Source organism: Ranitomeya imitator, chromosome 4 (genome assembly GCF_032444005.1).
Source record: "Ranitomeya imitator isolate aRanImi1 chromosome 4, aRanImi1.pri, whole genome shotgun sequence".
NCBI classification, from domain to species: domain Eukaryota; kingdom Metazoa; phylum Chordata; class Amphibia; order Anura; family Dendrobatidae; genus Ranitomeya; species Ranitomeya imitator.
The window spans coordinates 314,567,870-314,639,958 of record NC_091285.1 but is presented as its reverse complement, the minus strand read 5'-3'; the positions used below and the strand labels follow the sequence as shown (position 1 = coordinate 314,639,958).

At 50.8% G+C, this 72,089-nt stretch overlaps 1 protein-coding gene across 1 annotated transcript; it reads right to left on the bottom strand.

Annotated features, from left to right (window-relative positions):
- Window positions 1-17,438: 17,438 nt before the first annotated feature.
- On the bottom strand, window positions 17,439-63,765 carry LSM8 (LSM8 homolog, U6 small nuclear RNA associated). The gene is made up of 4 exons (XM_069764854.1): window positions 63,616-63,765; window positions 28,226-28,266; window positions 25,728-25,855; window positions 17,439-17,659 (listed from the first exon to the last, which is right to left on the bottom strand). Exons 1-4 carry the CDS (start codon window positions 63,644-63,646, stop codon window positions 17,569-17,571), a joined length of 291 nt encoding a protein of 96 aa, XP_069620955.1. The 5' UTR covers window positions 63,647-63,765; the 3' UTR covers window positions 17,439-17,568.
- Window positions 63,766-72,089: the final 8,324 nt, after the last annotated feature.

Genomic DNA, 72,089 nt, shown 5'->3' with positions numbered 1-72,089 from the left:
GAAGCAGCTACAGTCACCAATCACAGTAAATGAGCTGTTATCCATCCCGACCTTTAATTGACCGTTTACTCTGCTCACACATTCTGCAGAGCAGGCTGTCAGTACAATGTGTGGGGGATTGATTACAGCTGCCGCGACTGTTACAGCTTCCTCCACCACCCTGATAACAAGAATAGAGTGGCTGCAGGGAGAAGAAAACTGAATTTTCTCCCTGTAGCCACTGCTCCAGTAAGTCTGATGCACCTTATTTAAACGCCATTTACCTGCAGATTACCTCTATATCTGAAGGTTAAGGGTATGTGCACACGTCAGGATTTTTTCCTGACAAAATCCGGAGAATTCTGCCAGAAATCCGCATGCTTTTTTCGCGCGGAATTTGCGCTGATTTTTTTGCGGAATTTTTGCGGATTTTTCCGGAATGTCCATTTTGATAGGAAATCCGCAGAAAATCCGCAAAAAGATAGAGCATGTCCGGATTTTTTGCGGTATGCGTTTTTTTTGCGGAAAGAAACGCTAACATAGGCACAAAAAATGCGGAATGCATTATAAATGATAGGATGCATAATGTTAGCGTTTTTTTAGCGGATTTATAAAGTTTTTATGGCGAAATTCTGCAAAAAAAAAACGCTAAAAATCCGGACGTGTGCACATACCCTAATAGTGTTTCTGGAGGTGACACAGTTTTTCCGTAAGTTCTCAAAGCGTTCTCTTGTCTAGGCCTTTTATTGCTGAGCTAGGACTAACTTTATCCAGGCTCTGACCAGTGGAGAGGGACTTGTAATTGGGGGGATTACCGAAAGAGTGTAGCACAGCCGTTCTCTGCTGTTTGGAGCCACACCTTCAGTGATTGGAGGTATTGTCTCCTCCATGAAAGGCTAAAATGTGAATAATCCTTTGATACATTTCCATGGGAGCTTTCCGCTGCAGATTAAGAATAAGGTGCTGATTCACCACACAATTTGCTCTTGCATTGCAGAACGTGCAATCTGCAGGATAAACTGACATGTTGCCATTTTAAGTCCATGGCGTCGATCAATTTTCTAAAATCTCAATTCTAATGCTGGTACTGTAATATGCATCAGATGTTTCCTCACACAAATCCACTGCATATTCACCCTTTAAAGCACCATTCCAGCTCTGGAGAGGTGCAACTAATGAAGGTCCCTGCACTTAGTCTCAAACTTGGTAGCCGCCGTCTTCATTTTTATCAGCGCCACTTTCTTCGCTCTCCAGCAGGTCACTTTTCAATGCAAGTCTGAGAGCCAAAATGAAGCTTGTGACCAATGCCTCGGATTTCTGATCAGTCACAAGATGGCGGCACGGGAGCGGAGTGGTGTCGGGAAGAGCTGAAAACAGTGGGTGGAAAGTATAAGACTAGGGGCAGGGACCTTACGTTTGTAGCACCACTATATCGCTGAAATAAAACAAAAAACCACTGTAGCGGTGCTACCGTGAAGAAGGTTTATGGGGAAAAGGTCCTTTTAGCATGTTGTAAAATGTGAAAAAAGGTAAATAACTCAGGAATAATCTAGTCATTAGATATTAATGTTACAGGAGTCCGTGTAAGAGTCTGTGTTTCCATAACAGCACTGTGTGGCCCCGGGCAATGGAGAGCGCTGGGCCACATTAGACCCAATCAGATCACTTTCTTATTGTATTCGTACTAGAAAAAAAATGGATTCTGCTACTGTATCTTACCACAGATACGCCTCTCGTACTGGAAAAAAAACTGACAAGTCTTCATCAGTGTTTGCTCTGTGTGTTTTTTTCCATAATTGATTTTCTCGAATGCCAAAAAAAACACCGCCTCCGTCAGACATTTGTTCTTCATGTATATGTTATATATTAGTTTTTCACATAACATGTACCCATTATAGTGTATGGAGCTATTCACTTGTCCGTGTTATATTGTGTATACATGAAAAATTCACGTTTGATGACATCTGAGAAAACCACAGACTGCACATGGGTGATATCCCTGTGCAATTCCAAGATCTGCCTGTTTTTACATTTGTCTTTTTTTTTTGCTTCAAGAAAATGACTGAGGGTAAAAAGTGACATACTGACCAAATACTGATGAAAGTCTGATCCAGATCACTGATGAATATCGGTCCCGTCTCTTTACGTACTAGAAGAATATGGTTGTCTGCATGAAGCTGAACACTGAGCTGCCAGACACAATGACCGGAAGTGTCGTCAAACACTTTTCACATTTAATTTTTAAATAAGAGTTTAGTAGACGCCCACTTAACCACAATGGTTACAATCTGTTCATAGTCATACAGCAAATCTTTCTATATTTACTACATATAAGCATGTGTTATTCTACTTAATGACGTCAGATTCTTCTATTTTCAGTTACTACAAAACTCCTGTAAACATCGCAACAAATAAATACTTTATATAACTTTATGCTTGATCTTGTTGTCTTTTATAGCAATGTTCCAATATGACCACTTGATACCAACAAAATGGAACCTGTTTAAGTGGATTCAATGATAAATAAAAGGAATATTGATAACTGTATTAACCATAATATGGTATGAATGACCGCACAGGAACATGTAGTGCTGTGGCAGTCCATGGTGACACATTATTGAACTATTCTTTCCATAGTGAACTAATGATCTTATGTGCTGAAAACCTTGTTGTTACAAAAGACATTGGACCCGATTCATCAATATAAGTGCTGTGCATTCCAGTCTGGATAAAGCGTCAACTTGAGTAAGATGTGCCAAATTTATTGAGCCTCTTAATGAATTTCGCTGATCAGGCAATCAGCTGATCAGCCAGCGAGATCCAGGTATCCAGGTTCCCTCTGCAGCTTTTTCGGTAAGCGTATACAGTAGCTTGCTGAATAAGCAGGGACCCAAGCAAATTCGCTCAAATTCGCATGCGTTTTCAATGTTAAATATAGGGGAAAAAACGCTGCAGACAAAAACGCAAGTGTGAAACCACCCTTATAGACGTCTCTCCATTAAGAGTTTGCATGCGTTTTTTAACTGCATGCGTTCATTTTCAAAAATGCAACTTGTAGTATTTTTGAGGGGCGTTTTTTGGACACATAAAAACGCATGCGTTTTCATGCGTTTTTTTTTTAGCCAAAAAATACATTGGAGTCAATGGAAACGCATGCGTTTTTTTGTGCATGCGTTTGTTTGCGTTAAAAACGCATGCGTTTTTATATTAAAAAACCAGAAAACACACTGATATGCCACCCTCCACCATAAAGGGGATCCTAACCCTAAAGGGATCCTAACCCTAACCCTACAGGGATCCTAACCCTACCCCTAACCCTTCAGGGATCCTCACCCTAACCCTAACCCTAAAGGGATCCTAACCCTAACCATAAAGGGATTAGGGTTAGGATCCCTTTAGGGTTAGGATCCCTTTAGGGTTAGGGCTAGGATCCCGTTAGGGTTAGGATCCCTTTAGGGTTAGGATCCCTTTAGGGTTAGGGTTAGGATCCCCTTTATCACCTTTATGGTGGAGGGTGGCATATCAGTGTGTTTTCTGGTTTTTTAATATAAAAACGCATGCGTTTTTTTTGTGCATGCGTTTACATGCGTTTTTTCACCATGCGTTTTTTTTCCAAACGCATGCGTTTAAAAACGCAAGTGTGAAACCAGCCTAAGACACTTATCCATTACTATATTTATAATGTAAATAAACACGCAGCCAGAAAAGTCTTTTAATTGAAAGAATGACACAGACTCCTTTAATTATTCTAAATTAAACCATACTCGGGTCAATTTCCATTCCATCGAATCCCTCATCTCCTGTGATAAAACAATAATAAAAAGCAACAATATGCCTCATCTGTCCATCGTTCTGTCCCACGCTGTAATCCATGTCTTGGGATTAACAGTTTTCAACCTGTACGGTGCCAACATGCGACTGTCCAGGCTGAGAACCACTGATGAATGAGCTGCTGCAAGGTTACTGCCGTCACGGAGTCTGTGTTCCCAGCCGGGCCAATGAACTGCGGTGACCTCCCTCCAGTGAGATCACCCCTTGCATAGTGAGAAAGTCTCACAGTGCATAGGTAAGTTTACCAGAATTTCACTGCGGTGAATTTGAACCGCAGTGAACTCACCTCTGCACCATGAGACTTTCTCACTATGCGAGCAGTGATCGCACCAGAGGGAGGTCACCCAGTTCATTGACCCGGCTGGGAACACAGCTTCCGTGACTAAGGCTGCCGTCACACTAGCAGTATTTGGTCAGTATTTTACATCAGTATTTGTAAGCCAAAACCAGGAGTGGAACAATTAGAGGAAAAGTTTAATAGAAACATAAGCACCACTTCTGCATTTATCACCCACTCCTGGTTTTGGCTTACAAATACTGATGTAAAATACTGACCAAACACTGCTAATGTGACGGCAGCCTAACAGTAACCTCGATGATGTCACCGCTGGTCACTGATGCTGCGCTCATGTGGGGCATTATCCAGCAGCCCCATAGAGATTGGAGTGGCGATCGAGCATGCGCACTGCCCTGCCATTCTAATGGGGATAAAAGAGCCCTGTTCTGCCAAACTGTGTTTGTCCCAGAAGTCAAACCCACACCAATCTAGAACTTATCTCCTGTCCCAAGAATAGGTGATAACATAACGTAACTGGACAACTGCTTTAATGGTTTTACACATTTATGCTACATAACACATTAGTAATGGGGGCATCTTATGGATACCTCTCCATCTGAAGCCCTGCTATGTGTAGCACAAGCAATGAAGAGACTGCAGCTTCAAGTCTCCTAAAAAGACTACTGAAGCCAGTGAAAAGTAAAAAAAAAGTTTTTAAAAATGTCACCACCCTTTTGCCCTATCCATTCAAAATAAAACAAAAAAAAATGCACATATTTGGTATTGCCACTCAGAAGTACCCTATATCAAATTTTAAAAAATAAATTAGGATAACAAGGAAAAAAAAATCTAAATTTTTTTTCTTTTAGTCGCCACAACATTGCAATAACAGGCTATCAAAATGTTGCATCTACCCCAAATGGTATCGATATAAACATCAGCTCGGCATGCTTTTTTTTTTTTTTTAACCCCTTCAAGTCGCGGCCCTTTTTCGATTATGCGTTTTCATTTTTCACTTCCCTCCTTCCCAGAGCCATAACTTTTTTATTTTTCCGTCAATATGGTCATGTGAGGGCTTATTTTTTGCGGGACGAGTTGTACTTTTGAACGCCATCATTGGTTTTAGCATGTCATGTACTAGAAAACGGGAAAAAAATTCCAAGTGCGGTGAAATTGCAAAAAAAGTGCAATCCCACACTTGTTTTTTGTTTGGCTTTTTTGCTAGGTTCATTAAATGCTAAAACGAACCTGCCATCATGATTCTCCAGGTCAGTACGAGTTCATAGACACCAAACATGACTAGGTTATTTTTTATCTAAGTGGTGAAAAAAAATTCCAAACTTTGCTAAAAAAAAAAAAAAATTGCGCTACCCGTAGCGTTTCCATTTTTTGTGATCTGGGGTCGGTTGAGGGCTTATTTTTTTGCGTGCCGAGATGACGTTTTTAATGATAACATTTTGGTGCAGATACGTTCTTTTGATCGCCCGTTATTGCATTTTAATGCAATGTCGCGGCGACCAAAAAAATGTAATTCTGGCGTTTTGAATTTTTTTCCCGCTACGCTGTTTAGCGATCAGGTTAATGCTTTTTTTTAGTTGATAGATCGGGCGATTCTGAGCGCGGCGATACCAAATATGCGTAGATTTTATATTTTTTTTATTGATTTATTTTGATTGGGGCGAAAGGGGGGTGATTTAAACTTTTATTTTTTTTTTTTTTTTTCACTTTTTTCAACTTTTTTTTTTTTACTTTTGCCATGCTTCAATAGCCTCCATGGGAGGCTAGAAGCAGGCACAACTCGATCGCCTCTGCTACATAGCAGCGATCTGCTGATCGCTGCTATGTAGCATAAATGGAGGTATGCTGTGAGCGCCAACCACAGGGTGGCGCTCACAGCCACCGGCGATCAGTAACGGGGGTCGGCGATGACGTCATTTCCGGCCGCCCGGCCGGAAGCGGTGGTTAAATGCCGCTGTCTGCGTTTGACAGCGGCATTTAACTAGTTAATAGGTGCGGGCAGATCGCGATTCTGCCCCTGCCTATTACGGGCACATGTCAGCTGTTCAAAACAGCTGACATGTCCCGGCTTTGTTGCGGGCTCACCGCGGAGCCCTGCATCAAAGCAGGGGAGCCGGCATCGGACGGTATAGTACGTCCGAGGTCAGATAGGGGTTAACAGGTTAATAGCGGCGGGTGACTAGCGATTTCACCCGCCGCTATTGCGCGCACATGTCAGCTGTACAAAACAGCTGACATGTCGGGACTTTGATGTGGGCTCACCGCCGGAGCCCACATCAAAGGGGGTGACACGACATGCACAGTAACAGTACAGCGCATGTCGTGAAAGGGTTAATACAAAATTTGGATTTTGTTTCACCACAATAAGATCCTATACCGTGGTGAAAATAAGTATTTGATACACTGACTAGTTTGCTCAGTTTCCAACTACAAAGAATGGAGAGGTCTGTAATTTTTTATTGTAAGTACACTTCAACTGTGCAAGACAGAGGCTAAAAATAAAACCAGAAAATTACATTTTATGATATATTGCATGAACATTTTATGATATATTGCATGAAATACGTATTTGATCACCTACTAGCAAGAATTCTGGCTCTCACAGACCAGATAGGGTATGTGCACATGCTGCGGATTACTCTGCAGATTTTTCCGGACTGTTTTTGGTAAATCCGCAGGTAATCCGCACTGCCGATTTCCTGCGGAATTACCGCGTTTTTGTGCGGATTTCACCTGCGGTTTTACACCTGCGGATTCCTATTGTGGAGCAGGTGTAAACCGCTGTGGAATCCGCATAAAGAATTGACATGCTGCGGAATAAACAACGCTACGTTTCCGCCCGACTTTTTCCACAGCATGTGCACTGTGGATTTTGTTTTCCATAGGTTTACATGGTACTGTACAACGCATGGAAAACTGCTGCGGATCTGCAGCAAAATCCGCAGCGTGTGCACATACCCTTCGTTTTTCTTTAACACTGCACTCATTACTTGCATTAATGGCACATTTGAGCTCGTTACATGTATAAAAACACTTGTCCACATATTCGATCACACTCCAACCTCTCCACCATGGCCAAGATCAAAGAGCCGTCTAAGGACACCAGGGAGAAAATTGACCTGCACAAGGCTGGGATGGGCTACAGGACAATAGGCAAGCAGCTTGGTGAGAAGGCAACAACTGTTGGCACAATTATTAGAAAAAGGAAGAAATACAAGAGGACTGTCAATCTTCCTTGTTCTGGTGCTCCATGCAAGTTCTCACCTCATGGAGTAAGGTAGATTCTGAGAAATATCAGGAATCAGCCCAGACTAATCTGATAAGTTTCTATGAAGAGTTAAGTTCCGGACTGGACCAAGGACACGCAGTGGACAAGGTGTATATGAACGTTTCAAAAGCTTTTGATACGGTGCCACACACAAGGATGATACATAAAATGAGAATAATGGGGATAGGGGAAAATATGTGTAAGTGGGTTAAGAGCTGGCTCAGGGATAGGAAACAAAGGGTAGTTACTAATGGAGCACACTCGGACTGGGTCGCGGTTAGCAGTGGGGTACCACAGGGGTCAGTATTGGGCCCTCTTCTTTATAACATTTATTAATGACCTTTTAGGGGGCATTCAGAGTAGAATTTCAATATTTGCAGATGACACTAAACTCTGCAGGGTAATCAATACAGAGGAGGACAATTTTATATTACAGGATGATTTGTGTAAACTAGAAGCTTAAATGTAAGGTCATGCACTTGGGTAGAAGTAATAAGATGTATAATTATGTGCTTAATTCTAAAATTCTGGGCAAAACCGTCACTGAAAAAGACCTGGGTGTATGGGTGGATGACAAACTCATGTTCAGTGGCGTCAGGCAGCTGCTACAAAGGCAAATAAAATAATGGGATGCATTAAAAGAGGCATAGATCGTACAAGAAACACACTTTAAACATAATAGAGTCCCGGACATGTCCAGATCCTACTTCCCTCACTGGTTCAACAGCACGGGTACTTCTTCTTCCAGAGGAGTTAGCATAATTATTAGTAAAAATGCACCTTTTACACTAAAAGACTCACTGTCAGACTCTGAAGGTAGATTCATTATTCTTAAAGGTCTTATTGCTAATACCAAAGTTACTTTCTGCAACCTCTATGCTCCAAACCGTGATCAAGTAAGCTGGCTATGTAAAACACTACATACTCTGAAATTGTTCGCAGAGGGAGTATTAGTGGTGGGTGGCGACTTCAACCTCCCTCTTAATCAGTTTTTAGACACATCATCAGGAAAGACTCACCTGTCCCAGAAAGTCCTCAGAAAGCTTCACCTCTCCTTGCAATCATTAAACCTAATTGATACTTGGAGGACTTTACATCCCACAGATAGGGACTACACCTTCTACTCACCCCCCCCCCCCCCCCCCCCCCCAACACTTACCATTAGGGTTGAGCGACTTTTTGTTTTTCAGGGTCGAGTCGGGTTTCACGAAATCCGACTTTCTCAAAAGTCGGGTCGAGTGAAATCAGCCGATACTATTGAAAAGTCGGGATCGGGATCGGCCGAAACCCAATGTAAGTCTATGGGTTTTTTTTATTTTTTTTACATTTCTTTCAGGGCGATATAGCAGAAAAGCCGGTAATTCAATTACCGAATTTTCATTTCTCCTGCCAAAACCCGACATGATTTGAGACATGGTTTACATACAGTAAACCATGACATATCCCCCTTTTTTTTTTGCATATTCCACACTACTAATGTTAGTAGTGTGTATATGCAAAATTTCGGCGCTCTAGCTCTTAAGTTTAAGGGTTAAATCGCGGAAAAAATTGGCTTGGGCTCCCGCGCAATTTTCTCCGCCAGAGTAGTAAAGCCAGTGACTGAGGGCAGATATTAATAGCCTTGAGAGGGTCCACGGTTTTTGGCCCCCCCCCCCCCCCCGGCTAAAAACATCTGCCCCCAGCCACCCCAGAAAAGGCACATCTGTAAGATGCGCCTGTTCTGGCACTTGGCCACTCTCTTCCCATTCCCGTGTAGCGGTGGGATATGGTGTAATGAAGGGTTAATGCCACCTTGCTATTGTAAGGTGACATTAAGCCAGATTAATAATGGAGAGGCGTCAATTCTGACACCTATCCATTATTAATCCAATTGTATGAAAGAGTTAAAAAAAAAAAACACAATATTAAGTATTTTAATGAAATAAACACCGTTTGTTGTAATATTTTATTGCACGCTCAATCCACTCGCTGAAGACCCTCGCTCTGTAACAAATAAAAAATAATAAACCAACAATATACATACCTTCCGTAGATCTCTAACGTCCCACATTGTAAATCCATCTGAAGGGGTTAAAATATTTTACAGCCAGGAGCTCTGCTAATGCAGCGCTGCTCGTGGCTGTAAACCCCAGCGAATGAAGGTAATGTAGGTCAATGACCTGTAGTTACCTTCATTCGCGGTGATGCGCCCCCTGCTGGATGTCCCTGGAGCGTGGGAAAAGTTCCCAGGCTCGAGGTCATATGAGGACATCCAGCAGGGGGTGCATCACCGCGAATGAAGGTAACTATAGGTCATTGACCTACATTACCTTCATTCGCTGGGGTTTACAGCCACAAGCACAGCTGCATTAGCAGAGCTCCTGGCTGTAAAATATTTTAACCCCTTCAGATGGATTTACAACGTGGGACGTTACAGATCTACGGAAGGTATGTATATTGTTGGTTTATTATTTTTTATTTGTTACAGAGCGAGGGTTTTCAGCGAGTGGATTGAGCGTACAATAAATTATTACAACAAACGGTGTGTTTATTTCATTAAAATACTTTTTAATATTGTGTGTGTGTTTTTTTTAACTTTCATACAATTGGATTAATAATGGATAGGTGTCATAATTGACGCCTCTCCATTATTAATCTGGCTTAATGTCACCTTACAATAGCAAGGTGGCATTAACCCTTCATTACCTCATATCCCACCTCTACACGGGAATGGGAAGAGAGTGGCCAAGTGCCAGAATAGGCGCATCTTCCAGATGTGCCTTTTCTGGGGTGGCTGGGGGCAGGTGTTTTTAGCTGGGGGGGCCAATAACCGTGGACCCTCTCCAGGCTATTAATATCTGCCCTCAGTGACTGGCTTTACTACTCTGGCTGAGAAAATTGCGCGGGAGCCCACGCCAATTTTTTCCGCGATTTAACCCTTAAATTTAAGAGCTAGAGCGCTGAAATTTTGCACATACACACTACTAACATTAGTAGTGTGGAATATGCAAAAAAAAAGGGGGATAGGACATGGTTTACAGTATGTAAACCATATCTCAAATCATGTCAGGTTTTGGCAGGAGAAATGAAAAGCCGGTAATTGAATTACCGACTTTTCTGCTATATCGTGCTGAAGTTGAATATATATATATATATATATATATATATATATATATATATATATATATATATATATATATATATATATATATACACATATATTCGAAACCCGACTTTTAAAAAGAGATCGCCGACCCGATCCCAGAGCGGGATCGGGTCGGGTTTCACGAAACCCGACTTTGCTAAAAGTCAGCGACTTTTTCTGTTTTTCTGTTTCGCTCAACCCTACTTACCATAGAATTGATTACCTCTTAACCGAGATGCCCAGCCTTCAACTTCTTAAATCGGCCTCTATTGATAACATAACTCTATCTGACCATGCCCCTATCTTTATAGAGATGAGTATTAACTCCCTGCCCAGACGGACAATGACTTGGTCCCTAAACGAGACTTTGTTGGATTCGGGTATTCAGACATCTAAACTAGCAGACAAGCTTAACTGCTTTTTTTCAGGAAAATTCCAACTCGGGACCCTCAACGGCAATTATATGGGAAACGCATAAAGCTGTTATGAGGGGCGAATTCATTGCCCTGGGTGCATTCGTCAAAAAAGAAAGATCAAAACATATAATGTCAATTTTACACCAAATTAACACCCTGGAGAAGATCCATAAAAAATCCCAAAGCAAGGTAATGCAAAACGAGTTAGTTGACTTAAGAAGTACTCTTAAAAACCTTCTCAATATACAGTCCGCTAAAATATACATGAGGAGCCAACATAAATTTTAGTTGCATGGTAATAGAGGCAGTAAATTAATGACTTCATTACTTAAAAAACGCAAAGAAAGGAGGTTTATAAATCATATATCAACTGATAAGTCACACAAATATAAAACTCCTGACATCGCAGAAGAGTTTCGATCCTTTTACGAAGGCCTTTACAATTTACCTACATCGCCACATCTAGGAGACCCACCTGAAATTCTCACCAAAATAAATGATTTTCTCGCGTCCCTTAGGTTACCCAAGGTCTCTGAGGAAGGTCGCCAGTTGCTATTAACACCTATCTCCCCTAATGAGATACAGGACACTGACATTGATTCCCAATGGGAAGGCCCCAGGCCCTGATGGACTGCCCATTATTTACTACAAAAAAATTCATTAAGCAACTTCTGCCTCATTTAGTATCCTTATTCAATTCACTTCTAGAGGGTCAACCCTTACCTAAGCAGTCCTTAGAGGCCTTTATTTCTGTAATCCCTAAAGAAGGTAAAGATCCTACTGCCTGCTCAAACTACAGACCCATTTCCCTTCTCAACTCAGACATCAAGCTCTGGGCGAAAATCTTAGCTACTAGGTTGAGCTCCTACTTACCTAAATTAATACACCCAGATCAGGTGGGGTTCGTGAAGGGAAGGCGAATTCTGCTAAAATTATTCAGTCCATTACATTCGCTAAGTCTAAGGGGATCCCCTTGGTCCTCCTGTCAACAGACGCCGAGAACGCATTTGACAGGGTGAGCTGGTGCTTTATGGAACAAGCTTTGATTAAGTTTGGCTTCCCAACACAATTCATTGGCGCAATTCTCTCCCTTTATTCACAACCCACTGCTAGGGTACGGGTAAACGGCACCCTGTCGAGTAGTTTCAACATTCAAAATGGTACGAGACAGGGGTGCCCACTGTACTGTTTGGTCCTGGCTTGACAATGTTTAAAACCCCACATCCCGAAATGAAAAGCGTCTCCCGCGTTTACAATCAACTCAACTCCACAAACACCCAATCCAAACCTGCATTTCTTCTATCCTGGGAAATAGAGATGGGAGTTACTTTCACAGAGACGCAAACCTCTAACATTCTAGCTAATGCACGGGGATTCTCTCAATGCATACTACTTCAAGAAAACTCCTATAAGATTTTAACTAGGTGGCACTTGACTCCTGCCAGATTGACTCAGTTAGGCCTGTTAGAAGATAGCTCCTGTTGGCGCTGTCATAGTTCTTTGGGCCACCACACACGTTTTTTGGGAGTGTACTAAATTGTCAAAGTTTTTGGGGGAGATCAACAAGGTTCTAAAAGTACTAAAATTGATAAAGTCCAATCTACTGGCTTCGGAATTTCTACTTTCCTGCCCATCGATTGATTACAGAACCAAGAAACATAGACTTCTACCACTACTGCTAAGTGTCTTTTTTTTTATTTAGATAAAGAAATGTATTTATTGGAATAATATTTTTTTGATTATTTCGAAATTTTTATTTTTCACATGTAAATATATATTTTTTTTTACATTGCCCCAGGGGGGACATCGCATTAGGGCCCCTTTCCATTTGTGAGGAAAACGGACGAGTGCAATCCGATAAAAAAAATCGGATTGCACTCGGACCAATGTTAATCAATATGTGACACTCCATTTGCGATTTTTTTCCCAGCCGAAATCGGACTGAGAAAAATCTGTGTCGGCTGAGAAAAAAAATCGCAGCATGCTGCGTATTGCTGAGATTCTCGGACGAGACTCGCCAATGCAAGTCAATGGGTGTGAGAAAAAAAACGCACAGCACTCGCACCATGCGAGTGCTGTCCGATTTTTACGCACCCGTGTCCTTAGAAAAGCCGGCAATTCAGCGCAGAGTACAGTAAAATCACACTGACAGGTTAGATGAATATACACATATACACACACACACACACACACACACACACACATACACACATATATATATATATCAGGGAGACACCTATATATATTTATATTTAATGCAGCGTGAGATTGAATTACCAGCTTTAAAGCTATTACCGGCTTTTGCTTTCTCCTTCACAAACCCATGATATGAGACCTGGTTTACATACAGTAAACCATCTCCTATCACCATTTTTTTTGCATATTCCACACTCCTAATGTTAGTAGTGTGTATATGCAAAATTTGGGCGTTCTAGCTATTATATTTAAGGGTTAAATGGCAGAAAAAATTGGCGTGGGCTCCCGCACAATTTTCTCCGCCAGAGTAGTAAAGCCAGTGACTGAGGGCAGATATTAATAGCCTGGAGAGGGTCCATGGTTATTGCCCCCCCCCCTGGCTAAAAACATCTGCCCCCAGCCACCCCAGAAAAGGCACATCTGGAAGATGCGCCTATTCTGGCACTTGGCCACTCTCTTCCCATTCCCGTGTAGCGGTGGGATATGGGGTAATGAAGGGTTAATGCCACCTTGCAATTGTAAGGTGACATTAAGCCTAATTAATAATGGAGAGGCGTCAATTATGACACCTATCCATTATTAATCCAATTGAAAGAAAGGGTTAAAAAAAATACACACATTATTAAAAATTATTTTAATGAAATAAAAAATTACAACAACCTTTGTTTTTATTTAACGCCCAATCCACTCAGTGAAGACCCTCGTTCTGTGACAAAAAAAAAAAATAATAAACCAACAATATACTTACCTTCCACAGATCTGTAAAGTCCAACGATGTAAATCCTTCTGAAGGGGTTAAAACATTTTGCAGCCAGGAGCTTTGCTAATGCAATGCTACTCCTCGCTGCAAAACCCCTGGGAATGAGTCTAAATATAGATCAATGAGCTATATTTAGCTTCATTTGCGGTGAGGCGCCCTCTGCTGGCTGTTCATAGATCGTGGGAACTTTCCTTGAAAGCTCCCAGGCTTTCTAGGAAAGTTCCCACGATCTATGAACAGCCAGCAGAGGGCGCCTCACCGCAAATGAAGCTAAATATAGCTCATTGATCTATATTTAGACTCATTCCCCGGGGTTTTGCAGCGAGGAGTAGCATTGCATTAGCAAAGCTCCTGGCTGCAAAATGTTTTAACCCCTTCAGAAGGATTTACATCGTTGGACTTTACAGATCTGTGGAAGGTAAGTATATTGTTGGTTTATTATTTTTTTTTTGTCACAGAACGAGGGTCTTCACTGAGTGGATTGGGCGTTAAATAAAAAATTACAACAACCTTTGTTTTTATTTCATTAAAATAATTTAATAATATGTGTGTGTATTTTTTTAACCCTTTCTTTCAATTGGATTAATAATGGATAGGTGTCATAATTGACGCCTCTCCATTATTAATTAGGCTTAATGTCACCTTACAATTGCAAGGTGGCATTAACCCTTCATTACCCCATATCCCACCGCTACACGGGAATGGGAAGAGAGTGGCCAAGTGCCAGAATAGGCGCATCTTCCAGATGTGCCTTTTCTGGGGTGGCTGGGGGCAGATGTTTTTAGCCAGGGGGGGCCCAATAACCATGGATCCTCTCCAGGCTATTAATATCTGCCCTCAGTCACTGGCTTTACTACTCTGGCGGAGAAAATTGTGCGGGAGCCCACGCCAATTTTTTCCGCCATTTAACCCTTAAATATAATAGCTAGAACGCCCAAATTTTGCATATACACACGACTAACATTAGTAGTGTGGAATATGCAAAAAAAATGGTGATATGAGATGGTTTACTGTATGTAAACCAGGTCTCATATCATGTCGGGTTTGTGAAGGAGAAAGCAAAAGCCGGTAATTGAATTACCAGCTTTAAAGCCATCTAGCGCATATGTGTGTGTGTGTGTGTGTGTGTGTGTGTGTGTGTGTGTGTGTGTGTGTATCATATATATATATATGTCTCCCTGACATATATATATATGTATGTATACCTATTCTATGTGTATATATCTACTCTAATCTAACCTGTCACTGTGATTTTACTGTACTCTGCGCTGAATTACCGGCTTTTCAAAGGAGACCCGTGCGTAAAAATCGGACAGCAATACGGATGTCACACGGATGTTGCGATAAAAAAAAAAAAAAAAAAAAAAATATAGCATGACACTCGCATGGCACTCGCAGACGTTACATCAGTTTTTTCGGTCTGTAAATCGGACCGTTTTTTTCTCACACAAGTGGAAAGGGGCCCTTATAGTGACAGATCGCTGATCTGACACTTTGCAGTGCACTGTGTCAGATCAGCGGCCACACAGGCAATGCAGGGAGGCTTCCTGGTGCCTGCTCTGAGCAGGCGCTTGAAAGCCACCTCCCTGCAGGACCCCCACGGCCATTTTGGATCCGGGGCCTGCAGGGAGAAGGTATGAGACCCTCGGAGCAACGCGTTGCTCCGAGGGTCTCAGGGAAGCACGCAGGGAGCCCCCTCCCTGCGCGATGCTTCCCTATGCCGCGGGAATGCTGCGATCATCTTTGATCGCAGTGTTCCATGGGATAATGTGCCAGGAGCGGTCTGTGACCGCTCCTGGCACATAGTGCCGGATGTCAGCTGCGATAGTCAGCTGACACCCGGCCGCAATCAGCTGCACTCCCCCCGTGAGCGTGGCTGATCGCTCTGGACGTACTATCCCGTCACTGGGAATTAAGTCCCAGGTCACCTCGATGGGATAGTACGTCCAATGGGATTAAGGGGTTAAAATCCTGCACAAGGTCCCGCTGCTCACGTCAGCACATGTCCAGGACAGTTTAAAGTTTGCCAGTGACCATCCGGATGATTTAGAGGAGACATGGGAGAACGTAATGTGGTTAGGTGAGGCTAAAATAGAACTTTCTGGTTTCAACTCCACTCACTGTGTTTGAAGGAAGAAGGTTGAATACAAGCCCAAGAACACCATCCCAACCATTAAACATGGTGGAGGAAACAGCATACTTTGAGGGTGCTTTCTGCAAAGGGGACAGGACAACTGCACCGTATTGAAGGGAGGATGGATAGTGTCATGTATCGCAAGATTTGCCAACAACTTCCTTCCCTCAGTAAGAGCATTGAAGATGGGTCGTGGCTGGGTCTTCCAGCATGACAATGACCTGAAATACACAGCCAGAGAAACTAAGGATTGGCTCCACAAGAAGCATTTCAAGGTCCTAGAGTGGCCTAGCCATCTCCAAACCTGAACCCAAAATAAAAACTTTGGAAGGAGCTGAAACCCAATGTTGACACGCGACAGCCCGGAAACATCTGGAGTAGTGATGAGCGAATGTGGTCAGATATCGTGTTATCCGAGTGTTTGGGCGTGTTCCTATATTATGTTCAAGTCCCTGTAGCTGCATGATTTGCAGCGGGTAGGCTCAACACATGTGGGATTGCCTGTTTGTTAGGCAATTCCCCACATGTGTTGACGCCAACAGCTGCAAATCATGCAGCCGCAGGGACTCCACTCAAACATAATATACGAGCAATCCCAGATGGTCGGATAACACCCGAGCATGCTCGGATAAGCAGTTATGTGAGCATGTTCACTCATCTCTAATCTGGAAAAGTGGGCCAAAATCTGTGTTGAAGTGTGTGCAAACATGGTCAAGAACTACAGGAAAGTCTGACCTCTATAACTGCAAACAAAAGGTTTCTGTACCAAATATTACAGTAAGTTCTGTTTTTCTATTGTGTCACATACTTTATGCAAAAAAGTGCAATTTAATTACGTAAAAATTCTACAATGTGATTTTCGATTTTTTTTTTTTTTTTTTTTTTTTTTTTTTTTTTTAAGATTCTGTCTCTCACAGTTGAAGTGTACTTAAGATAGAAATTACAGACCTCTCCATTCTTTGTAGATGGGAAAATTTCCAAAATCGGCAGTGTATCAAACACTTATTTTCCTCACTGTACATGTTTGGTATCTGCAAACTCGTAATGTCTTTAATTACATAATTTCCTCTCATGTGTAACACCATCCCTTATGTTGCATCTTCTCTAGTCATGTATGGCTCCATCCCTTATTTCATGGCGTCCTCTTACATCCTTTTCATATGGTAGTCTCTTGTTCTGTTGCTGCATTCTTAACCCGTATTATAAAACCCTTTTCTCCAGAGTAATTAAAAAAATATGATTTTTTTTTTTTTTGCTGCGTTGCTTTCTTTTACAACGTTACAATGTAGTGTTGAACTTTGCCTTGAGAAGAAAATCCACCACAAAAATCCTGTTGATTGGCAATTTACAGTCAGATATTTTCAACATAAGTAATTTCCAAATATTACATGCAAGGCTAGATCAACTAAAGTAAGAGTAAAAACATTACAAAACATAAAAACGTATACACAATTTAATTTACATAAGAAGGTAGAACACACTCATATCAAGATACAGACTATGGCATTCATCTAAATGCATTAATTAAAAAAATATCATGTACAGTTTTAGACGTTCACATCTCTTCAATTTACAACAGAGTTCAGAGGTTCAGCTCGAATATTCCCCAAGTCCAGCGCAGAGTCCGTCTCCTCATCAATCTCTCCAATAACAGCCCTGTAGAGACATGAAGGTTCGCATGATCTTTAATTGTAAAACTGTTAGTTGTGGCCATAGTCCCGAAAATACATTTATACGGGCTGATTAAAGAAAGTTTGTCTTCAATGAAAGGAGATTACACAAACGTCACAGCAGTACCATAGCCTGGTTGCATGACTGAAGCCAGGTACATTCTCTCGCCAAAGAATTTCAGAGAAAGACCTGGATGAGATCATACAGCCCGGGTCTAGTACATGGTGTGCGGGGTTGGGGCAGCATGAATCTAGTGACAGGTTCTCAGTAAAGGAAAGGTCTACTACATCTAATCATAACCCAAGTTTGTTAAATAGCTGCAGTCCCCAAATTAATTTCTGTTACTACAAATGCCCTTGGTCTACCCAACAACATTATGCTGTATAAAGGGCCTAACGGTGAGGAGACTTCACACGATAACAGCAGACAAACTTGACATGTCTCAGTGGTATTATGTCAGATTATTAGAGATTGCTCACATGCTTGTCATGAATAGAAGTACCATAGACACCAGGACCTTTGAAGGGAGGTTTGGGACAAGTAATGTTTTTTCCAAGATTCATTGGAGTCCCAAAATGTCAACCTCTCAGATTCGTAGGAACTTAAATGGTTGTCCAATAGATATTTATATACGGTATTTTTAAACCCTAACCACTTTTGTAATTTGCTTTATTTGGAAGTTTCCTACTTGACAGCACAGTGAACTCTGTGGTTAGCACTGTAGACTTGCAGCACTGGGGTCCTGGGTTCAAATCCCACCAAAGACATCTGCAATAAGTTTGTATGTTCTCCCCCATGTTTGCGTGTCCTCCCACACTCCAAAGACATACTGATAGGGAAATTACATTGTTACATTGTGAGCCCCAATGGGGACAGTGATGATAAGGTCTGGAAAGTGCTATGGAATTAATGCCACTGTAAGAACAAAAACATAACACTGTAATCCATATACAGCTAACACATACATGAGTTTGTTTGTTTGGTTTTCTTTCATGTGGAATTTTATTTGAGGGCTGTTTCAGATAGGACATCACCAGAGGAGGATCCTGTGATAACCTACCCCCATGTATTATACCACAAGAGGGAAAAAAAAAAAAACACCACTCATATATAAACTCCACAGTCCTAGTGGCCACACCAACTCACTAAATTTATCAAGTGTTGGGTGTTTCGTATGCCAAAAATGCAACTCCAAGTCCCCAAGTAACATTTCTGGAAGGTTGCAGCAACTCAGAAGCACTGAATTCATTAAGTAGTGTGGGCCTCAATGTATTGGGCACCTAGTTATCCAGCAATAATGGTGTAGAGCAAGCGTGCCCTACTCCATTATTGATTCGGCCCATGTGCAACATTTGCCCACTGACAGACATGAACAGTATCATTTTCAAGGTAGGTTAATTTTAAAAATGATAGCATTTCAAAAATAAAATCCAGAAGTCACATTGTATAAATTATAAGTTTTTTTGCATTTTGCAGTGAGCAATAAGTATTTGATCCCCTACCAACCATTAAGCGTTCTGGCTCCTAATCAACTCAATACCTGTAATAAAGACCAGGGCTGTGGAGTCGGTAAGCCAAACCTCCGACTCCTCAACTTCCACGACACTGACTCCACCAAAATGGGCTCCAACTCCACAACCCTGTTAAATACAGCTGTCTTACACAGTCACCTTTATAAAAGACTCCAGTCTGTCTAAAGATGTCAGATCATAGACCTGCACAAAGCTGGAATGGGCTACAAAACCATAAGTAAGATGCTGGGTGAGAAGGAGACAACGGTTGGTGCAATAGAACGAAAATGGAAGAGACGCAAAATGACTATCAATCGACATCGATCTGGGGCACCATGCAAAATCTCACTTCATGTGGTAATCCTTGATCATGAGGAAGGTGAGAGATCAGCCTAAAACTACACGGGGGAACTTGATAATGATCATAAGGCAGCTGGAATCTGTCACCAAGAAAACCATTGGCAACACATTATGCCGTAAATGTTTAAAATCCTGCAGTGCCCGCAAAGGTCCCCCTGCTCAAGAAGGCACATGTCTAGTGATGGGTCAGTCGTGAAAGATCCAAGACAAGGAGCCAGCTCCGTTCTGTGAACGATGGGAGTCAGCACCCCAGTGAGAGCCACAAAATTCTCTTCATGGCTCTCACTGGGCATATAATTCCCTAAGTTCGGCAGACGTAACATGGCTGAACATGGGCGGAGTTTCAGCCATATTAACATCACCTTAAAATTTGTGTTCACCTGTGGTGAACACATTTAATAGGGATCCATTTAGGATCCAAGAAGAGCTGGCTCTTTTTGTCAAGAGCTGGATCACCAAAAAGAGCCAGATTGCCCATAAAAGACTGACATTTGCCAATGAACACCATGATGATTCTGTGAGTTATTGGGAGAAGTTGCTGTGGTCAGATGAGACAAAAATTGAGATCTTTGGCATTAACTCCACTCGCTGTGTTTGGAGGAAGAGAAATTCTGCCTATGACCTAAAGAACACTGCACCCACTGTCAAGCATGGAGACGGAGACATTACATTTTGGGGTGTTTCTCTGCTAAGGGAACAGGACTACTTCACCGCATCAATGGATGGAGACATGTATTGTAAAATCCTGATTAACAATCACCTTCCCTCCGCCAGAACATTAAAAATGGGTCATGGCTGGGTCTTCCAGCAAGACAATGACCCAAAACATACAGCCAAGGCAGCAAAGGAGCGGCTCAAAAAGAAGCACATTAAGGTCTGGAGTGGCCTAGCCAGTCTTTAATCCCATAGAAAACTTATGGAGGGACTTGAAGCTCCCAAGTTGCAAAGCGACAGCCTCAAAATCTTAGGCTGGTTTCACACTTGCGTTAAAAAAAAAAAAAAACGCATGGTGAAAAACGCATGTAAACGCGTGCAAACGCTGCGTTTTTTAGACGCATGCGTTTTTGCATGTGAAAAATGCGCGGCGTTTACATGCTTTTTTTCATGCGTTTGCGTTTTTTAAACGCATGATGAGAAGTGTGTGACAGCTGCCAATCATCAAAATCAGGGGTAGGGTTAGGGGAAGGATCCCTGGGGTTAGGGGTAGGGTTAGGATCCCTTTAGTGTTAGGATCCCTTTATCACCTTTATGGTGGGGGGTGGCATATCAGTGTGTTTTCTGTTTTTTTTCTATAAAAACGCATGCGTTTTTAACGCAACCAAACGCATGTGCTTAAAAACGCATGCGTTTACATAGACAGCAATAGGTTTTTTTGCCGCAAAAAAAAAAAAACGCTAAAAATTACTACATATTGCATTTCTGCAACAACGCATGCATAGAGAAGACACATGCGGCTGCAAAAAGGGGCAAAACGCATGCAAAAAAAAGGCATGCTTTTTTTGCGCAAAAACGCAGCGGCAAAAAACACAAATGTGAAACCAGCCTTAATGATTTAAAGATGATCTGCAGAGAGGAGGGGACCAAAATTCCTCCTGACGTGAGCAAACATCATCAACTATAAAAAAACGTCTGACTGCTGTGCTTGCCAACAAGGGTTTTGCCACCAAGTATTAAGCCTTGTTTGCCACTGGTATCAAATCACAGAGAAAAAAGCAGAGATGTTTACCTGCTGAAGCCTCCAACCAAATGCACTGGCAGGGTGCAGCGGACCCGATTAATGATGGCAAGAACACAAGTGCAAAAAATCAAATACTTATTTCTCACTACAAAATGCATATAAATTTATATAATTTATACAATGTGATATTCTATCACTCAGTGTTAGACCTGAACAGTCTAATTTTAAGGGTAGGTTAATTTTGTCAGTGGGCAAACTCACAAAATCAGCAAGGGATCAAATACTTATGCCCCCCATCCCTATCCTGGTAAGCATGCCCCCCCTCTCGTCCCTATCCTGGTATGCATGCCCCCCCCCTCTCGTCCCTATCCTGGTATGCATGCCCCCCCCCTCTCGTCCCTATCCTGGTATGCATGCCCCCCCTCTCGTCCCTATCCTGGTATGCATGCCCCCCCTCTCGTCCCTATCCTGGTATGCATGCCCCCCCCTCTCGTCCCTATCCTGGCATGCATGCCCCCCACCCCCTCTCGTCCCTATCCTGGTATGCATGCCCCCCACCCCTCTCGTCCCTATCCTGGTATGCATGCCCCCCCCCCCCTCTCATCCCTATCCTGGTATGCATGCCCCCCCCCTCTCATCCCTATCCTGGTATGCATGCCCCCCCCTCTCATCCCTATCCTGGTATGCATGCCCCCCCCCCTCTCATCCCTATCCTGGTATGCATGCCCCCCCCTCTCGTCCCTATCCTGGTATGCATGCCCCCCCCCCTCTCGTCCCTATCCTGGTATGCATGCCCCCCCTCTCGTCCCTATCCTGGTATGCATGCCCCCCCCCCTCTCGTCCCTATCCTGGTATGCATGCCCCCCCCCCCTCGTCCCTATCCTGGTATGCATGCCCCCCCCCCCTCTCGTCCCTATCCTGGTATGCATTCCCCCCCCTCTCGTCCCTATCCTGGTATGCATGCCCTGTTATGATACGGTGGTCTAGGAGCAACATGGAACGAGCTCTGAAGGATGTGGAAACTGTACTGACCGCAGTCCCTAAGCTCAACACAACACTAGAAGTAGCCGTGGAATTCTCCTAACTCTCCCTAGGCATCTCGTCACAGCCTAAGAGCTAACTACCCCTAAAGAAAGAAGCAGGAAAACTATCTTGCCTCAGAGAAAATCCCCGAAGGATAGATTAGCCCCCCACAAATAACGACTGAGTGGAGAGGGAAAAGACATACACAGAATGAAACCAGGATGAGCACAGGAGGCCAGTCTAGCTAAATAGATAGGACAGGATGGAATACTGTGCGGTCAGTATAAAACACTACAAAAATCCACGCAGAGTTTACAAAAAAAAAAAACTCCACACCTGACTAAAGGTGTGGAGGGCAAATCTGCCTCCCAGAGCTTCCAGCAAGACAGAATAAATTCACACTGATAAGCTGGACAAACATATAAAGCACAGAATGGATAAGTCCACAATCTATGGACAGAAAAGAGCAAACAAAAACTTAGCTTAGCTGAACTGGTCAGGATAACAGGGAACTCCAAAGAGATGTGAATCCAACCAGAAACCATTTACAAGTGGCACTGGCTGAAGACAGAGCCAGACCTAAATAGCCGAGCAGAAGAGAAGATAAGTGGAGGCAGCTGAAGACAGCTAACTCCAAGGAGCAGCCATACCACTAGAAACCACAAGAGGGAGCCCAAGAGCAGAACTCACAACAATGCGCCCCCCCCCCCCTCGTCCCTATCCTGGTATGCATGCCCCTCCTCTCGTCCCTATCCTGGTATGCATGCCCCTCCTCTCGTCCCTATCCTGGTATGCATGCCCCCCCCCTCTCGTCCCTATCCTGGTATGCATGCCCCCCCCCTCTCGTCCCTATCCTGGTATGCATGCCCCCCCCCTCTCGTCCCTATCCTGGTATGCATGCCCCTCCCCCCCCCCCTCGTCCCTATCCTGGTATGCATGCCCCCCCCCTCTCGTCCCTATCCTGGTATGCATTCCCCCCCCTCTCGTCCCTATCCTGGTATGCATTCCCCCCCCTCTCGTCCCTATCCTGGTATGCATGCCCCCCCCCCCTCTCGTCCCTATCCTGGTATGCATGCCCCCCCTCGTCCCTATCCTGGTATGCATGCCCTGTTATGATACGGTGGTCTAGGAGCAACATGGAACGAGCTCTGAAGGACGTGGAAACTGTACTGACCGCAGTCCCTAAGCTCAACACAACACTAGAAGTAGCCGTGGAATTCTCCTAACTCTCCCTAGGCATCTCGTCACAGCCCAAGAGCTAACTACCCCTAAAGAAAGAAGCAGGAAAACTATCTTGCCTCAGAGAAAATCCCCGAAGGATAGATTAGCCCCCCACAAATAACGACTGAGTGGAGAGGGAAAAGACATACACAGAATGAAACCAGGATGAGCACAGGAGGCCAGTCTAGCTAAATAGATAGGACAGGATGGAATACTGTGCGGTCAGTATAAAACACTACAAAAATCCACGCAGAGTTTACAAAAAAAAAAAAACTCCACACCTGACTAAAGGTGTGGAGGGCAAATCTGCCTCCCAGAGCTTCCAGCAAGACAGAATAAATTCACACTGATAAGCTGGACAAACATATAAAGCACAGAATGGATAAGTCCACAATCTATGGACAGAAAAGAGCAAACAAAAACTTAGCTTAGCTGAACTGGTCAGGATAACAGGGAACTCCAAAGAGATGTGAATCCAACCAGAAACCATTTACAAGTGGCACTGGCTGAAGACAGAGCCAGACCTAAATAGCCGAGCAGAAGAGAAGATAAGTGGAGGCAGCTGAAGACAGCTAACTCCAAGGAGCAGCCATACCACTAGAAACCACAAGAGGGAGCCCAAGAGCAGAACTCACAACAATGCCCCCCCCCCCCCCCCTCGTCCCTATCCTGGTATGCATGCCCCTCCTCTCGTCCCTATCCTGGTATGCATGCCCCTCCTCTCGTCCCTATCCTGGTATGCATGCCCCCCCTCTCGTCCCTATCCTGGTATGCATGCCCTCCCTCTCGTCCCTATCCTGGTATGCATGCTCCCCTACTTACCTTCCCTGTCTCCTTCGCTGCGTCTTGTTCCAGTTCCAGCAGCTGATTTTTGCTTGTAAGCAGCACATGGCAGTGACATGCGCTGCTGCCAGAATACTCACTGCTTTCCACGCTGGGACTATGTGCATGGAGAGCAGTGTGTATTCAGTGCTTTTTAGTAGTGGGCATAGTAGCAGTAGCCACCGGGCTTTCACATGTGCCCGCTAGTAAAGGGAATTGGAGGGCAGTGAATATTCATTCCTTTAAGTAGCGGACACACGTGATCGCCCCGGCCCTGCAGGATGCCAGCAGCTGCCACTACTGTGCCCACTATTAACAAGAAATTAATATTCACTGCCAGCGCACTGAATATTAATTTCTCTTTAGCAGCAGGCAAAGGCTTCAGCTGCAGCAGCCGGCTCCTGCCTCCTGTGACTCACCGCTGCCACTCCCCCCTCCATCCTAAGGGACCTGCACTCAAGTATAAGCTGAGGGGGGCTTTTTCAGCATAAAAATGTGCTGAAAAACTTGGCTTATACTTGAGTATATACGGTAAGTGATAAAAATCTAACCCCTGTAACTTTACTAATTCTGCAAAATTTAGGGAGTGCTGCTTTTATCCTTTATTGCATATGGATTAACCCTGAGGAGCCGCCACTAGTCATGTATTTAGCTACAGGCAGGCGGGCATAAGGCTGCTTTAGTGAAGGGAGAAAAGTTTGGGACAATATGTAAATTATAAGAGGTTTTCAATAAACACCACACTGTAATAAAGTGTGAAGTGGTCACAGTGAGCAGAAAGTTACGAGTAGCAGGGTGCTAAAAATCTAAACCTTAGTGACTCTACCATGCTTTACTACTGCTCGCAATGCGACCACATGGCCTTATATTAGGATGTAGGGTTAGTGCATATCTGCACTACTGAAGTGATCAGTCACATGTAAACATTAGGAGGGCTCTCTATGCAGAACACTTTCCTCACCTGTGCCCCAGGACTGGATTTGGAGTAACACACTCACTACCCTGGGTAGTATTTGTCTTGGCTCAGACACATTATATGGAGATACAAATTAGTACAACAATAAAAGGTGGCTGTCCATATTTTTATTGTTTTGGTGGGGTGTGAGGGGGAACACAAACCGTGCTTTACTCATCTTCCTCAGGTTCCGCACGGTTTCTTCACCGCTACGCTGCTCTGCATTGTTTGGCTGCAATGATAGCATCACATTGGCAGAAAAATGGTCCAGCCAAAGTAGATGGCACAAGCTACCGATCTCAACTTTTGGCTGCAGCACTGTTCACTCGACATCACTGCTACAGCCACACAACAAAGACATCCCTGGACCCCAGGAGGATGACGTACGTAAAGAAACACATCTGGTTTTAAAATTAAAGTAGACTGAAGGGTAACGTTTTGTAAAAGCGACAACCACTTTGAGACACAAGGAAGGATACTTACACATTGTCACCTCTTACAATGTACAGTCCCAGCACTACTTGTTCGACCCCTTGTGAAGAACTGAATACTCGCTCATGACTCTCATCTAATATTAGATTTATTGTTTGGTCAAAGCCCTTAAGTGTTCCCTAGGGAAAACAAAATAAAGACAAATCAGAAGAAGGGAGAGCGGAAATTAAGTGGCCATCAGACTACTTATAAACTGAACAATATGAAGCCTTGTTGTTACGGAGAAAAACAAGGACCGAAACACATACGGTGATATGTGCAGTGACTTCCTAGGAGGGCTGGCGTATGCCAAAACTGTGTCCTTGACAGATAGATCACCGAAAAAGAATATCTTCACATACGGACAATAAAATTAACATAATCTTTATTACATATTTTAAAAACAAATATATCGGTACAACAAGTATATAACCACAGGCACAGGTAACAGAAGGTGGGGAACCCCTGGTAATGACTCCAAACAATGCAAAAATATATAATAGCTCACAAAGGTGTTATATAACAGTTGACAAAGGTACCATGTCTAACAACTGTATGACCATGCACAATCAGGCACAAGACATAAGACAGTAAAAATACAAGTGTATATAAGAATCAGTATTGTAGTATATTTACCAAGGAGCACTCCTGGGGACCCACCACACCCGACCCCTGGACGAAGCATTTCCATGCGAAACGCGCGTCGGGTGTGGTGGGTCCCCAGGAGTGCTCCTTGGTAAATATACTACAATACTGATATATACTTGTTGTACCGATATATTTGTTTTTAAAATATTTAATAAAGATTATGTTAATTTTATTGGCCGTATGTGAAGATATTCTTTTTCGGTGATCTATCTGGCATATTGCTTCATGGCCCTATACATGGGATATACTTATATACTTAATATACTTAGGTGTGTGTGTGTCCTTGACAGCACAAAGTGACTGATAAAAGCAAGCAGAGGAGCTCGGTGCACCCTCAGTGTGGCTAAACAGATCAGTGGATCTGCCTACTTCCCGTTTCCATATATCTGTCTTGATTGACAGCTCTCACTTTACAGGAGCCAGAGGAGAACAGAGTTAAATGGGAAACAAAGATGGGAAGAGGAAAAAAGGGAAGAGGAAAAAAATTCAGCTCACCAGTTTGAAGCAAGTCCTTGTATGCAAGCTTGCACAGGAAATGAAATTCACATACGGAGGTGCCTGAATCAGAGGCATTGTCCACAACAGAAAATTTTTAAATGGGAAGTCAATCTCCAGCGTGAAACTTTGATAAAAGTTCAATTTATTCAGACAAATCCATTAAAATCCTTGTTTCATACAGTAGTGGTACGGCAAAAGATGAAGTACATGATACGACCAAAGCGTTTCGACCTGTTAGGGTATGTGCACATGTCAGGTTTTTTTTCCTGACAAAATCCTGAGATTTCTGGCAGAAATCAGCGGGTTTTTTTGCGCGGATTTCTTGCGGAAATTGCGCGTTTTTTTTTTTTTTTTCCGGAATGTCCTTTTTGATAGGAAATCCGCAAAAAAAAAATGAGCATGTCCGTTTATTTTGCGGAATGCGTTTTTTTGCGGAAAAAAACGCTAACATATGCACAAAAAATGCGGAATGCATTCTAAAAGATAGGATGCATAATGTTAGCATTTTTTTACCGGATTTATAGCGTTTTTATAGCGAAATTCCACACAAAAAAACGCTAAAAATCCTGACGTGTGCACATACCCTTAAGGTCTTAATCATGGTATGATTAAGACCTTAACAGGTCGAAACGCGTTGGTCGTATCATGTACTCCTTCTTTTGCTGTACCACTATGAAACAAGCATTTTAATGGATTTGTCAACATAAATTGAACTTTTATCCAAGTTTCACGCTGGAGATTTACTTCCCCTTTTATATTTTCTGTCAAAGATGGGAAGAAGCGCAGAACTGTTCAGCCACACAAAAAAAAATAAAAAAAATAATGCGACAGGATTTGCATAGGCATTTTGGTATGAAAACACAGGCAGACTACTTCAGATGTGTGCGGAGCGATCTAATAGAACATTGACTGAGCACATTCTGCCATTTGTCTCGGCACGGCGCGTCCTGTGTACACAAAACGATGTGCTGCCGAGAAAAATGAGCTTTGGTGCAGAACAAAAGATCACTGCACCCAACGAATGACTGTTTTGCCCCTTCATAGGCAGCCAGGTTAGGCCGCACGATTATCATGAAACAAGGGCTCTTAAGGAATGTGTAAATGGACCCTGAGAGATAGAGGGTGGGATAATCACTGATCTGCACCCACGCACTGTACAAACCGGCCATTCACTCCAGACCTGGCTCAACACTCAGACTTGGATTGTTGGAATCTGCATCCAAACCATCAGCTTCCACCAAGCCCATTCTACATACACACAGAGGGCAATCAGTGCACAGCCATGCTTCATGAGCTTTATAATCAACAAAAAGCTAAAACAAAAAAAAAAAAAGTCCAACTTCATAGAAAGTAATATTTCTTACCACAATCATCCTCCCGTCGGCGGTAATAACAGCAACCGTTCCTGCAAAATCTGTTAAGGCAGTGTACAGCATAGACATGGCCGGCTTATCCAGTAATTCTGACTAACATGGGGCGCCCCCCAAAAAAAGACAACATTACCGAATGACTAATAAAGTGAGTGTCCAGCTTGGGGGTGGGGGGGGGGGGTCGCACCACTAACAAGCAGCGCTATGGATCCAGCTTAGGGGGTCACACCACTAACAAGCAGCGCTATGGCTCCAGCTTAGGGGGTCGCACCACTAACAAGCAGCGCTATGGCTCCAGCTTAGGGGGTCGCACCACTAACAAGCAGCGCTATGGCTCCAGCTTAGGGGGTCACACCACTAACAAGCAGCGCTATGGCTCCAGCTTAGGGGGTCGTAACACTAACAAGCAGCGCTATGGCTCCAGCTTATGGGGTCACACCACTAACAAGCAGCGCTATGGCTCCAGGGGGGGTCACACCACTAACAAGCAGCGCTATGGCTCCAGCTTATGGGGTCACACCACTAACAAGCAGCGCTATGGCTCCAGGGGGGGGGGGTCACACCACTAACAAGCAGCGCTATGGCTCCAGGGGGGGTCACACCACTAACAAGCAGCGCTATGGCTCCAGCTTATGGGGTCACACCACTAACAAGCAGCGCTATGGCTCCAGGGGGGGGGGGTCACACCACTAACAAGCAGCGCTATGGCTCCAGGGGGGGTCACACCACTAACAAGCAGCGCTATGGCTCCAGGGGGGGTCACACCACTAACAAGCAGCGCTATGGCTCCAGGGGGGGTCACACCACTAACAAGCAGCGCTATGGCTCCAGCTTAGGGGGTCACACCACTAACAAGCAGCGCTATGGCTCCAGGGGGGGTCACACCACTAACAAGCAGCGCTATGGCTCCAGCTTAGGGGGTCACACCACTAACAAGCAGCGCTATGGCTCCAGCTTAGGGGGTCGTAACACTAACAAGAAGCGCTATGGCTCCAGCTTATGGGGTCACACCACTAACAAGCAGCGCTATGGCTCCAGGGGGGGTCACACCACTAACAAGCAGCGCTATGGCTTCAGCTTAGGGGGTCACAACACTAACAAGCAGCGCTATGGCTCCAGGGGGGGGGGGGGTCACACCACTAACAAGCAGCGCTATGGCTCCAGCTTAGGGGGTCACACCACTAACAAGCAGCGCTATGGCTCCAGCTTAGGGGGTCAAACCACAAACAAGCAGCGCTATGGCTCCAGGGGGGGGTCACACCACTAACAAGCAGCGCTATGGCTTCAGCTTATGGGGGTCACACCACTAACAAGCAGCGCTATGGCTCCAGGGGGGGGATGTCACACCAATAACAAGCAGCGCTATGGCTCCAGCTTATGGGGGTCACACCACTAACAAGCAGCGCTATGGCTCCAGGGGGGGGTCACACCACTAACAAGCAGCGCTATGGCTTCAGCTTAGGGGGTCGTAACACTAACAAGCAGCGCTATGGCTCCAGCTTAGGGGGTCACACCACTAACAAGCAGCGCTATGGCTCCAGCTTACGGGGTCACACCACTTACAAGCAGCGCTATGGCTCCAGCTTACGGGGTCACACCACTAACAAGCAGCGCTATGGCTCCAGGGGGGGTCACACCACTAACAAGCAGCGCTATGGCTCCAGCTTAGGGGGTCGCACCACTAACAAGCAGCGCTATGGCTCCAGCTTAGGGGGTCGCACCACTAACAAGCAGCGCTATGGCTCCAGGGGGGGTCACACCACTAACAAGCAGCGCTATGGCTCCAGCTTATGGGGTCACACCACTAACAAGCAGCGCTATGGCTCCAGCTTACGGGGTCACACCACTAACAAGCAGCGCTATGGCTCCAGGGGGGGTCACACCACTAACAAGCAGCGCTATGGCTCCAGCTTATGGGGTCACACCACTAACAAGCAGCGCTATGGCTCCAGCTTACGGGGTCACACCACTAACAAGCAGCGCTATGGCTTCGGCTTAGGGGGGTCGTAACACTAACAAGCAGCGCTATGGCTCCAGCTTAGGGGGTCACACCACAAACAAGCAGCGCTATGGCTTCGGCTTAGGGGGTCGTAACACTAACAAGCAGCGCTATGGCTCCAGCTTACGGGGTCACACCACTTACAAGCAGCGCTATGGCTCCAGCTTAGGGGGTCACACCACTAACAAGCAGCGCTATGGCTCCAGCTTACGGGGTCACACCACTTACAAGCAGCGCTATGGCTCCAGCTTATGGGGTCACACCACTAACAAGCAGCGCTATGGCTCCAGGGGGGGGTCACACCACTAACAAGCAGCGCTATGGCTCCAGGGGGGGGTCACACCACTAACAAGCAGAACTATGGCTCCAGCTTAGGGGGTCGTAACACTAACAAGCAGCGCTATGGCTCCAGCTTATGGGGTCACACCACTAACAAGCAGCGCTATGTCTCCAGGGGGGGGGGGTCACACCACTAACAAGCAGCGCTATGGCTCCAGCTTAGGGGGTCACACCACTAACAAGCAGCGCTATGGCTTCAGCTTAGGGGGTCACACCACTAACAAGCAGCGCTATGGCTTCAGCTTAGGGGGTCGCACCACTAACAAGCAGCGCTATGGCTTCAGCTTAGGGGGTCGTAACACTAACAAGCAGCGCTATGGCTCCAGCTTAGGGGGGGTCAAACCACAAACAAGCAGCGCTATGGCTCCAGGGGGGGTCACACCACTAACAAGCAGCGCTATGGCTTCAGCTTAGGGGGTCGTAACACTAACAAGCAGCGCTATGGCTCCAGCTTAGGGGGTCAAACCACTTACAAGCAGCGCTATGGCTTCGGCTTAGGGGGGTCGTAACACTAACAAGCAGCGCTATGGCTCCAGCTTAGGGGGTCAAACCACTTACAAGCAGCGCTATGGCTCCAGCTTACGGGGTCACACCACTTACAAGCAGCGCTATGGCTCCAGCTTACGGGGTCACACCACTTACAAGCAGCTATGGCTCCAGCTTAGGGGGGTCACACCACTAACAAGCAGCGCTATGGCTCCAGGGGGGGGGGGGTCACACCACTTACAAGCAGCGCTATGGCTCCAGCTTAGGGGGTCACACCACTAACAAGCAGCGCTATGGCTCCAGCTTATGGGGTCACACCACTAACAAGCAGCGCTATGGCTCCAGGGGGGGTCACACCACTAACAAGCAGCGCTATGGCTCCAGGGGGGGGTCACACCACTAACAAGCAGCGCTATGGCTCCAGGGGGGGGTCACACCACTAACAAGCAGCGCTATGGCTCCGGGGGGGGTCACACCACTAACAAGCAGCGCTATGGCTCCAGGGGGGGTCACAACACTAACAAGCAGCGCTATGGCTTCAGCTTAGGGGGTCGTAACACTAACAAGCAGCGCTATGGCTCCAGCTTATGGGGTCACACCACTAACAAGCAGCACTATGGCTCCAGGGGAAGGGGGGGTCACACCACTAACAAGCAGCGCTATGGCTTCAGCTTAGGGGGTCACAACACTAACAAGCAGCGCTATGGCTCCAGCTTAGGGGGTCACACCACTAACAAGCAGCGCTATGGCTTCAGCTTAGGGGGTCACACCACTAACAAGCAGCGCTATGACTTCAGCTTAGGGGGTCGTAACACTAACAAGCAGCGCTATGGCTCCAGCTTAGGGGGTCAAACCACTAACAAGCAGCGCTATGGCTCCAGCTTACGGGGTCACACCACTAACAAGCAGCGCTATGGCTCCAGGGGGGGGTCACACCACTAACAAGCAGCGCTATGGCTTCAGCTTATGGGGTCACACCACTAACAAGCAGCGCTATGGCTCCAGGGGGGGTCACACCACTAACAAGCAGCGCTATGGCTTCAGCTTAGGGGGTCGTAACACTAACAAGCAGCGCTATGGCTCCAGCTTAGGGGGTCACACCACTAACAAGCAGCGCTATGGCTCCAGCTTACGGGGTCACACCACTAACAAGCAGCGCTATGGCTCCAGGGGGGTCACACCACTAACAAGCAGCGCTATGGCTTCAGCTTAGGGGGTCACACCACTAACAAGCAGCGCTATGGCTTCAGCTTAGGGGGTCACACCACTAACAAGCAGCGCTATGGCTCCAGGGGGGGGTCACACCACTAACAAGCAGCGCTATGGCTCCAGCTTACGGGGTCACACCACTAACAAGCAGCGCTATGACTTCAGCTTAGGGGGTCACACCACTAACAAGCAGCGCTATGGCTTCAGCTTAGGGGGTCACACCACTAACAAGCAGCGCTATGACTTCAGCTTAGGGGGTCGCACCACTAACAAGCAGCGCTATGACTTCAGCTTAGGGGGTCACACCACTAACAAGCAGCGCTATGACTTCAGCTTAGGGGGTCACACCACTAACAAGCAGCGCTATGACTTCAGCTTAGGGGGTCACACCACTAACAAGCAGCGCTATGGCTCCAGCTTATGGGGTCACACCACTAACAAGCAGCGCTATGGCTTCAGCTTAGGGGGTCGTAACACTAACAAGCAGCGCTATGGCTCCAGCTTAGGGGGTCAAACCACAAACAAGCAGCGCTATGGCTTCGGCTTAGGGGGTCACACCACTTACAAGCAGCGCTATGGCTCCAGCTTACGGGGTCACACCACTTACAAGCAGCGCTATGGCTCCAGCTTATGGGGTCACACCACTAACAAGCAGCGCTATGGCTCCAGGGGGGGGTCACACCACTAACAAGCAGCGCTATGGCTCCAGGGGGGGTCACACCACTAACAAGCAGCGCTATGGCTCCAGGGGGGGGTCACACCACTAACAAGCAGCGCTATGGCTTCAGCTTAGGGGATCACACCACTAACAAGCAGCGCTATGGCTCCAGCTTAGGGGGTCGTAACACTAACAAGCAGCGCTATGGCTCCAGCTTATGGGGTCACACCACTAACAAGCAGCGCTATGGCTCCAGCTTAGGGGGTCACACCACTAACAAGCAGCGTTATGGCTCCAGGGGGGGGTCACACCACTAACAAGCAGCGCTATGGCTTCAGCTTAGGGGGTCACAACACTAACAAGCAGCGCTATGGCTCCAGGGGGGGGGGGGGTCACACCACTAACAAGCAGCGCTATGGCTCCAGCTTAGGGGGTCACACCACTAACAAGCAGCGCTATGGCTCCAGCTTAGGGGGTCAAACCACAAACAAGCAGAGCTATGGCTCCAGGGGGGGGGGGGGTCACACCAATAACAAGCAGCGCTATGGCTCCAGCTTATGGGGGTCACACCACTAACAAGCAGCGCTATGGCTCCAGGGGGGGTCACACCACTAACAAGCAGCGCTATGGCTTCAGCTTAGGGGGTCGTAACACTAACAAGCAGCGCTATGGCTCCAGCTTAGGGGGTCACACCACTAACAAGCAGCGCTATGGCTCCAGCTTACGGGGTCACACCACTAACAAGCAGCGCTATGGATCCAGCTTACGGGGTCACACCACTAACAAGCAGCGCTATGGCTCCAGGGGGGGTCACACCACTAACAAGCAGCGCTATGGCTTCAGCTTAGGGGGTCACACCACTAACAAGCAGCGCTATGGCTCCAGCTTAGGGGGTCACACCACTAACAAGCAGCGCTATGACTTCAGCTTAGGGGGTCACACCACTAACAAGCAGCGCTATGACTTCAGCTTAGGGGGTCACACCACTAACAAGCAGCGCTATGACTTCAGCTTAGGGGGTCACACCACTAACAAGCAGCGCTATGGCTCCAGCTTATGGGGTCACACCACTAACAAGCAGCGCTATGACTTCAGCTTAGGGGGTCGCACCACTAACAAGCAGCGCTATGGCTCCAGCTTAGGGGATCAAACCACAAACAAGCAGCGCTATGGCTTCGGCTTAGGGGGTCACACCACTTACAAGCAGCGCTATGGCTCCAGCTTACGGGGTCACACCACTTACAAGCAGCGCTATGGCTCCAGCTTATGGGGTCACACCACTAACAAGCAGCGCTATGGCTCCAGGGGGGGTTCACACCACTAACAAGCAGCGCTATGGCTCCAGGGGGGGTCACACCACTAACAAGCAGCGCTATGGCTCCAGGGGGGGGTCACACCACTAACAAGCAGCGCTATGGCTTCAGCTTAGGGGATCACACCACTAACAAGCAGCGCTATGGCTCCAGCTTAGGGGGTCGTAACACTAACAAGCAGCGCTATGGCTCCAGCTTATGGGGTCACACCACTAACAAGCAGCGCTATGGCTCAAGGGGGGGGTCACACCACTAACAAGCAGCGCTATGGCTCCAGCTTAGGGGGTCACGCCACTAACAAGCAGCGCTATGGCTTCAGCTTAGGGGGTCGCACCACTAACAAGCAGCGCTATGGCTTCAGCTTAGGGGGTCGTAACACTAACAAGCAGCGCTATGGCTCCAGCTTAGGGGGTCAAACCACAAACAAGCAGCGCTATGGCTCCAGGGGGGGTCACACCACTAACAAGCAGCGCTATGGCTCCAGCTTATGGGGTCACACCACTAACAAGCAGCGCTATGGCTCCAGGGGGGGTCACACCACTAACAAGCAGCGCTATGGCTTCAGCTTAGGGGGTCGTAACACTAACAAGCAGCGCTATGGCTCCAGCTTACGGGGTCACACCACTTACAAGCAGCGCTATGGCTCCAGCTTACGGGGTCACACCACTAACAAGCAGCGCTATGGCTCCAGGGGGGGGGTCACACCACTAACAAGCAGCGCTATGGCTTCAGCTTAGGGGGTCACACCACTAACAAGCAGCGCTATGGCTCCAGCTTAGGGGGTCACACCACTAACAAGCAGCGCTATGACTTCAGCTTAGGGGGTCACACCACTAACAAGCAGCGCTATGGCTCCAGCTTATGGGGTCACACCACTAACAAACAGCGCTATGGCTTCAGCTTAGGGGGTCGTAACACTAACAAGCAGCGCTATGGCTCCAGCTTACGGGGTCACACCACTTACAAGCAGCGCTATGGCTCCAGCTTACGGGGTCACACCACTAACAAGCAGCGCTATGGCTTCAGCTTAGGGGGTCACACCACTAACAAGCAGCGCTATGGCTCCAGCTTAGGGGGTCACACCACTAACAAGCAGCGCTATGGCTCCAGCTTATGGGGTCACACCACTAACAAACAGCGCTATGGCTCCAGCTTATGGGGGTCACACCACTAACAAACAGCGCTATGGCTCCAGCTTATGGGGGTCACACCACTAACAAGCAGCGCTATGGCTCCAGGGGGGGGTCACACCACTAACAAGCAGCGCTATGGCTTCAGCTTAGAAGGGTCACAACACTAACAAGCAGCGCTATGGCTCCAGGGGGGGGGGGGGGAGAGACACACCACTAACAAGCAGCGCTATGGCTCCAGCTTAGGGGGTCACACCACTAACAAGCAGCGTTATGGCTCCAGGGGGGGACACACCACTAACAAGCAGCGCTATGGCTTCAGCTTAGGGGGTCACAACACTAACAAGCAGCGCTATGGCTCCAGGGGGGGGGGGGTCACACCACTAACAAGCAGCGCTATGGCTCCAGCTTAGGGGGTCACACCACTAACAAGCAGCGCTATGGCTCCAGCTTAGGGGGTCAAACCACAAACAAGCAGAGCTATGGCTCCAGGGGGGGGGGGGGTCACACCAATAACAAGCAGCGCTATGGCTCCAGCTTATGGGGGTCACACCACTAACAAGCAGCGCTATGGCTCCAGGGGGGGGTCACACCACTAACAAGCAGCGCTATGGCTTCAGCTTAGGGGGTCGTAACACTAACAAGCAGCGCTATGGCTCCAGCTTACGGGGTCACACCACTAACAAGCAGCGCTATGGATCCAGCTTAGGGGGTCACACCACTAACAAGCAGCGCTATGGCTCCAGCTTAGGGGGTCGCACCACTAACAAGCAGCGCTATGGCTCCAGCTTAGGGGGTCGCACCACTAACAAGCAGCGCTATGGCTCCAGCTTAGGGGGTCACACCACTAACAAGCAGCGCTATGGCTCCAGCTTACGGGGTCACACCACTAACAAGCAGCGCTATGGATCCAGCTTAGGGGGTCGCACCACTAACAAGCAGCGCTATGGCTCCAGGGGGGGTCACACCACTAACAAGCAGCGCTATGGCTCCAGGGGGGGGGGGTCACACCACTAACAAGCAGCGCTATGGCTCCAGGGGGGGTCACACCACTAACAAGCAGCGCTATGGCTCCAGGGGGGGTCACACCACTAACAAGCAGCGCTATGGCTCCAGGGGGGGTCACACCACTAACAAGCAGCGCTATGGCTCCAGCTTAGGGGGTCACACCACTAACAAGCAGCGCTATGGCTCCAGGGGGGGTCACACCACTAACAAGCAGCGCTATGGCTCCAGCTTAGGGGGTCACACCACTAACAAGCAGCGCTATGGCTCCAGCTTAGGGGGTCGTAACACTAACAAGAAGCGCTATGGCTCCAGCTTATGGGGTCACACCACTAACAAGCAGCGCTATGGCTCCAGGGGGGGTCACACCACTAACAAGCAGCGCTATGGCTTCAGCTTAGGGGGTCACAACACTAACAAGCAGCGCTATGGCTCCAGGGGGGGGGGGGTCACACCACTAACAAGCAGCGCTATGGCTCCAGCTTAGGGGGTCACACCACTAACAAGCAGCGCTATGGCTCCAGCTTAGGGGGTCAAACCACAAACAAGCAGCGCTATGGCTCCAGGGGGGGGATGTCACACCAATAACAAGCAGCGCTATGGCTCCAGCTTATGGGGGTCACACCACTAACAAGCAGCGCTATGGCTCCAGGGGGGGGTCACACCACTAACAAGCAGCGCTATGGCTTCAGCTTAGGGGGTCGTAACACTAACAAGCAGCGCTATGGCTCCAGCTTAGGGGGTCACACCACTAACAAGCAGCGCTATGGCTCCAGCTTACGGGGTCACACCACTTACAAGCAGCGCTATGGCTCCAGCTTACGGGGTCACACCACTAACAAGCAGCGCTATGGCTCCAGGGGGGGTCACACCACTAACAAGCAGCGCTATGGCTCCAGCTTAGGGGGTCGCACCACTAACAAGCAGCGCTATGGCTCCAGCTTAGGGGGTCGCACCACTAACAAGCAGCGCTATGGCTCCAGCTTACGGGGTCACACCACTAACAAGCAGCGCTATGGCTCCAGGGGGGGTCACACCACTAACAAGCAGCGCTATGGCTCCAGCTTATGGGGTCACACCACTAACAAGCAGCGCTATGGCTCCAGCTTACGGGGTCACACCACTAACAAGCAGCGCTATGGCTTCGGCTTAGGGGGGTCGTAACACTAACAAGCAGCGCTATGGCTCCAGCTTAGGGGGTCACACCACAAACAAGCAGCGCTATGGCTTCGGCTTAGGGGGTCGTAACACTAACAAGCAGCGCTATGGCTCCAGCTTACGGGGTCACACCACTTACAAGCAGCGCTATGGCTCCAGCTTAGGGGGTCACACCACTAACAAGCAGCGCTATGGCTCCAGCTTACGGGGTCACACCACTTACAAGCAGCGCTATGGCTCCAGCTTATGGGGTCACACCACTAACAAGCAGCGCTATGGCTCCAGGGGGGGGTCACACCACTAACAAGCAGCGCTATGGCTCCAGGGGGGGGTCACACCACTAACAAGCAGAACTATGGCTCCAGCTTAGGGGGTCGTAACACTAACAAGCAGCGCTATGGCTCCAGCTTATGGGGTCACACCACTAACAAGCAGCGCTATGTCTCCAGGGGGGGGGGGTCACACCACTAACAAGCAGCGCTATGGCTCCAGCTTAGGGGGTCACACCACTAACAAGCAGCGCTATGGCTTCAGCTTAGGGGGTCGCACCACTAACAAGCAGCGCTATGGCTTCAGCTTAGGGGGTCGTAACACTAACAAGCAGCGCTATGGCTCCAGCTTAGGGGGGGTCAAACCACAAACAAGCAGCGCTATGGCTCCAGGGGGGGTCACACCACTAACAAGCAGCGCTATGGCTTCGGCTTAGGGGGGTCGTAACACTAACAAGCAGCGCTATGGCTCCAGCTTAGGGGGTCAAACCACTTACAAGCAGCGCTATGGCTCCAGCTTACGGGGTCACACCACTTACAAGCAGCGCTATGGCTCCAGCTTACGGGGTCACACCACTTACAAGCAGCTATGGCTCCAGCTTAGGGGGGTCACACCACTAACAAGCAGCGCTATGGCTCCAGGGGGGGGGGGTCACACCACTTACAAGCAGCGCTATGGCTCCAGCTTAGGGGGTCACACCACTAAAAAGCAGCGCTATGGCTCCAGCTTATGGGGTCACACCACTAACAAGCAGCGCTATGGCTCCAGGGGGGGTCACACCACTAACAAGCAGCGCTATGGCTCCAGGGGGGGGTCACACCACTAACAAGCAGCGCTATGGCTCCAGGGGGGGGTCACACCACTAACAAGCAGCGCTATGGCTCCGGGGGGGGGTCACACCACTAACAAGCAGCGCTATGGCTCCAGGGGGGGTCACAACACTAACAAGCAGCGCTATGGCTTCAGCTTAGGGGGTCACACCACTAACAAGCAGCACTATGGCTCCAGGGGAAGGGGGGGTCACACCACTAACAAGCAGCACTATGGCTTCAGCTTAGGGGGTCACAACACTAACAAGCAGCGCTATGGCTCCAGCTTATGGGGTCACACCACTAACAAGCAGCACTATGGCTCCAGGGGAAGGGGGGGTCACACCACTAACAAGCAGCGCTATGGCTTCAGCTTAGGGGGTCACAACACTAACAAGCAGCGCTATGGCTCCAGCTTAGGGGGTCACACCACTAACAAGCAGCGCTATGACTTCAGCTTAGGGGGTCGTAACACTAACAAGCAGCGCTATGGCTCCAGCTTAGGGGGTCAAACCACTAACAAGCAGCGCTATGGCTCCAGCTTACGGGGTCACACCACTAACAAGCAGCGCTATGGCTCCAGGGGGGGGTCACACCACTAACAAGCAGCGCTATGGCTTCAGCTTATGGGGTCACACCACTAACAAGCAGCGCTATGGCTCCAGGGGGGGTCACACCACTAACAAGCAGCGCTATGGCTTCAGCTTAGGGGGTCGTAACACTAACAAGCAGCGCTATGGCTCCAGCTTAGGGGGTCGTAACACTAACAAGCAGCGCTATGGCTCCAGCTTATGGGGTCACACCACTAACAAGCAGCGCTATGGCTCCAGGGGGGGTCACACCACTAACAAGCAGCGCTATGGCTCCAGGGGGGGGGGGTCACACCACTAACAAGCAGCGCTATGGCTCCAGGGGGGGTCACACCACTAACAAGCAGCGCTATGGCTCCAGGGGGGGTCACACCACTAACAAGCAGCGCTATGGCTCCAGGGGGGGTCACACCACTAACAAGCAGCGCTATGGCTCCAGCTTAGGGGGTCACACCACTAACAAGCAGCGCTATGGCTCCAGGGGGGGTCACACCACTAACAAGCAGCGCTATGGCTCCAGCTTAGGGGGTCACACCACTAACAAGCAGCGCTATGGCTCCAGCTTAGGGGGTCGTAACACTAACAAGAAGCGCTATGGCTCCAGCTTATGGGGTCACACCACTAACAAGCAGCGCTATGGCTCCAGGGGGGGTCACACCACTAACAAGCAGCGCTATGGCTTCAGCTTAGGGGGTCACAACACTAACAAGCAGCGCTATGGCTCCAGGGGGGGGGGGGTCACACCACTAACAAGCAGCGCTATGGCTCCAGCTTAGGGGGTCACACCACTAACAAGCAGCGCTATGGCTCCAGGGGGGGGTCACACCACTAACAAGCAGCGCTATGGCTTCAGCTTATGGGGGTCACACCACTAACAAGCAGCGCTATGGCTCCAGGGGGGGGATGTCACACCAATAACAAGCAGCGCTATGGCTCCAGCTTATGGGGGTCACACCACTAACAAGCAGCGCTATGGCTCCAGGGGGGGGTCACACCACTAACAAGCAGCGCTATGGCTTCAGCTTAGGGGGTCGTAACACTAACAAGCAGCGCTATGGCTCCAGCTTAGGGGGTCACACCACTAACAAGCAGCGCTATGGCTCCAGCTTACGGGGTCACACCACTTACAAGCAGCGCTATGGCTCCAGCTTACGGGGTCACACCACTAACAAGCAGCGCTATGGCTCCAGGGGGGGTCACACCACTAACAAGCAGCGCTATGGCTCCAGCTTAGGGGGTCGCACCACTAACAAGCAGCGCTATGGCTCCAGCTTAGGGGGTCGCACCACTAACAAGCAGCGCTATGGCTCCAGGGGGGGTCACACCACTAACAAGCAGCGCTATGGCTCCAGCTTATGGGGTCACACCACTAACAAGCAGCGCTATGGCTCCAGCTTACGGGGTCACACCACTAACAAGCAGCGCTATGGCTCCAGGGGGGGTCACACCACTAACAAGCAGCGCTATGGCTCCAGCTTATGGGGTCACATCACTAACAAGCAGCGCTATGGCTCCAGCTTACGGGGTCACACCACTAACAAGCAGCGCTATGGCTTCGGCTTAGGGGGGTCGTAACACTAACAAGCAGCGCTATGGCTCCAGCTTAGGGGGTCACACCACAAACAAGCAGCGCTATGGCTTCGGCTTAGGGGGTCGTAACACTAACAAGCAGCGCTATGGCTCCAGCTTACGGGGTCACACCACTTACAAGCAGCGCTATGGCTCCAGCTTAGGGGGTCACACCACTAACAAGCAGCGCTATGGCTCCAGCTTACGGGGTCACACCACTTACAAGCAGCGCTATGGCTCCAGCTTATGGGGTCACACCACTAACAAGCAGCGCTATGGCTCCAGGGGGGGGTCACACCACTAACAAGCAGCGCTATGGCTCCAGGGGGGGGTCACACCACTAACAAGCAGAACTATGGCTCCAGCTTAGGGGGTCGTAACACTAACAAGCAGCGCTATGGCTCCAGCTTATGGGGTCACACCACTAACAAGCAGCGCTATGTCTCCAGGGGGGGGGGGTCACACCACTAACAAGCAGCGCTATGGCTCCAGCTTAGGGGGTCACACCACTAACAAGCAGCGCTATGGCTTCAGCTTAGGGGGTCACACCACTAACAAGCAGCGCTATGGCTTCAGCTTAGGGGGTCGCACCACTAACAAGCAGCGCTATGGCTTCAGCTTAGGGGGTCGTAACACTAACAAGCAGCGCTATGGCTCCAGCTTAGGGGGGGTCAAACCACAAACAAGCAGCGCTATGGCTCCAGGGGGGGTCACACCACTAACAAGCAGCGCTATGGCTTCAGCTTAGGGGGTCGTAACACTAACAAGCAGCGCTATGGCTCCAGCTTAGGGGGTCAAACCACTTACAAGCAGCGCTATGGCTCCAGCTTACGGGGTCACACCACTTACAAGCAGCGCTATGGCTCCAGCTTACGGGGTCACACCACTTACAAGCAGCTATGGCTCCAGCTTAGGGGGGTCACACCACTAACAAGCAGCGCTATGGCTCCAGGGGGGGGGGGGGTCACACCACTTACAAGCAGCGCTATGGCTCCAGCTTAGGGGGTCACACCACTAACAAGCAGCGCTATGGCTCCAGCTTATGGGGTCACACCACTAACAAGCAGCGCTATGGCTCCAGGGGGGGTCACACCACTAACAAGCAGCGCTATGGCTCCAGGGGGGGGTCACACCACTAACAAGCAGCGCTATGGCTCCAGGGGGGGGTCACACCACTAACAAGCAGCGCTATGGCTCCGGGGGGGGTCACACCACTAACAAGCAGCGCTATGGCTCCAGGGGGGGTCACAACACTAACAAGCAGCGCTATGGCTTCAGCTTAGGGGGTCGTAACACTAACAAGCAGCGCTATGGCTCCAGCTTATGGGGTCACACCACTAACAAGCAGCACTATGGCTCCAGGGGAAGGGGGGGGTCACACCACTAACAAGCAGCGCTATGGCTTCAGCTTAGGGGGTCACAACACTAACAAGCAGCGCTATGGCTCCAGCTTAGGGGGTCACACCACTAACAAGCAGCGCTATGGCTTCAGCTTAGGGGGTCACACCACTAACAAGCAGCGCTATGACTTCAGCTTAGGGGGTCGTAACACTAACAAGCAGCGCTATGGCTCCAGCTTAGGGGGTCAAACCACTAACAAGCAGCGCTATGGCTCCAGCTTACGGGGTCACACCACTAACAAGCAGCGCTATGGCTCCAGGGGGGGGTCACACCACTAACAAGCAGCGCTATGGCTTCAGCTTATGGGGTCACACCACTAACAAGCAGCGCTATGGCTCCAGGGGGGGTCACACCACTAACAAGCAGCGCTATGGCTTCAGCTTAGGGGGTCGTAACACTAACAAGCAGCGCTATGGCTCCAGCTTAGGGGGTCACACCACTAACAAGCAGCGCTATGGCTCCAGCTTACGGGGTCACACCACTAACAAGCAACGCTATGGCTCCAGGGGGGGTCACACCACTAACAAGCAGCGCTATGGCTTCAGCTTAGGGGGTCACACCACTAACAAGCAGCGCTATGGCTTCAGCTTAGGGGGTCACACCACTAACAAGCAGCGCTATGGCTCCAGGGGGGGGTCACACCACTAACAAGCAGCGCTATGGCTTCAGCTTAGGGGGTCACACCACTAACAAGCAGCGCTATGGCTCCAGCTTAGGGGGTCACACCACTAACAAGCAGCGCTATGGCTCCAGCTTACGGGGTCACACCACTAACAAGCAGCGCTATGACTTCAGCTTAGGGGGTCACACCATTAACAAGCAGCGCTATGGCTTCAGCTTAGGGGGTCACACCACTAACAAGCAGCGCTATGACTTCAGCTTAGGGGGTCGCACCACTAACAAGCAGCGCTATGACTTCAGCTTAGGGGGTCACACCACTAACAAGCAGCGCTATGACTTCAGCTTAGGGGGTCACACTACTAACAAGCAGCGCTATGACTTCAGCTTAGGGGGTCACACCACTAACAAGCAGCGCTATGGCTCCAGCTTATGGGGTCACACCACTAACAAGCAGCGCTATGACTTCAGCTTAGGGGGTCGCACCACTAACAAGCAGCGCTATGGCTCCAGCTTATGGGGTCACACCACTAACAAGCAGCGCTATGGCTTCAGCTTAGGGGGTCGTAACACTAACAAGCAGCGCTATGGCTCCAGCTTAGGGGGTCAAACCACAAACAAGCAGCGCTATGGCTTCGGCTTAGGGGGTCACACCACTTACAAGCAGCGCTATGGCTCCAGCTTACGGGGTCACACCACTTACAAGCAGCGCTATGGCTCCAGCTTATGGGGTCACACCACTAACAAGCAGCGCTATGGCTCCAGGGGGGGGTCACACCACTAACAAGCAGCGCTATGGCTCCAGGGGGGGTCACACCACTAACAAGCAGCGCTATGGCTCCAGGGGGGGGTCACACCACTAACAAGCAGCGCTATGGCTTCAGCTTAGGGGATCACACCACTAACAAGCAGCGCTATGGCTCCAGCTTAGGGGGTCGTAACACTAACAAGCAGCGCTATGGCTCCAGCTTATGGGGTCACACCACTAACAAGCAGCGCTATGGCTCAAGGGGGGGGTCACACCACTAACAAGCAGCGCTATGGCTCCAGCTTAGGGGGTCACGCCACTAACAAGCAGCGCTATGGCTTCAGCTTAGGGGGTCGCACCACTAACAAGCAGCGCTATGGCTTCAGCTTAGGGGGTCGTAACACTAACAAGCAGCGCTATGGCTCCAGCTTAGGGGGTCAAACCACAAACAAGCAGCGCTATGGCTCCAGGGGGGGTCACACCACTAACAAGCAGCGCTATGGCTCCAGCTTATGGGGTCACACCACTAACAAGCAGCGCTATGGCTCCAGGGGGGGTCACACCACTAACAAGCAGCGCTATGGCTTCAGCTTAGGGGGTCGTAACACTAACAAGCAGCGCTATGGCTCCAGCTTACGGGGTCACACCACTTACAAGCAGCGCTATGGCTCCAGCTTACGGGGTCACACCACTAACAAGCAGCGCTATGGCTTCAGCTTAGGGGGTCACACCACTAACAAGCAGCGCTATGGCTCCAGCTTATGGGGGTCACACCACTAACAAGCAGCGCTATGGCTCCAGGGGGGGGTCACACCACTAACAAGCAGCGCTATGGCTTCAGCTTAGAAGGGTCACAACACTAACAAGCAGCGCTATGGCTCCAGGGGGGGGGGGGGGGGAGTCACACCACTAACAAGCAGCGCTATGGCTCCAGCTTAGGGGGTCACACCACTAACAAGCAGCGTTATGGCTCCAGGGGGGGGGTCACACCACTAACAAGCAGCGCTATGGCTTCAGCTTAGGGGGTCACACCACTAACAAGCAGCGCTATGACTTCAGCTTAGGGGGTCACACCACTAACAAGCAGCGCTATGGCTCCAGCTTATGGGGTCACACCACTAACAAACAGCGCTATGGCTTCAGCTTAGGGGGTCGTAACACTAACAAGCAGCGCTATGGCTCCAGCTTACGGGGTCACACCACTTACAAGCAGCGCTATGGCTCCAGCTTACGGGGTCACACCACTAACAAGCAGCGCTATGGCTTCAGCTTAGGGGGTCACACCACTAACAAGCAGCGCTATGGCTCCAGCTTATGGGGGTCACACCACTAACAAGCAGCGCTATGGCTCCAGGGGGGGGTCACACCACTAACAAGCAGCGCTATGGCTTCAGCTTAGAAGGGTCACAACACTAACAAGCAGCGCTATGGCTCCAGGGGGGGGGGGGGGGAGTCACACCACTAACAAGCAGCGCTATGGCTCCAGCTTAGGGGGTCACACCACTAACAAGCAGCGTTATGGCTCCAGGGGGGGTCACACCACTAACAAGCAGCGCAATGGCTTCAGCTTAGGGGGTCACAACACTAACAAGCAGCGCTATGGCTCCAGGGGGGGGGGGGGTCACACCACTAACAAGCAGCGCTATGGCTCCAGCTTAGGGGGTCACACCACTAACAAGCAGCGCTATGGCTCCAGCTTAGGGGGTCAAACCACAAACAAGCAGAGCTATGGCTCCAGGGGGGGGGGGGGTCACACCAATAACAAGCAGCGCTATGGCTCCAGCTTATGGGGGTCACACCACTAACAAGCAGCGCTATGGCTCCAGGGGGGGTCACACCACTAACAAGCAGCGCTATGGCTTCAGCTTAGGGGGTCGTAACACTAACAAGCAGCGCTATGGCTCCAGCTTAGGGGGTCACACCACTAACAAGCAGCGCTATGGATCCAGCTTACGGGGTCACACCACTAACAAGCAGCGCTATGGCTCCAGGGGGGTCACACCACTAACAAGCAGCGCTATGGCTTCAGCTTAGGGGGTCACACCACTAACAAGCAGCGCTATGGCTCCAGCTTAGGGGGTCACACCACTAACAAGCAGCGCTATGACTTCAGCTTAGGGGGTCACACCACTAACAAGCAGCGCTATGACTTCAGCTTAGGGGGTCACACCACTAACAAGCAGCGCTATGACTTCAGCTTAGGGGGTCACACCACTAACAAGCAGCGCTATGACTTCAGCTTAGGGGGTCACACCACTAACAAGCAGCGCTATGGCTCCAGCTTATGGGGTCACACCACTAACAAGCAGAGCTATGACTTCAGCTTAGGGGGTCGCACCACTAACAAGCAGCGCTATGGCTCCAGCTTATGGGGTCACACCACTAACAAGCAGCGCTATGGCTTCAGCTTAGGGGGTCGTAACACTAACAAGCAGTGCTATGGCTTCGGCTTAGGGGGTCACACCACTTACAAGCAGCGCTATGGCTCCAGCTTACGGGGTCACACCACTTACAAGCAGCGCTATGGCTCCAGCTTATGGGGTCACACCACTAACAAGCAGCGCTATGGCTCCAGGGGGGGGTCACACCACTAACAAGCAGCGCTATGGCTCCAGGGGGGGTCACACCACTAACAAGCAGCGCTATGGCTCCAGGGGGGGGTCACACCACTAACAAGCAGCGCTATGGCTTCAGCTTAGGGGATCACACCACTAACAAGCAGCGCTATGGCTCCAGCTTAGGGGGTCGTAACACTAACAAGCAGCGCTATGGCTCCAGCTTATGGGGTCACACCACTAACAAGCAGCGCTATGGCTCAAGGGGGGGGTCACACCACTAACAAGCAGCGCTATGGCTCCAGCTTAGGGGGTCACGCCACTAACAAGCAGCGCTATGGCTTCAGCTTAGGGGGTCGCACCACTAACAAGCAGCGCTATGGCTTCAGCTTAGGGGGTCGTAACACTAACAAGCAGCGCTATGGCTCCAGCTTAGGGGGTCAAACCACAAACAAGCAGCGCTATGGCTCCAGGGGGGGTCACACCACTAACAAGCAGCGCTATGGCTCCAGCTTATGGGGTCACACCACTAACAAGCAGCGCTATGGCTCCAGGGGGGGTCACACCACTAACAAGCAGCGCTATGGCTTCAGCTTAGGGGGTCGTAACACTAACAAGCAGCGCTATGGCTCCAGCTTACGGGGTCACACCACTTACAAGCAGCGCTATGGCTCCAGCTTACGGGGTCACACCACTAACAAGCAGCGCTATGGCTCCAGGGGGGGGGGTCACACCACTAACAAGCAGCGCTATGGCTTCAGCTTAGGGGGTCACACCACTAACAAGCAGCGCTATGGCTCCAGCTTAGGGGGTCACACCACTAACAAGCAGCGCTATGACTTCAGCTTAGGGGGTCACACCACTAACAAGCAGCGCTATGGCTCCAGCTTATGGGGTCACACCACTAACAAACAGCGCTATGGCTTCAGCTTAGGGGGTCGTAACACTAACAAGCAGCGCTATGGCTCCAGCTTACGGGGTCACACCACTTACAAGCAGCGCTATGGCTCCAGCTTACGGGGTCACACCACTAACAAGCAGCGCTATGGCTTCAGCTTAGGGGGTCACACCACTAACAAGCAGCGCTATGGCTCCAGCTTAGGGGGTCACACCACTAACAAGCAGCGCTATGGCTCCAGCTTATGGGGTCACACCACTAACAAACAGCGCTATGGCTCCAGCTTATGGGGGTCACACCACTAACAAACAGCGCTATGGCTCCAGCTTATGGGGGTCACACCACTAACAAGCAGCGCTATGGCTCCAGGGGGGGGTCACACCACTAACAAGCAGCGCTATGGCTTCAGCTTAGAAGGGTCACAACACTAACAAGCAGCGCTATGGCTCCAGGGGGGGGGGGGGGGAGTCACACCACTAACAAGCAGCGCTATGGCTCCAGCTTAGGGGGTCACACCACTAACAAGCAGCGTTATGGCTCCAGGGGGGGACACACCACTAACAAGCAGCGCTATGGCTTCAGCTTAGGGGGTCACAACACTAACAAGCAGCGCTATGGCTCCAGGGGGGGGGGGGGGTCACACCACTAACAAGCAGCGCTATGGCTCCAGCTTAGGGGGTCACACCACTAACAAGCAGCGCTATGGCTCCAGCTTAGGGGGTCAAACCACAAACAAGCAGAGCTATGGCTCCAGGGGGGGGGGGGGGTCACACCAATAACAAGCAGCGCTATGGCTCCAGCTTATGGGGGTCACACCACTAACAAGCAGCGCTATGGCTCCAGGGGGGGTCACACCACTAACAAGCAGCGCTATGGCTTCAGCTTAGGGGGTCGTAACACTAACAAGCAGCGCTATGGCTCCAGCTTAGGGGGTCACACCACTAACAAGCAGCGCTATGGCTCCAGCTTACGGGGTCACACCACTAACAAGCAGCGCTATGGATCCAGCTTAGGGGGTCACACCACTAACAAGCAGCGCTATGGCTCCAGCTTAGGGGGTCGCACCACTAACAAGCAGCGCTATGGCTCCAGCTTAGGGGGTCGCACCACTAACAAGCAGCGCTATGGCTCCAGCTTAGGGGGTCACACCACTAACAAGCAGCGCTATGGCTCCAGCTTAGGGGGTCGTAACACTAACAAGCAGCGCTATGGCTCCAGCTTATGGGGTCACACCACTAACAAGCAGCGCTATGGCTCCAGGGGGGGTCACACCACTAACAAGCAGCGCTATGGCTCCAGGGGGGGGGGGGTCACACCACTAACAAGCAGCGCTATGGCTCCAGGGGGGGTCACACCACTAACAAGCAGCGCTATGGCTCCAGGGGGGGTCACACCACTAACAAGCAGCGCTATGGCTCCAGGGGGGGTCACACCACTAACAAGCAGCGCTATGGCTCCAGCTTAGGGGGTCACACCACTAACAAGCAGCGCTATGGCTCCAGGGGGGGTCACACCACTAACAAGCAGCGCTATGGCTCCAGCTTAGGGGGTCACACCACTAACAAGCAGCGCTATGGCTCCAGCTTAGGGGGTCGTAACACTAACAAGAAGCGCTATGGCTCCAGCTTATGGGGTCACACCACTAACAAGCAGCGCTATGGCTCCAGGGGGGGTCACACCACTAACAAGCAGCGCTATGGCTTCAGCTTAGGGGGTCACAACACTAACAAGCAGCGCTATGGCTCCAGGGGGGGGGGGGGTCACACCACTAACAAGCAGCGCTATGGCTCCAGCTTAGGGGGTCACACCACTAACAAGCAGCGCTATGGCTCCAGCTTAGGGGGTCAAACCACAAACAAGCAGCGCTATGGCTCCAGGGGGGGGATGTCACACCAATAACAAGCAGCGCTATGGCTCCAGCTTATGGGGGTCACACCACTAACAAGCAGCGCTATGGCTCCAGGGGGGGGTCACACCACTAACAAGCAGCGCTATGGCTTCAGCTTAGGGGGTCGTAACACTAACAAGCAGCGCTATGGCTCCAGCTTAGGGGGTCACACCACTAACAAGCAGCGCTATGGCTCCAGCTTACGGGGTCACACCACTTACAAGCAGCGCTATGGCTCCAGCTTACGGGGTCACACCACTAACAAGCAGCGCTATGGCTCCAGGGGGGGTCACACCACTAACAAGCAGCGCTATGGCTCCAGCTTAGGTGGTCGCACCACTAACAAGCAGCGCTATGGCTCCAGCTTAGGGGGTCGCACCACTAACAAGCAGCGCTATGGCTCCAGCTTACGGGGTCACACCACTAACAAGCAGCGCTATGGCTCCAGGGGGGGTCACACCACTAACAAGCAGCGCTATGGCTCCAGCTTATGGGGTCACACCACTAACAAGCAGCGCTATGGCTCCAGCTTACGGGGTCACACCACTAACAAGCAGCGCTATGGCTTCGGCTTAGGGGGGTCGTAACACTAACAAGCAGCGCTATGGCTCCAGCTTAGGGGGTCACACCACAAACAAGCAGCGCTATGGCTTCGGCTTAGGGGGTCGTAACACTAACAAGCAGCGCTATGGCTCCAGCTTACGGGGTCACACCACTTACAAGCAGCGCTATGGCTCCAGCTTAGGGGGTCACACCACTAACAAGCAGCGCTATGGCTCCAGCTTACGGGGTCACACCACTTACAAGCAGCGCTATGGCTCCAGCTTATGGGGTCACACCACTAACAAGCAGCGCTATGGCTCCAGGGGGGGGTCACACCACTAACAAGCAGCGCTATGGCTCCAGGGGGGGGTCACACCACTAACAAGCAGAACTATGGCTCCAGCTTAGGGGGTCGTAACACTAACAAGCAGCGCTATGGCTCCAGCTTATGGGGTCACACCACTAACAAGCAGCGCTATGTCTCCAGGGGGGGGGGGTCACACCACTAACAAGCAGCGCTATGGCTCCAGCTTAGGGGGTCACACCACTAACAAGCAGCGCTATGGCTTCAGCTTAGGGGGTCACACCACTAACAAGCAGCGCTATGGCTTCAGCTTAGGGGGTCGCACCACTAACAAGCAGCGCTATGGCTTCAGCTTAGGGGGTCGTAACACTAACAAGCAGCGCTATGGCTCCAGCTTAGGGGGGGTCAAACCACAAACAAGCAGCGCTATGGCTCCAGGGGGGGTCACACCACTAACAAGCAGCGCTATGGCTTCAGCTTAGGGGGTCGTAACACTAACAAGCAGCGCTATGGCTCCAGCTTAGGGGGTCAAACCACTTACAAGCAGCGCTATGGCTTCGGCTTAGGGGGGTCGTAACACTAACAAGCAGCGCTATGGCTCCAGCTTAGGGGGTCAAACCACTTACAAGCAGCGCTATGGCTCCAGCTTACGGGGTCACACCACTTACAAGCAGCGCTATGGCTCCAGCTTACGGGGTCACACCACTTACAAGCAGCTATGGCTCCAGCTTAGGGGGGTCACACCACTAACAAGCAGCGCTATGGCTCCAGGGGGGGGGGGTCACACCACTTACAAGCAGCGCTATGGCTCCAGCTTAGGGGGTCACACCACTAACAAGCAGCGCTATGGCTCCAGCTTATGGGGTCACACCACTAACAAGCAGCGCTATGGCTCCAGGGGGGGTCACACCACTAACAAGCAGCGCTATGGCTCCAGGGGGGGGTCACACCACTAACAAGCAGCGCTATGGCTCCAGGGGGGGGTCACACCACTAACAAGCAGCGCTATGGCTCCGGGGGGGGTCACACCACTAACAAGCAGCGCTATGGCTCCAGGGGGGGTCACAACACTAACAAGCAGCGCTATGGCTTCAGCTTAGGGGGTCGTAACACTAACAAGCAGCGCTATGGCTCCAGCTTATGGGGTCACACCACTAACAAGCAGCACTATGGCTCCAGGGGAAGGGGGGGTCACACCACTAACAAGCAGCGCTATGGCTTCAGCTTAGGGGGTCACAACACTAACAAGCAGCGCTATGGCTCCAGCTTATGGGGTCACACCACTAACAAGCAGCACTATGGCTCCAGGGGAAGGGGGGGTCACACCACTAACAAGCAGCGCTATGGCTTCAGCTTAGGGGGTCACAACACTAACAAGCAGCGCTATGGCTCCAGCTTAGGGGGTCACACCACTAACAAGCAGCGCTATGACTTCAGCTTAGGGGGTCGTAACACTAACAAGCAGCGCTATGGCTCCAGCTTAGGGGGTCAAACCACTAACAAGCAGCGCTATGGCTCCAGCTTACGGGGTCACACCACTAACAAGCAGCGCTATGGCTCCAGGGGGGGGTCACACCACTAACAAGCAGCGCTATGGCTTCAGCTTATGGGGTCACACCACTAACAAGCAGCGCTATGGCTCCAGGGGGGGTCACACCACTAACAAGCAGCGCTATGGCTTCAGCTTAGGGGGTCGTAACACTAACAAGCAGCGCTATGGCTCCAGCTTAGGGGGTCACACCACTAACAAGCAGCGCTATGGCTCCAGCTTACGGGGTCACACCACTAACAAGCAGCGCTATGGCTCCAGGGGGGGTCACACCACTAACAAGCAGCGCTATGGCTTCAGCTTAGGGGGTCACACCACTAACAAGCAGCGCTATGGCTTCAGCTTAGGGGGTCACACCACTAACAAGCAGCGCTATGGCTCCAGGGGGGGGTCACACCACTAACAAGCAGCGCTATGGCTTCAGCTTAGGGGGTCACACCACTAACAAGCAGCGCTATGGCTCCAGCTTAGGGGGTCACACCACTAACAAGCAGCGCTATGGCTCCAGCTTACGGGGTCACACCACTAACAAGCAGCGCTATGACTTCAGCTTAGGGGGTCACACCACTAACAAGCAGCGCTATGGCTTCAGCTTAGGGGGTCACACCACTAACAAGCAGCGCTATGACTTCAGCTTAGGGGGTCGCACCACTAACAAGCAGCGCTATGACTTCAGCTTAGGGGGTCACACCACTAACAAGCAGCGCTATGACTTCAGCTTAGGGGGTCACACCACTAACAAGCAGCGCTATGACTTCAGCTTAGGGGGTCACACCACTAACAAGCAGCGCTATGGCTCCAGCTTATGGGGTCACACCACTAACAAGCAGCGCTATGACTTCAGCTTAGGGGGTCGCACCACTAACAAGCAGCGCTATGGCTCCAGCTTATGGGGTCACACCACTAACAAGCAGCGCTATGGCTTCAGCTTAGGGGGTCGTAACACTAACAAGCAGCGCTATGGCTCCAGCTTAGGGGGTCAAACCACAAACAAGCAGCGCTATGGCTTCGGCTTAGGGGGTCACACCACTTACAAGCAGCGCTATGGCTCCAGCTTACGGGGTCACACCACTTACAAGCAGCGCTATGGCTCCAGCTTATGGGGTCACACCACTAACAAGCAGCGCTATGGCTCCAGGGGGGGGTCACACCACTAACAAGCAGCGCTATGGCTCCAGGGGGGGTCACACCACTAACAAGCAGCGCTATGGCTCCAGGGGGGGGTCACACCACTAACAAGCAGCGCTATGGCTTCAGCTTAGGGGATCACACCACTAACAAGCAGCGCTATGGCTCCAGCTTAGGGGGTCGTAACACTAACAAGCAGCGCTATGGCTCCAGCTTATGGGGTCACACCACTAACAAGCAGCGCTATGGCTCAAGGGGGGGGTCACACCACTAACAAGCAGCGCTATGGCTCCAGCTTAGGGGGTCACGCCACTAACAAGCAGCGCTATGGCTTCAGCTTAGGGGGTCGCACCACTAACAAGCAGCGCTATGGCTTCAGCTTAGGGGGTCGCACCACTAACAAGCAGCGCTATGGCTCCAGCTTATGGGGTCACACCACTAACAAGCAGCGCTATGGCTCCAGGGGGGGTCACACCACTAACAAGCAGCGCTATGGCTTCAGCTTAGGGGGTCGTAACACTAACAAGCAGCGCTATGGCTCCAGCTTACGGGGTCACACCACTTACAAGCAGCGCTATGGCTCCAGCTTACGGGGTCACACCACTAACAAGCAGCGCTATGGCTCCAGGGGGGGGGTCACACCACTAACAAGCAGCGCTATGGCTTCAGCTTAGGGGGTCACACCACTAACAAGCAGCGCTATGGCTCCAGCTTAGGGGGTCACACCACTAACAAGCAGCGCTATGACTTCAGCTTAGGGGGTCACACCACTAACAAGCAGCGCTATGGCTCCAGCTTATGGGGTCACACCACTAACAAACAGCGCTATGGCTTCAGCTTAGGGGGTCTTAACACTAACAAGCAGCGCTATGGCTCCAGCTTACGGGGTCACACCACTTACAAGCAGCGCTATGGCTCCAGCTTACGGGGTCACACCACTAACAAGCAGCGCTATGGCTTCAGCTTAGGGGGTCACACCACTAACAAGCAGCGCTATGGCTCCAGCTTAGGGGGTCACACCACTAACAAGCAGCGCTATGGCTCCAGCTTATGGGGTCACACCACTAACAAACAGCGCTATGGCTCCAGCTTATGGGGGTCACACCACTAACAAACAGCGCTATGGCTCCAGCTTATGGGGGTCACACCACTAACAAGCAGCGCTATGGCTCCAGGGGGGGGTCACACCACTAACAAGCAGCGCTATGGCTTCAGCTTAGAAGGGTCACAACACTAACAAGCAGCGCTATGGCTCCAGGGGGGGGGGGGGGGGGGGGGGGAGTCACACCACTAACAAGCAGCGCTATGGCTCCAGCTTAGGGGGTCACACCACTAACAAGCAGCGTTATGGCTCCAGGGGGGGTCACACCACTAACAAGCAGCGCTATGGCTTCAGCTTAGGGGGTCACAACACTAACAAGCAGCGCTATGGCTCCAGGGGGGGGGGGGTCACACCACTAACAAGCAGCGCTATGGCTCCAGCTTAGGGGGTCACACCACTAACAAGCAGCGCTATGGCTCCAGCTTAGGGGGTCAAACCACAAACAAGCAGAGCTATGGCTCCGGGGGGGGGGGGTCACACCAATAACAAGCAGCGCTATGGCTCCAGCTTATGGGGGTCACACCACTAACAAGCAGCGCTATGGCTCCAGGGGGGGTCACACCACTAACAAGCAGCGCTATGGCTTCAGCTTAGGGGGTCGTAACACTAACAAGCAGCGCTATGGCTCCAGCTTAGGGGGTCACACCACTAACAAGCAGCGCTATGGCTCCAGCTTACGGGGTCACACCACTAACAAGCAGCGCTATGGCTCCAGCTTACGGGGTCACACCACTAACAAGCAGCGCTATGGCTCCAGGGGGGGTCACACCACTAACAAGCAGCGCTATGGCTTCAGCTTAGGGGGTCACACCACTAACAAGCAGTGCTATGGCTCCAGCTTAGGGGGTCACACCACTAACAAGCAGCGCTATGACTTCAGCTTAGGGGGTCGCACCACTAACAAGCAGCGCTATGGCTCCAGCTTATGGGGTCACACCACTAACAAGCAGCGCTATGGCTTCAGCTTAGGGGGTCACACCACTAACAAGCAGCGCTATGACTTCAGCTTAGGGGGTCGCACCACTAACAAGCAGCGCTATGGCTCCAGCTTAGGGGGTCAAACCACAAACAAGCAGCGCTATGGCTTCGGCTTAGGGGGTCGTAACACTAACAAGCAGCGCTATGGCTCCAGCTTACGGGGTCACACCACTTACAAGCAGCGCTATGGCTCCAGTGGGGGTCACACCACTAACAAGCAGAACTATGGCTCCAGCTTAGGGGGTCGTAACACTAACAAGCAGCGCTATGGCTCCAGCTTAGGGGGGTCAAACCACAAACAAGCAGCGCTATGGCTCCAGGGGGGGTCACACCACTAACAAGCAGCGCTATGGCTTCAGCTTAGGGGGTCGTAACACTAACAAGCAGCGCTATGGCTCCAGCTTAGGGGGTCAAACCACTTACAAGCAGCGCTATGGCTTCGGCTTAGGGGGGTCGTAACACTAACAAGCAGCGCTATGGCTCCAGCTTACGGGGTCACACCACTTACAAGCAGCGCTATGGCTCCAGCTTACGGGGTCACACCACTTACAAGCAGCTATGGCTCCAGCTTAGGGGGGTCACACCACTAACAAGCAGCGCTATGGCTCCAGGGGGGGGGGGGGGTCACACCACTTACAGGCAGCGCTATGGCTCCAGCTTAGGGGGTCACACCACTAACAAGCAGCGCTATGGCTCCAGCTTATGGGGTCACACCACTAACAAGCAGCGCTATGGCTCCAGGGGGGGTCACACCACTAACAAGCAGCGCTATGGCTCCAGGGGGGGGTCACACCACTAACAAGCAGCGCTATGGCTCCAGGGGGGGTCACAACACTTACAAGCAGCGCTATGGCTCCAGCTTATGGGGTCACACCACTAACAAGCAGCGCTATGACTTCAGCTTAGGGGGTCACACCACTAACAAGCAGCGCTATGGCTCCAGCTTATGGGGTCACACCACTAACAAACAGCGCTATGGCTTCAGCTTAGGAGGTCACACCACTAACAAGCAGCGCTATGGCTCCAGCTTACGGGGTCACACCACTAACAAGCAGCGCTATGGCTTCAGCTTAGGGGGTCACACCACTAACAAGCAGCGCTATGGCTCCAGCTTAGGGGTCACACCACTAACAAGCAGCGCTATGGCTCCAGCTTATGGGGTCACACCACTAACAAACAGCGCTATGGCTCCAGCTTAGGGGGTCACACCACTTACAAGCAGCGCTATGGCTCCAGCTTACGGGGTCACACCACTTACAAGCAGCGCTATGGCTCCAGCTTACGGGGTCACACCACTAACAAGCAGCGCTATGGCTCTAGGGGGGGTCACACCACTAACAAGCAGCGCTATGGCTTCAGCTTAGGGGGTCACACCACTAAAAAGCAGCGCTATGGCTCCAGCTTAGGGGGGGTCACACCACTAACAAGCAGCGCTATGGCTTCAGCTTAGGGGGTCACACCACTAACAAGCAGCGCTATGACTTCAGCTTAGGGGTCACACCACTAACAAGCAGCGCTATGGCTCCAGCTTATGGGGTCACACCACTAACAAACAGCGCTATGGCTCCAGCTTAGGGGGTCACACCACTTACAAGCAGCGCTATGGCTCCAGCTTACGGGGTCACACCACTTACAAGCAGCGCTATGGCTCCAGCTTACGGGGTCACACCACTAACAAGCAGCGCTATGGCTCTAGGGGGGGTCACACCACTAACAAGCAGCGCTATGGCTTCAGCTTAGGGGGTCACACCACTAAAAAGCAGCGCTATGGCTCCAGCTTAGGGGGGGTCACACCACTAACAAGCAGCGCTATGGCTCCAGGGGGGGGTCACACCACTTACAAGCAGCGCTATGGCTCCAGCTTAGGGGGTCACACCACTAACAAGCAGCGCTATGGCTCCAGCTTATGGGGTCACACCACTAACAAGCAGCGCTATGGCTCCAGGGGGGGTCACACCACTAACAAGCAGCGCTATGGCTCCAGGGGGGGGTCACACCACTAACAAGCAGCGCTATGGCTCCAGGGGGGGTCACACAACTTACAAGCAGCGCTATGGCTCCAGCTTATGGGGTCACACCACTAACAAGCAGCGCTATGGCTCCAGGGGGGGTCACACCACTAACAAGCAGCGCTATGGCTCCAGGGGGGGGTCACACCACTAACAAGCAGCGCTATGGCTCCAGGGGGGGGTCACACCACTAACAAGCAGCGCTATGGCTCCGGGGGGGGGTCACACCACTAACAAGCAGCGCTATGGCTCCAGGGGGGGTCACAACACTAACAAGCAGCGCTATGGCTTCAGCTTAGGGGGTCGTAACACTAACAAGCAGCGCTATGGCTCCAGCTTATGGGGTCACACCACTAACAAGCAGCGCTATGGCTCCAGGGGGGGGGGGGGGTCACACCACTAACAAGCAGCGCTATGGCTCCAGCTTAGGGGGTCACACCACTAACAAGCAGCGCTATGGCTTCAGCTTAGGGGGTCACACCACTAACAAGCAGCGCTATGACTTCAGCTTAGGGGGTCGTAACACTAACAAGCAGCGCTATGGCTTCAGCTTAGGGGGTCGTAACACTAACAAGCAGCGCTATGGCTCCAGCTTAGGGGGTCAAACCACTAACAAGCAGCGCTATGGCTCCAGCTTAGGGGGTCGTAACACTAACAAGCAGCGCTATGGCTCCAGCTTAGGGGGTCACACCACTAACAAGCAGCGCTATGGCTCCAGGGGGGGTCACACCACTAACAAGCAGCGCTATGGCTTCAGCTTATGGGGTCACACCACTAACAAGCAGCGCTATGGCTCCAGGGGGGGGTCACACCACTAACAAGCAGCGCTATGGCTTCAGCTTAGGGGGTCGTAACACTAACAAGCAGCGCTATGGCTCCAGCTTAGGGGGTCACACCACTAACAAGCAGCGCTATGGCTCCAGCTTAGGGGGTCACACCACTAACAAGCAGCACTATGGCTCCAGGGGGGTCACACCACTAACAAGCAGCGCTATGGCTTCAGCTTAGGGGGTCACACCACTAACAAGCAGCGCTATGGCTTCAGCTTAGGGGGTCACAACACTAACAAGCAGCGCTATGGCTCCAGGGGGGGGGTCACACCACTAACAAGCAGCGCTATGGCTTCAGCTTAGGGGGTCACACCACTAACAAGCAGCGCTATGGCTCCAGCTTAGGGGGTCACACCACTAACAAGCAGCGCTATGACTTCAGCTTAGGGGGTCACACCACTAACAAGCAGCGCTATGGCTTCAGCTTAGGGGGTCGTAACACTAACAAGCAGCGCTATGGCTCCAGCTTAGGGGGTCAAACCACAAACAAGCAGCGCTATGGCTTCGGCTTAGGGGGTCACACCACTAACAAGCAGCGCTATGGCTTCAGCTTAGGGGGTCGTAACACTAACAAGCAGCGCTATGGCTCCAGCTTAGGGGGTCAAACCACAAACAAGCAGCGCTATGGCTTCGGCTTAGGGGGTCGTAACACTAACAAGCAGCGCTATGGCTCCAGCTTACGGGGTCACACCACTTACAAGCAGCGCTATGGCTTCGGCTTAGGGGGTCACACCACTAACAAGCAGCGCTATGGCTCCAGCTTACGGGGTCACACCACTAACAAGCAGCGCTATGGCTCCAGGGGGGGGTCACACCACTAACAAGCAGCGCTATGGCTCCAGGGGGGGTCACACCACTAACAAGCAGCGCTATGGCTCCAGGGGGGGTCACACCACTAACAAGCAGCGCTATGGCTTCAGCTTAGGGGGTCACACCACTAACAAGCAGCGCTATGGCTCCAGCTTAGGGGGTCGTAACACTAACAAGCAGCGCTATGGCTCCAGCTTATGGGGTCACACCACTAACAAGCAGCGCTATGGCTCCAGGGGGGGGTCACACCACTAACAAGCAGCGCTATGGCTCCAGCTTAGGGGGTCACACCACTAACAAGCAGCGCTATGGCTTCAGCTTAGGGGGTCACACCACTAACAAGCAGCGCTATGACTTCAGCTTAGGGGGTCACACCACTAACAAGCAGCGCTATGGCTTCAGCTTAGGGGGTCGTAACACTAACAAGCAGCGCTATGGCTCCAGCTTAGGGGGTCAAACCACAAACAAGCAGCGCTATGGCTCCAGGGGGGGTCACACCACTAACAAGCAGCGCTATGGCTCCAGCTTATGGGGTCACACCACTAACAAGCAGCGCTATGGCTTCAGCTTAGGGGGTCGTAACACTAACAAGCAGCGCTATGGCTTCGGCTTAGGGGGTCGTAACGCTAACAAGCAGCGCTATGGCTCCAGCTTACGGGGTCACACCACTAACAAGCAGCGCTATGGCTTCAGCTTAGGGGGTCACACCACTAACAAGCAGCGCTATGACTTCAGCTTAGGGGGTCGTAACACTAACAAGCAGCGCTATGGCTCCAGCTTAGGGGGTCAAACCACTAACAAGCAGCGCTATGGCTCCAGGGGGGGTCACACCACTAACAAGCAGCGCTATGGCTTCAGCTTATGGGGTCACACCACTAACAAGCAGCGCTATGGCTCCAGGGGGGGGTCACACCACTAACAAGCAGCGCTATGGCTCCAGCTTAGGGGGGTCACACCACTAACAAGCAGCGCTATGGCTCCAGCTTACGGGGTCACACCACTAACAAGCAGCGCTATGGCTCCAGGGGGGGGTCACACCACTAACAAGCAGCGCTATGGCTTCAGCTTAGGGGGTCACACCACTAACAAGCAGCGCTATGGCTCCAGCTTACGGGGTCGTAACACTAACAAGCAGCGCTATGGCTCCAGCTTATGGGGTCACACCACTAACAAGCAGCGCTATGGCTCCAGGGGGGGGGTCACACCACTAACAAGCAGCGCTATGGCTTCAGCTTAGGGGGTCACACCACTAACAAGCAGCGCTATGACTTCAGCTTACGGGGGTCGCACCACTAACAAGCAGCGCTATGGCTCCAGCTTATGGGGTCACACCACTAACAAACAGCGCTATGGCTCCAGCTTATGGGGTCACACCACTAACAAACAGCGCTATGGCTCCAGCTTACGGGGTCACACCACTAACAAGCAGCGCTATGGCTCCAGGGGGGGTCACACCACTAACAAGCAGCGCTATGGCTTCAGCTTAGGGGGTCACACCACTAACAAGCAGCGCTATGGCTCCAGCTTAGGGGGTCACACCACTAACAAGCAGCGCTATGGCTTCAGCTTAGGGGGTCACACCACTAACAAGCAGCGCTATGGCTCCAGCTTACGGGGTCACACCACTAACAAGCAGCGCTATGGCTCCAGCTTAGGGGGTCACACCACTAACAAGCAGCGCTATGGCTTCAGCTTAGGTGGTCGCACCACTAACAAGCAGCGCTATGGCTCCAGGGGGGGTCACGCCACTAACAAGCAGCGCTATGGCTTCGGCTTAGGGGGTCGTAACACTAACAAGCAGCGCTATGGCTCCAGCTTAGGGGGGTCACACCACTAACAAGCAGCGCTATGGCTCCAGGGGGGGTCACGCCACTAACAAGCAGCGCTATGGCTTCAGCTTAGGGGGTCACACCACTAACAAGCAGCGCTATGGCTCCAGGGGGGGTCACACCACTAACAAGCAGCGCTATGGCTTCGGCTTAGGGGGTCGTAACACTAACAAGCAGCGCTATGGCTCCAGCTTAGGGGGGTCACACCACTAACAAGCAGCGCTATGGCTCCAGCTTAGGGGGGTCACACCACTTACAAGCAGCACTATGGCTCCAGCTTAGGGGGGGTCACACCACTAACAAGCAGCGCTATGGCTCCAGCTTATGGGGTCATACCACTAACAAGCAGCGCTATGGCTCCAGGGGGGGTCACACCACTAACAAGCAGCGCTATGGCTTCAGCTTAGGGGGTCGCACCACTAACAAGCAGCGCTATGGGTCCAGCTTAGGGGGGTCACACCACTAACAAGCAGCGCTATGGCTCCAGCTTAGGGGGGTCACACCACTTACAAGCAGCACTATGGCTCCAGCTTAGGGGGTCACACCACTAACAAGCAGTGCTATGGCTCCAGCTTATGGGGTCAGACCACTAACAAGCAGCGCTATGGCTCCAGGGGGGGTCACACCACTAACAAGCAGCGCTATGGCTCCAGCTTAGGGGGTCACACCACTAACAAGCAGCGCTATGGCTCCAGCTTACGGGGTCGCACCACTAACAAGCAGCGTTATGGCTCCAGCTTAGGGGGTCACACCACTAACAAGCAGCGCTATGGCTCCAGCTTAGGGGGTCACACCACTAACAAGCAGCGCTATGGCTCCAGCTTAGGGGGTCACACCACTAACAAGCAGCGTTATGGCTCCAGCTTAGGGGGTCACACCACTAACAAGCAGCGCTATGGCTCCAGCTAACGGGGTCACACCACTAACAAGCAGCGCTATGGCTCCAGCTTAGGGGGTCACACCACTAACAAGCAGCGCTATGGCTTCGGCTTAGGGGGTCGTAACGCTAACAAGCAGCGCTATGGCTTCAGCTTAGGGGGTCACACCACTAACAAGCAGCGCTATGACTTCAGCTTAGGGGGTCGTAACACTAACAAGCAGCGCTATGGCTCCAGCTTAGGGGGTCAAACCACTAACAAGCAGCGCTATGGCTCCAGGGGGGGTCACACCACTAACAAGCAGCGCTATGGCTTCAGCTTATGGGGTCACACCACTAACAAGCAGCGCTATGGCTCCAGGGGGGGGTCACACCACTAACAAGCAGCGCTATGGCTCCAGCTTAGGGGGGTCACACCACTAACAAGCAGCGCTATGGCTCCAGCTTACGGGGTCACACCACTAACAAGCAGCGCTATGGCTCCAGGGGGGGGTCACACCACTAACAAGCAGCGCTATGGCTTCAGCTTAGGGGGTCACACCACTAACAAGCAGCGCTATGGCTCCAGCTTACGGGGTCGTAACACTAACAAGCAGCGCTATGGCTCCAGCTTATGGGGTCACACCACTAACAAGCAGCGCTATGGCTCCAGGGGGGGGGTCACACCACTAACAAGCAGCGCTATGGCTTCAGCTTAGGGGGTCACACCACTAACAAGCAGCGCTATGACTTCAGCTTACGGGGGTCGCACCACTAACAAGCAGCGCTATGGCTCCAGCTTATGGGGTCACACCACTAACAAACAGCGCTATGGCTCCAGCTTACGGGGTCACACCACTAACAAACAGCGCTATGGCTCCAGCTTACGGGGTCACACCACTAACAAGCAGCGCTATGGCTCCAGGGGGGGTCACACCACTAACAAGCAGCGCTATGGCTTCAGCTTAGGGGGTCACACCACTAACAAGCAGCGCTATGGCTCCAGCTTAGGGGGTCACACCACTAACAAGCAGCGCTATGGCTCCAGCTTAGGGGGTCACACCACTAACAAGCAGCGCTATGGCTTCAGCTTAGGTGGTCGCACCACTAACAAGCAGCGCTATGGCTCCAGGGGGGTCACGCCACTAACAAGCAGCGCTATGGCTTCAGCTTAGGGGGTCACACCACTAACAAGCAGCGCTATGGCTCCAGGGGGGGTCACACCACTAACAAGCAGCGCTATGGCTTCGGCTTAGGGGGTCGTAACACTAACAAGCAGCGCTATGGCTCCAGCTTAGGGGGGTCACACCACTAACAAGCAGCGCTATGGCTCCAGGGGGGGTCACGCCACTAACAAGCAGCGCTATGGCTTCAGCTTAGGGGGTCACACCACTAACAAGCAGCGCTATGGCTTCGGCTTAGGGGGTCGTAACACTAACAAGCAGCGCTATGGCTCCAGGGGGGGTCACACCACTAACAAGCAGCGCTATGGCTTCGGCTTAGGGGGTCGTAACACTAACAAGCAGCGCTATGGCTCCAGCTTAGGGGGGTCACACCACTAACAAGCAGCGCTATGGCTCCAGCTTAGGGGGGTCACACCACTTACAAGCAGCACTATGGCTCCAGCTTAGGGGGGGTCACACCACTAACAAGCAGCGCTATGGCTCCAGCTTATGGGGTCATACCACTAACAAGCAGCGCTATGGCTCCAGGGGGGGTCACACCACTAACAAGCAGCGCTATGGCTTCAGCTTAGGGGGTCGCACCACTAACAAGCAGCGCTATGGGTCCAGCTTAGGGGGGTCACACCACTAACAAGCAGCGCTATGGCTCCAGCTTAGGGGGGTCACACCACTTACAAGCAGCACTATGGCTCCAGCTTAGGGGGTCACACCACTAACAAGCAGTGCTATGGCTCCAGCTTATGGGGTCAGACCACTAACAAGCAGCGCTATGGCTCCAGGGGGGGTCACACCACTAACAAGCAGCGCTATGGCTCCAGCTTAGGGGGTCACACCACTAACAAGCAGCGCTATGGCTCCAGCTTACGGGGTCGCACCACTAACAAGCAGCGTTATGGCTCCAGCTTAGGGGGTCACACCACTAACAAGCAGCGCTATGGCTCCAGCTTAGGGGGTCACACCACTAACAAGCAGCGCTATGGCTCCAGCTTAGGGGGTCACACCACTAACAAGCAGCGCTATGGCTCCAGCTTAGGGGGTCACACCACTAACAAGCAGCGCTATGGCTCCAGCTTAGGGGGTCACACCACTAACAAGCAGCGCTATGGCTCCAGCTTAGGGGGTCACACCACTAACAAGCAGCGCTATGGCTCCAGGTTTGGGGTTCGCACCACTAACAAGCAGCGCTATGGCTCCAGCTTAGGGGGTCGCACCACTAACAAGCAGCGCTATGGCTCCAGCTTAGGGGGTCGCACCACTAACAAGCAGCGCTATGGCTCCAGCTTAGGGGGTCGCACCACTAACAAGCAGCGCTATGGCTCCAGCTTAGGGGGTCGCACCACTAACAAGCAGCGCTATGGCTCCAGCTTAGGGGTCACACCACATAGCACAGCAGAGTATGCTCGGCCCATCAGGCCCCTGGATAAGGGTTTCTATTCACCTACAGCAAGCTTGGCTACACTTTCCTAACATCCAGAATGATGGCGTCTGCAGAGCGCATGCCCAGAACCAGTGCTGTGCAGAGAGCAAGAGAAGCCCACCGACAGAACACAGCCCAGCTACAACCATTATATTCACCAGCCCCGATAACCGGTCCGTATCCCCCCGCCGCCGCAGGATACGGTTGATATAATTCTCCAGTGCTGACGTCATCTCGCAGACCCTTCACGCAGACCGGAAAGTGGCGGCAGCTGCACGTTTTACCGTTGATTCCAAGGAGTCCGCCAGATGAAGAGCGTCACTCATACGTCATCACTCCGCGACCAAAATAAACCCCGCCTACCTCTGAGCACGTAGATCCCGCCCAATCCTCCCGAAAATTCCGTGCTGTCCCGGGAGGTGGCGCTATGTCCCGCGTCCAGTTGTAGTGGAGTTGCATGTGGCTGAGAGCATGTGACAGGACGTGGAGGACCCACTATAGAGGAGACACATGGGAACTGTCAGCGTGGAGGTGGCGCATGCCATCATACTGCACGTGGGGGCGATGCGGAGAGGTGTTATACTAGGGGATAACCAGTAGACGGCCATCTTACTGCTTGTAGGGGGCGAGCTAGAGCAGGGGCATCATACTGCACATAGAAGACGACACTGGAGGGCTTTCATACTGCACTTAGGGGATAACAGTGAAGGGGCACCATTCCACCCATAATGAGAGGCATCATACTGCACTAAGGGGATAACAGTGAAGGGGCACCATTCCACCCATAAGGAGAGGCATCATACTGCACTTAGGGGATAACAGTGAAGGGGCACCATTCTACCCATAATGAGAGGCATCATACTGCACTTAGGGGATAACAGTGAAGGGGCACCATTCCACCCATAAGGAGAGGCATCATACTGCACTTAGGGGATAACAGTGAAGGGGCACCATTCCACCCATAATGAGAGGCATCATACTGCACTAAGGGGATAACTGAAGGGGCACCATTCCACCCATAAGGAGAGGCATCATACTGCACTAAGGGGATAACAGTGAAGGGGCACCATTCCACCCATAATGAGAGGCATCATACTGCACTAAGGGGATAACAGTGAAGGGGCACCATTCCACCCATAAGGAGAGGCATCATACTGCACTTAGGGGATAACAGTGAAGGGGCACCATTCCACCCATAAGGAGAGGCATCATACTGCACTAAGGGGATAACAGTGAAGGGGCACCATTCCACCCATAAGGAGAGGCATCATACTGCACTTAGGGGATAACAGTGAAGGGGCACCATTCCACCCATAAGGAGAGGCATCATACTGCACTTAGGGGATAACAGTGAAGGGGCACCATTCCACCCATAATGAGAGGCATCATACTGCACTAAGGGGATAACAGTGAAGGGGCACCATTCCACCCATAAGGAGAGGCATCATACTGCACTTAGGGGATAACAGTGAAGGGGCACCATTCCACCCATAAGGAGAGGCATCATACTGCACTTAGGGGATAACAGTGAAGGGGCACCATTCTACCCATAATGAGAGGCATCATACTGCACTAAGGGGATAACAGTGAAGGGGCACCATTCCACCCATAAGGAGAGGCATCATACTGCACTTAGGGGATAACAGTGAAGGGGCACCATTCCACCCATAAGGAGAGGCATCATACTGCACTTAGGGGATAACAGTGAAGGGGGCACCATTCTACCCATAATGAGAGGCATCATACTGCACTAAGGGGATAACAGTGAAGGGGCACCATTCTACCCATAATGAGAGGCATCATACTGCACTTAGGGGATAACAGTGAAGGGGCACCATTCCACCCATAAGGAGAGGCATCATACTGCACTAAGGGGATAACAGTGAAGGGGCACCATTCCACCCATAATGAGAGGCATCATACTGCACTAAGGGGATAACAGTGAAGGGGCACCATTCCACCCATAAGGAGAGGCATCATACTGCACTAAGGGGATAACAGTGAAGGGGCACCATTCTACCCATAAGGAGAGGCATCATACTGCACTAAGGGGATAACAGTGAAGGGGCACCATTCCACCCATAAGGAGAGGCATCATACTGCACTAAGGGGATAACAGTGAAGGGGCACCATTCCACCCATAATGAGAGGCATCATACTGCACTAAGGGGATAACAGTGAAGGGGCACCATTCTACCCATAATGAGAGGCATCATACTGCACTAAGGGGATAACAGTGAAGGGGCACCATTCCACCCATAAGGAGAGGCATCATACTGCACTAAGGGGATAACAGTGAAGGGGCACCATTCCACCCATAAGGAGAGGCATCATACTGCACTAAGGGGATAACAGTGAAGGGGCACCATTCCACCCATAATGAGAGGCATCATACTGCACTAAGGGGATAACAGTGAAGGGGCACCATTCTACCCATAATGAGAGGCATCATACTGCACTAAGGGGATAACAGTGAAGGGGCACCATTCCACCCATAAGGAGAGGCATCATACTGCACTAAGGGGATAACTGAAGGGGCACCATTCCCCTTAAGGAGAGGCATCATACTGCACTAAGGGGATAACAGTGAAGGGGCACCATTCCACCCATAATGAGAGGCATCATACTGCACTAAGGGGATAACAGTGAAGGGGCACCATTCCACCCATAAGGAGAGGCATCATACTGCACTAAGGGGATAACAGTGAAGGGGCACCATTCCACCCATAAGGAGAGGCATCATACTGCACTAAGGGGATAACAGTGAAGGGGCACCATTCCACCCATAAGGAGAGGCATCATACTGCACTAAGGGGATAACAGTGAAGGGGCACCATTCCACCCATAAGGAGAGGCATCATACTGCACTAAGGGGATAACAGTGAAGGGGCACCATTCCACCCATAATGAGAGGCATCATACTGCACTAAGGGGTAACAGTGAAGGGCACCATTCTACCCATAATGAGAGGCATCATACTGCACTAAGGGGATAACAGTGAAGGGGCACCATTCCACCCATAATGAGAGGCATCATACTGCACTAAGGGGATAACAGTGAAGGGGCACCATTCCACCCATAAGGAGAGGCATCATACTGCACTAAGGGGATAACAGTGAAGGGGCACCATTCCACCCATAAGGAGAGGCATCATACTGCACTAAGGGGATAACAGTGAAGGGGCACCATTCCACCCATAATGAGAGGCATCATACTGCACTAAGGGGTAACAGTGAAGGGCACCATTCTACCCATAATGAGAGGCATCATACTGCACTAAGGGGATAACAGTGAAGGGGCACCATTCCACCCATAATGAGAGGCATCATACTGCACTAAGGGGATAACAGTGAAGGGGCACCATTCCACCCATAAGGAGAGGCATCATACTGCACTAAGGGGATAACAGTGAAGGGGCACCATTCCACCCATAAGGAGAGGCATCATACTGCACTAAGGGGATAACAGTGAAGGGGCACCATTCCACCCATAATGAGAGGCATCATACTGCACTAAGGGGATAACAGTGAAGGGGCACCATTCTACCCATAATGAGAGGCATCATACTGCACTAAGGGGATAACAGTGAAGGGGCACCATTCCACCCATAAGGAGAGGCATCATACTGCACTAAGGGGATAACTGAAGGGGCACCATTCCCCTTAAGGAGAGGCATCATACTGCACTAAGGGGATAACAGTGAAGGGGCACCATTCCACCCATAATGAGAGGCATCATACTGCACTAAGGGGATAACAGTGAAGGGGCACCATTCCACCCATAAGGAGAGGCATCATACTGCACTAAGGGGATAACAGTGAAGGGGCACCATTCCACCCATAAGGAGAGGCATCATACTGCACTAAGGGGATAACAGTGAAGGGGCACCATTCCACCCATAATGAGAGGCATCATACTGCACTAAGGGGATAACAGTGAAGGGGCACCATTCCACCCATAAGGAGAGGCATCATACTGCACTAAGGGGATAACAGTGAAGGGGCACCATTCCACCCATAATGAGAGGCATCATACTGCACTAAGGGGATAACAGTGAAGGGGCACCATTCTACCCATAATGAGAGGCATCATACTGCACTAAGGGGATAACAGTGAAGGGGCACCATTCCACCCATAAGGAGAGGCATCATACTGCACTAAGGGGATAACTGAAGGGGCACCATTCCACCCATAAGGAGAGGCATCATACTGCACTAAGGGGATAACAGTGAAGGGGCACCATTCCACCCATAATGAGAGGCATCATACTGCACTAAGGGGATAACAGTGAAGGGGCACCATTCCACCCATAAGGAGAGGCATCATACTGCACTAAGGGGATAACAGTGAAGGGGCACCATTCCACCCATAAGGAGAGGCATCATACTGCACTAAGGGGATAACAGTGAAGGGGCACCATTCCACCCATAAGGAGAGGCATCATACTGCACTAAGGGGATAACAGTGAAGGGGCACCATTCCACCCATAATGAGAGGCATCATACTGCACTAAGGGGTAACAGTGAAGGGCACCATTCTACCCATAATGAGAGGCATCATACTGCACTAAGGGGATAACAGTGAAGGGGCACCATTCCACCCATAAGGAGAGGCATCATACTGCACTAAGGGGATAACAGTGAAGGGGCACCATTCCACCCATAATGAGAGGCATCATACTGCACTAAGGGGATAACAGTGAAGGGGCACCATTCTACCCATAATGAGAGGCATCATACTGCACTAAGGGGATAACAGTGAAGGGGCACCATTCCACCCATAAGGAGAGGCATCATACTGCACTAAGGGGATAACTGAAGGGGCACCATTCCACCCATAAGGAGAGGCATCATACTGCACTAAGGGGATAACAGTGAAGGGGCACCATTCCACCCATAATGAGAGGCATCATACTGCACTAAGGGGTAACAGTGAAGGGCACCATTCTACCCATAATGAGAGGCATCATACTGCACTAAGGGGATAACAGTGAAGGGGCACCATTCCACCCATAAGGAGAGGCATCATACTGCACTAAGGGGATAACAGTGAAGGGGCACCATTCCACCCATAATGAGAGGCATCATACTGCACTAAGGGGTAACAGTGAAGGGCACCATTCTACCCATAATGAGAGGCATCATACTGCACTAAGGGGATAACAGTGAAGGGGCACCATTCCACCCATAATGAGAGGCATCATACTGCACTAAGGGGATAACAGTGAAGGGGCACCATTCCACCCATAAGGAGAGGCATCATACTGCACTAAGGGGATAACAGTGAAGGGGCACCATTCTACCCATAAGGAGAGGCATCATACTGCACTAAGGGGATAACAGTGAAGGGGCACCATTCCACCCATAAGGAGAGGCATCATACTGCACTAAGGGGATAACAGTGAAGGGGCACCATTCTACCCATAAGGAGAGGCATCATACTGCACTAAGGGGATAACAGTGAAGGGGCACCATTCTACCCATAATGAGAGGCATCATACTGCACTAAGGGGATAACAGTGAAGGGGCACCATTCCACCCATAAGGAGAGGCATCATACTGCACTAAGGGGATAACAGTGAAGGGGCACCATTCTACCCATAAGGAGAGGCATCATACTGCACTAAGGGGATAACAGTGAAGGGGCACCATTCTACCCATAATGAAAGGCATCATACTGCACTAAGGGGATAACAGTGAAGGGGCACCATTCCACCCATAAGGAGAGGCATCATACTGCACTAAGGGGATAACAGTGAAGGGCACCATTCTACCCATAAGGAGAGGCATCATACTGCACTAAGGGGATAACAGTGAAGGGGCACCATTCCACCCATAAGGAGAGGCATCATACCGCACTAAGGGGTAACAGTGAAGGGGCACCATTCTACCCATAAGGAGAGGCATCATACTGCACTAAGGGGATAACAGTGAAGGGGCACCATTACACCCATAAGGAGAGGCATCATACTGCACTAAGGGGATAACAGTGAAGGGGCACCATTCTACCCATAAGGAGAGGCATCATACTGCACTAAGGGGATAACAGTGAAGGGGCACCATTCCACCCATAAGGAGAGGCATCATACTGCACTAAGGGGATAACAGTGAAGGGGCACCATTCCACCCATAAGGAGAGGCATCATACCGCACTAAGAGGTAACAGTGAAGGGGCACCATTCCACCCATAAGGAGAGGCATCATACTGCACTTAGGGGATAACAGTGAAGGGGCACCATTCCACCCATAAGGAGAGGCATCATACTGCACTAAGGGGATAACAGTGAAGGGGCACCATTCCACCCATAAGGAGAGGCATCATACCGCGCTAAGGGGTAACAGTGAAGGGGCACCATTCCACCCATAAGGAGAGGCATCATACTGCACTAAGGGGTAACAGTGAAGGCGCACCATTCCACCCATAAGGAGAGGCATCATACTGCACTAAGGGGATAACAGTGAAGGGGCACCATTCCACCCATAAGGAGAGGCATCATACTGCACTAAGGGGTAACAGTGAAGGGGCACCATTCCACCCATAAGGAGAGGCATCATACTGCACTTAGGGGATAACAGTGAAGGGGCAGCATTCCACCCATAAGGAGAGGCATCATACCGCACTAAGGGGTAACAGTGAAGGGCACCATTCTACCCATAAGGAGAGGCATCATACTGCACTTAGGGGATAACAGTGAAGGGGCACCATTCCACCCATAAGGAGAGGCATCATACTGCACTAAGGGGTAACAGTGAAGGGGCACCATTCCACCCATAAGGAGAGGCATCATACTGCACTAAGGGGATAACAGTGAAGGGGGCACCATTCTACCCATAAGGAGAGGCATCATACCGCACTAAGGGGATAACAGTGAAGGGCACCATTCTACCCATAAGGAGAGGCATCATACTGCACTAAGGGGTAACAGTGAAGGGGGCACCATTCTACCCATAAGGAGAGGCATCATACCGCACTAAGGGGTAACAGTGAAGGGGGCACTATTCTACCCATAAGGAGAGGCATCATACCGCACTAAGGGGTAACCGTGAAGGGGGCACCATTCTACCCATAAGGAGAGGCATCATACCGCACTAAGGGGTAACAGTGAAGGGGGCACCATTCTACCCATAAGGAGAGGCATCATACCGCACTAAGGGGATAACAGTGAGGGGCACCATTCTACCCATAAGGAGAGGCATCATACCGCACTAAGGGGATAACAGTGAAGGGCACCATTCTACCCATAAGGAGAGGCATCATACCGCACTAAGGGGATAACAGTGAAGGGGGCACCATTCTACCCATAAGGAGAGGCATCATACTGCACTAAGGGGTAACAGTGAAGGGGCACCATTCTACCCATAAGGAGAGGCATCATACCGCACTAAGGGGATAACAGTGAAGGGCACCATTCTACCCATAAGGAGAGGCATCATACTGCACTAAGGGGTAACAGTGAAGGGGGCACCATTCTACCCATAAGGAGAGGCATCATACCGCACTAAGGGGTAACAGTGAAGGGGGCACCATTCTACCCATAAGGAGAGGCATCATACCGCACTAAGGGGTAACAGTGAAGGGGGCACCATTCTACCCATAAGGAGAGGCATCATACCGTACTAAGGGGATAACAGTGAGGGGGCACCATTCTACCCATAAGGAGAGGCATCATACCGCACTAAGGGGATAACAGTGAGGGGGCACCATTCTACCCATAAGGAGAGGCATCATACCGCACTAAGGGGTAACAGTGAAGGGGGCACCATTCTACCCATAAGGAGAGGCATCATACCGCACTAAGGGGTAACAGTGAAGGGGGCACCATTCTACCCATAAGGAGAGGCATCATACCGCACTAAGGGGATAACAGTGAGGGGGCACCATTCTACCCATAAGGAGAGGCATCATACCGCACTAAGGGGATAACAGTGAGGGGGCACCATTCCACCCATAAGGAGAAGCATACTGCACTAAGGGGATAACAGTGAAGGGGCACCATTCCACCCATAAGGAGAGGCATCATACTGCACTAAGGGGATAACAGTGAAGGGGCACCATTCCACCCATAAGGAGAGGCATCATACTGCACTAAGGGGATAACAGTAAAGGGGCACCATTCCACGCATAAGGAGAGGCATCATACTGCACTAAGGGGATAACAGTGAAGGGGCACCATTCTACCCATAAGGAGAGGCATCATACTGCACTTAGGGGATAACAGTGAAGGGGCACCATTCTACCCATAAGGAGAGGCATCATACTGCACTAAGGGGATAACAGTGAAGGGGCACCATTCCACCCATAAGGAGAGGCATCATACCGCACTAAGGGGATAACAGTGAAGGGGCACCATTCTACCCATAAGGAGAGGCATCATACTGCAAATAGGGGACAGCGCTGTGAAGGGGCATTATAGTGCGCAGAGAGGACTGGATAGGGAAATACACTGCACGTAGAGGACGACAGGGGATGGGGCATTAACTTACATAAGAGGATGGCAGTGGATGGGGCAATATACTGTTCGAAGAGGATGGTAGTCGATGGGGCAATATACTGCACACAGAGGACGAAGGTGTATGGGGCAAATATACTGTTCATGGAGGTTGGCAGTGTATTGCGCATAGAGGACCATAGTGAATGGGAAAATATACTGCAAGTAGATGACTACTGGATGGAGCA

Bases quoted from the DNA above. Each gene is read 5' to 3' on its own strand.
- LSM8 (XM_069764854.1), bottom strand. From the start codon at position 63,646: ATGACGTCAGCACTGGAGAATTATATCAACC. The intron at 28,267-63,615 runs GTATCCTGCGGC...CAGATTTTGCAG, and splicing joins ACTGGAGAATTATATCAACC to GAACGGTTGCTGTTATTACC. The intron at 17,660-25,727 runs GTAAGTATCCTT...ATGTCTCTACAG, and splicing joins ATTGTAAGAGGTGACAATGT to GGCTGTTATTGGAGAGATTG.